Source organism: Homarus americanus, unplaced genomic scaffold (genome assembly GCF_018991925.1).
Source record: "Homarus americanus isolate GMGI-L3 unplaced genomic scaffold, GMGI_Hamer_2.0 scaffold20465, whole genome shotgun sequence".
Classification (NCBI taxonomy): Eukaryota; Metazoa; Arthropoda; class Malacostraca; order Decapoda; family Nephropidae; genus Homarus; species Homarus americanus.
This window is the reverse complement of record NW_024756914.1, coordinates 5,831,649-5,894,343: the sequence shown is the minus strand read 5'-3', so window position 1 is coordinate 5,894,343 and position 62,695 is coordinate 5,831,649. Positions and strand designations below refer to the sequence as shown.

At 39.3% G+C, this 62,695-nt stretch overlaps 1 protein-coding gene and 1 long non-coding RNA gene across 2 annotated transcripts; both read right to left on the bottom strand.

Annotated features, from left to right (window-relative positions):
• Nucleotides 1–3,457: 3,457 nt before the first annotated feature.
• On the bottom strand, nucleotides 3,458–34,661 carry LOC121857249 (nucleolar complex protein 2 homolog). The gene is made up of 15 exons (XM_042353229.1): nucleotides 34,577–34,661; nucleotides 29,766–29,951; nucleotides 25,886–25,979; nucleotides 23,862–24,109; nucleotides 23,223–23,332; nucleotides 20,201–20,319; nucleotides 19,200–19,354; nucleotides 15,050–15,277; nucleotides 14,570–14,758; nucleotides 12,119–12,238; nucleotides 9,976–10,107; nucleotides 7,867–8,082; nucleotides 6,726–6,881; nucleotides 6,218–6,453; nucleotides 3,458–4,252 (listed from the first exon to the last, which is right to left on the bottom strand). Exons 2-15 carry the CDS (start codon nucleotides 29,919–29,921, stop codon nucleotides 3,922–3,924), a joined length of 2,490 nt encoding a protein of 829 aa, XP_042209163.1. The 5' UTR covers nucleotides 29,922–29,951; nucleotides 34,577–34,661; the 3' UTR covers nucleotides 3,458–3,921.
• A 4,102-nt stretch (nucleotides 34,662–38,763) lies between these two features.
• LOC121857248 lies at nucleotides 38,764–46,828 on the bottom strand. The gene is made up of 5 exons (XR_006087143.1): nucleotides 46,789–46,828; nucleotides 45,453–45,482; nucleotides 42,188–42,230; nucleotides 41,071–41,141; nucleotides 38,764–40,341 (listed from the first exon to the last, which is right to left on the bottom strand). It is a non-coding gene; the product is annotated as an uncharacterized LOC121857248 (long non-coding RNA).
• Nucleotides 46,829–62,695: the final 15,867 nt, after the last annotated feature.

The following is a 62,695-nucleotide window of genomic DNA, read 5'->3' as shown; positions in this document are numbered from 1 at the left end:
AGTTGTGAACTCTTGGAACAATCTACCAGGTTCAGGTACATTCAGGAGCCGGTGCATGCCCAGTACTTGCCAACAGTGTGTAACAGAGACGTGACCGATCGCCCAAGCGGCTAACGAGCCGATTAGTAGTGAAGAGGATAAGAGTAAAGTAAAAGTTACCTTCCCAGCCGTGTTGCGGTTGGGACTCGAACCCAGGACATATTTATGAGCGATGAACATTTTACCACTGTTCACTGTACCATACCCATTAACATTTCCAACATGGATGTACAGTATAAGACTCGAATAAATATATTTTCTGTTATTAGAAGTAATTTACTATTATATAAGAGCCATTAACTCGGTTTACTGTTGCCTGCACCATGGCACCTTAGTTATCCAGAGATAAGAACGCCTGCAACTGCTTATCTTATGCTACAGACGAGCAGGTCGAGTGTCCATACCTGAAGCTAACGCCTGCCGCATATGGGGTCACAGCTCAACGTTGAAAAAGACCACAGGGCAGTGTATTGAGGCCACTGTTGTTTGTTTGCTTCATAAATGACATGCCAGAAGATGTACATTCCTCCATACAAATGCTTGTGGATGCTGCCAAGTTATTTCGGAAAATTAAGAACCAAGCAGACTGTGAAGAGCTGCAGAAGGATCTCTGTGGGCTCCAAGAATGGTCAAAGAAATGGCTGCAAAGATTCAATGTCACGAAGTGTAAGAGGCTGCACCTGGGGCGTACCAAAGATAAGGAGGCGTATCATATGTCCCAACGGGACATAGAAACTGCAGTAATTGAAACTCTGAAAAGAACTACGTATGTATGTTGAAAATGAACTGAAGTTCTTGGGCCATTGTGAGAAGGTGAATCAGGCAACTAAATTATTAGGTCTTATAAGAAAGTCGTTCAGATATCTAGACAGTCCGTCCCTCGTAGCGATCTTCAAGAGAGAGGTGCTTCCCCGTCTGGAGTACTGTCACCCTGTCTGGTCCCCGAGATATGATAGGGTCTGTCAGTTGATTGAAAATGTCCAAAGGAGGGCCACCAGGCTGGTGCCAGCACTTCAGCACCTCAGCCACCCTGAGAGATTAGAGCGCCTGCAATTCTAGCTTACATTACAGACAGGCAAGGGGGGACCTAATTGAGGTGTATAAACATTTCAAAAGGCACTACTCAGTTGAGTGTCCTTACCTGGAGCTGGTTGACGCTTGCCCCACAAGGGGTCGCAGCTCAAGGTTGAAGAAGCCGCAAGTCCAGAAAACTGTGAGGGGTAACTTTTTCGGAGTGAGTTGTGAACTCTTGGAACAATCTGCCAGAGTATTGTGATGGCACCGAGTGTTAGCCGTTTCAAGATCAGACTTGACCAACACTGGAGCAGGTTCAGATACATTCAGGAGCCAGTTCATGCCCAGTACTTGCCAACAATGCATGACAAACATGACCAACCGCCAAAGTGGCTAACCAGCCGATCAGTGCCGAAGAGGATAAAAGTAAATTAACAAGTCCACTGCACATGTCAGGTTGTCACTTATCAGTGTCAGACCCCTATCCCTATGTTTATCAATATCTCAGTCACACCACCCATGCCCGTCACATCACCCATGTTTCACTCACACCACCCATGCTTGAGTCACATCACCCATGCCTCAGGCACACCTCCCATGTTTAAATCCTACTTTTTTCAGGGAACTTTTGTTTAAAATTTTATAGAGTAATTGAGGTAACTTATGGTAAGGCAGTGAGTGACAAAGGCTGAGTGTTAACTATCTAACAGTTCATTTAACGATCAATATATTTGTAGTCAATACATTACACAATATCTCGGAGACTGTCTATGCATAATCTTGGTCACACATTCCAATGGTTACAGATCCTTACATGTTGAAACACACACACACAGTAGAAAAGAATTGTTCAAGACCTCAATAGAAGAGTTACCATTTTCCAAATATGTATCTATAGTAAATGGTATTTCTCCCCTACCCTTTCTTATCCATGATGGTATCTGTCAGCTCACTGGATACCTCACCTTACTTATTTTTCAGCACATAGCACAGGTTCCATTTTGTGACAACAGGGTATTCCTACACATGCGCTTACAACCCAAACACTGTCTTTTACGTGGTACAGTACATTCATGAACCCAAATATGTTCAGTAACTACTAAAAGTGTGGAACAGAGAACTGACTGACACCCAAATGCCTTATGAGCTGACAAAGGGCAAGGGGATAGAGTTAAATAAAGTAAAAACATTACATGTTTTGGATTCAATTTGTGCTGATTTTAGTAGCAGTTTGTTAATTTTGTATTTTCTTCTGGTAAGGGATTGGGAGTGCTGGTGGCCATATACTCTTACTTTAGCTTTTATCCTGTATTATATTGTCAGTTTGGGGGGAGGAAGTAATAATAGTACAGCTTACTTCATTTTACTCTTATCTCTTTACACCTGGTTAACTTACTAGCTGGTCAGTTCATTAATTCTCTTACGCACTGTTGGCATATACTGTACCGGGCATCACAGGCATCTACATAATTTTTTTCCAGGGCTCAATTTCAAAACCAAAGGATGATGGACATGTTTACAGTTATTCCATTACAGTTAAGAGGAGAGGAATAAGATAGATGTGCCTCTTTATGGCATAAAATGTTGTAGACTTTAACCCAATATTCAACACTGAATTGTTATATATTACACATTTTGGTAATTTCTATGGAGGATGTTCTTTATTTTATATATGGGAAGTGATTCATTTAACATGTTCCTTATGATTTGGACCCTTGTGTTTATCCCCATGACCAATCTTACCTTAAACTGTACTTTACTTTATCCTCTTCATCATTGATCGGCCTCATAGCTGCTTGACCAGTCAGTTATTTCTGTTGGCAAGTACATACTAAGTAGAAGTACAGGTATTTATAGCTATAAAAGAATATTTCATATGACTACAAATAACATTATTGTAGCATACACTGTACTAACATATATATGTAACCATTCTTTTCAATTTCCATAAAACCAAAAACCAATTGCAATATCCTATGTTATATTTACATTAGGGTAGTGGGTACTGGGTAGTGATTCAGTGTCATTTGGCCCCCTTGTTCTTTGTAGTACACAACACTATCAGCCTTTTTTCAGATTTTCTATGATAATTATACAGTATACCGGGTACCTTTTTTATATTTAAAATATGGTACTGTTACGTTCATTGGATTTTCAACATCTACATTCCACTTTATAAACCTTTGTTTCTTAACCATTGCAACCTAATATTTTACTCATTCATCACTTTTCCATATCTTTTACAGAACTTTCAATTATTAAAATGATAAAAGAAATACCCTTCTATGACATACAACATAAAAGGCATTTCTTTATCCTTAAGAAATACTTACTGTATATCTATAAAATTAAAAATAACTTTTCCAGAATTTAAAAAAATAAATAAAAATATTAAGGATTATAAAAATCATTATTTTTTTCAACAATTTTAAAAACACATATCTCACAAGTTCTCATACACTTTCATTTCAATACATTGATCAACAACTTTCTCATTCTTGCAAGCCCTTTCATAGGGTCCTGAAATAAAGAGCATTACAATTGCACCCTCTTAAGCTGCAATTCATTCTAGCTTACCTGTCAGTTCTGGCATGGTGCTCCTCTTCTACAACAAGGCCTCAGGATATCTATCTGATTTATCCCCTGAGCCTCATCTATACCTCATCACCACTCAAAGTCATGATTTCTGTCTCCCTCCCTACTAATAGCTCCCACACCCTATCCTCAGTCTCATTTCACTTCTTAGTAATCTCTCACTTCCCATTCCCTCATTATGTTCAATACCATCTTAGCAATCACTGGTCAGCTTTCTGTTCAACTATCCTTTCACATTAACAAAACTTTTATTTGTGCTTTGTAAATAAATTATTAATCTTCACTATCATCGCTACCATCTCCAAAATCATCAACTTGCTCATCATCTGATTCAAAGTCTGACAGTTTCATCTCTTTCACCACATCATCTTCTTCATGAGCAATGTCCATGTTATCCATTTCTTCACCAATGTCTCCTATTGCAGTCTTCTTTTTCTTTCTTGGTGGTTTACCTGTGTCTTCGTCTTCATCATCATCATCTTCATCCTCCTCTTCCTTGACATCATCTTCTTCATCTGGACTCTCATCATGTCCATCTTCCAATTCTGGATTGTCTTTACCTTTCTTATTTTTCAGCTTGGTACGTTCACTCTTTGACAGGAACCTGAAGAATAAAAACTTGGGAGTTAAAAAGTATATAACTTCATTAAGGTAAAATTTAATAAAGCCCTTCAATCTTTGCAGTCAAAATAACTGTGACTGGGAAATAGTAATGATGGAAATAAAGGAATTGATCCTGAAATCCTATGTTATGGTCATAGGTAAACCAAAGACTCATGATACAATGGTTCCTTGACAAAACCATCTGTTATTATGTGCTCTGAGTACTGTGGTGGACACTACATAATGGTTGTCCCCCATGTTTGATGCTGACTGGGTCTAGACCACTTAAGTGCGAATTTCGTTAAGGTGTATAAACTATTTGCTGATGCCAACACAACAACAACATCCTGAGTTAACAAGCTGTATAACCCAGTGTCAAGGAATAATCCAAGAAGACTCTACAATTCACCAACTGCACTGGCTAACCATTACCCCGGAACACGATCCATTGATAGATTAACATCCAGGTTCCCAATTACTGCTGGGTAAACAGAAGCAATTGGAGCAAAGAAAAACTTGTCCATAATTTCACTCTGTCTGGGGATCTAATCCAGGTCCACTAACTCGCAAGGCAAGCATTGTATACAAGTTACCCGATTACTACTTACTGTACAGTTTGCAATAAACACTCAGAATTGAGAACACACAATTGACATAACATAAGGTTCTTCTGTAATGTTTACACAACTCAATGTAACATCCCTTTTTCTTAATATCATATACTATTCCTTTTACTTTACATAAACATAACTCTCATATGTGGTTCTTTTAAGTGTGTGTGTACTGTATATATATATCTATCTATCTCTCTCTCTCTCTACACACACACATATATATATATATATTGGAGTGTGTATGTTCAGACCTGTATTTAATATTTATGTACAATTAAGTGTAAGAGTAGGGTCTGGGAAAAGGGGGGGTTGGAGTGCACCCAGTGCAAATCACCCAGGCCTGTATTTTCCACACATACAAAATTGAAAGGTCCTCCATCTCTCTCTCTCAAAAGAAGCATCATTTCTTGCCATGTTCACTGAACCAAACTATAGCATTTTGAAATACATGGAGGTTATAATAGAGCTGGCGAGCTTAAAAGAAAGTCTTAAAAGTGAAAAAAATACTTCACACAATTGGGAGGATGAGGGGCCCAGGGGAACTAGGGCCCAGGATCTCTCTCCCAAGCCCTGTGTAAGTGTAAATGTATACACTTACATCAGAGGCAATTTTTTCTTTATATGTTCAGTTCAATAAAATACAATTTTAGTTTACAACTCTTAAGAATGTAAGGAACTTGGTTGTTAATGCCAACTATATTTTTCAGTTATTGAAGCTTGTAAAAAGTTAAACCCTAAAGTGTATGTGAGTGTATCCAGACACTTGTATTACTGCACCAATATGTCTGTTATACTATGACACCTTATAAATATATAAAGTACAGTACAGTAATTAGAATAGCTGAAGAATTTTTAATTTGCACCACAGGGTAAATTAATAGTGTGTTAAATCACTAAAGTGGTGACCACACATTCAGCCTTGGGGGAGTTGTGTCAGACATGATCAAGGTGACAACTACTGGTAGATGGTCACCATTTGGGGGTAGACTTACTGAACAAGTGTTGGCTCAAAACATGAATTTTGGGCTGAAAAATCAATGATTGACTAATTCACCATCTACACACTTCACTCGAATTACGACACCCCCTGAGTCTGATGAAACGCAGTCCAGGAAGTTGTTCAGACTCAAAGTAATTTATATTTTGTCAAAAAGTGTTTTGAAATTGTTAAGTTTGTGTTGAAGTGAGGTGCACGGAGTCTGGTCAATACCAGACAATGTTCCCAATATCCAGATAATAAGATGTCCATTATTGGGAATATCCAGTGCAAACAGGGTAATGAAAATCCCATTACTGAGAGTTTACTGTACTGTATATATGTGGCAAAAAACTATAAATAAAATAAAAATTACCTTGTTTCATCATCAGTATCCTCATCATCATCTTCATCGGATGCAAAGAGTTCTTTCAACTCATCCTTATCCTTAGCTTTTTGTTTCTCAATTAGTTCACGTTTTCTTACTACAGGCAGGTTGTAGTCATCCATCTCTACCCGGTTGGAAATACGTCTTAGATGTTCCTTTTCACGTACTTTTAGCCAACTGACGTGATAGGTTGAGAGAGGGGTACCTGCCTGCTTCACTGCAATCTGTAGGTATTATAAAAAAAATAGTAGATAAAAAGCAATACAAATTCTAAGAAGAAAATTATATTACACATCACTTGTAAGTAAGATAAAGATATAAATCAAAATGGCATCCAAATTATTATGAGAAATCAAACAAAAGCATTTCTCCAAGGTAAATATTGTAATTTTGTTTCATACTGTATGTTTTATCTGGTACTGTATATATGGTTACCTATACTGTACTTCAAAACTTGACTTCACTGCTATTGTACAGTAATAGTGGTGACACTTACCTCCCAATCTTTTACAGACTTTTTGTCAGCAATGCCAAAAGTAGCATCTTTTCTCTTTGACTCAATAAAATTCTGGTTTTCTTTTATTTTCTCTAACAACTGCTTTATCTTCTTGGTGTAGTTTGGTACTTTACACATCTTTAAAAATGACTTGAGCTGAAAATTTTAAAACATAAAGTAAATTATAAAATCTATGCAAGTAACTGTTTTACAGGGTAAACATTTTATGGCAGAGGGAAGATGAGGGTGTAACACATGAGTCATCAACCAAGATAAAGACTTAAATAGAAATAGCACACAACATCTGAGTGTTAGATGATGTGTGGAGGTGAATCTAGCAGCCTGTATATGGATCATTCACTTCACAGTCAACATTTATAGTTAATTTGTCATAAGTTAATCTCTAATCTCAATCCTCACCAATTTTTGGACACAAGAGGACCGGTATTTTGAAGCCCTTAACTGACTTGGGTATGAAGCTGTTTGCACCATAGACATTGTTTGCATGGCTGTTTATCCTGCCACTAATACATCAAAGCCCTCTGGCAAAGTCAGTCTCTGTTCAGGAGTTCAGTAGTGTTAGATCTCAAAGCTCACTCACTTCCATCCCTTCAGCAATTTAAAAAGAGTTTCACACTTAAAATTTTCACTTTAACTCCTTCTAGTCCTATGATCCATGATTCACAATGCAGTTAGGTCAAACTTTCAGATTTGAGTCAAACCATGTTGGAAGGTTCGAGTCATCCTCAATGAATATCACCACAATCATATGTCAGCTTCTTTAATTTCTGTTAGGTACAGTCACCCACAAAAGTCCTGCCGTCTCTCCAGTTGCTCCATAAACCTCGAGATTCAGACTTGTGAATCCAAAGCAATAGATGCTCATGCATCATTCTATCCATAAAGCTTCAGATTCAAGAGTCTGAATCTTGGGGTTTGTGGTTCAGGAGCAGAGGTGACAGGAGTTTTGTTGGTGACTGTACCATCTAAACATCTAGCATAGCTTTCAGATAGTGTCTCTCTGGAATAGGTCCAAAATACCCTTACTGTCATACACCATGCACACTACTGTATATAATTTTTGTTTTGTTTTATATACTGTATATACTAATGTAAACTAGAAGAAGGTTATACAACTAACCTGTAGAGTTGCAGGAACAACCAGCTCTGGGAAGCCAATAGAGGAACTTTCTACGCTCAAGTAATTAATAATGCCGTCATACACCTGGTCCACAACACCGTCTTTGAAGGCTGATTCTGCCATCTCGGCCCGTGAGAGCCTCAGCATACATAGCCAATCAAATGGTTTAATGGAAGCTTTTTTGTGTTTCTTCTCCAGATGGGCTTTGTTCAGGATCTGAATTAAAGAAAAGAAAATATATGCACTACTGTATTTCAATAATAATAATAATGATGATAATAATATCTCTGTCAGCTGGAATCCCTCTTAACCGGAACTGAAATTTTCTCAGAAAATTCCGGCTTTGGGAATGATTTTCCGAGGATCACATTTTCTGGAAAATTCCAAGAAAATTTTCCCAGTAGCCGGAAAATTCTGGGGATGGGGGAGTTTTTTTCCGGTTTTGAAAGAATCATCTCGTTACCTGGAAATCTCTCATTCCCAGAAGTGCTCTACACCAATTGTTCCGTCTAACGGAGATATTGCTGTAATAATAGTAATACAGGTAATAATAATAATAATAATAATAACAAATGATAATAATAATTCATAATAATAATAATAATAATTTGATACAGTAATAACAATGCTATTATTATTATTAATAGTAGTCATAATAGAGGGTGTGGATCCTTTACCCATAATTCCAAAAAGATCCCAAATCCTGAAGCTTTATTAAAGACCCAACTTATCCACAAGGCCACAGCAGAAACAGAATGTGTGTGTTCTGCAGAGGGTGACTGAGACCTAGGGTGAATCATCAGGTGTAAACAGTAGGTAAACGAGGTTAAAATATTCACTAACAGGAACATCTCACTTCATACTCACAACAAAGCTCTTCCCAGTGAGCTTTTCTGTTTTAAGGGGACTTTCTTACAGGGGCAGATCCAGGGGGTTCCTGGGCACCCGGAACCCCTCTTTTCATCAGAAAATTCCAATACTATTTCTTTAATGCAGTATTGTACTCAGGCAATTTGATATAGTAAAAACTAATTACTATTGACCTCTGAATATCTCCTAATATCAAGTGCACATTGCTTTAAAATTACCTTAAAATGCTCATGATATTGATCAGATTAAAAAAAATAAATAAATCGGGGACAGAGTGCTCACCATGTTCCCCCACCTACAACTTCTTAGACCTTACCCCCCATTTTGATATTCCTGGATCACATGGGATATTCTTTGGGACCTTATTATTAAAAGTTGGGGATAATGTGATTCCAGGATTAAACTTATTTGGTTTGTAGACTGCAGTCACAAATTGTGGACCGGGAGCCCGAGGTAATGAATGACCTGTAGACTGGCTGGGTATACAGAGTTGCTCGATCCAAACAGTGGTTATAAAAGGGGATTCTTGGACCAATGCTTCATTTTGTCCAAGGTATTTTCACCACTGGAAACAATAAAACTAACATTTGCTCTTATTTTTCCTCTTTTCTTCTGTGAACTTTGGATGGAATAATATGCCTGCAGGAACATTGACTGAGCAATGATGTTTAGAGACAATGGAGGATTTAAAAGAGGTTTGGCTAACAAGAAGCTGGAGATGATAGAGGTAGAGTGAGAATAGGTAAGAAAGAGACAAAGATAACATGCTAAAACAATCTTCTGTAATTTTACTTATTTTCTCCTTGACTTGGACTTCTCTGTTACTCATGCTGTATGCAAATTTGACCCAAACACTCAAATTAACTTAACAAGATGATAACTAAAATGTGAAAATAGGTATTAAGTAGTGGTGAGAGAGAGATGCTTTTAACCGTCAAGTAAATGTATTATGCATGAGTGAGAAACGATACCAAGGTGAATTTGTTAACGTTTACTCAATTCAAAGTAACACAGTGAACCAAAATTATATTGAAACACTTTAAATAGCTGTATTTTGTAGACAGCATAACCAATTTGAATTATATATTTTTTTAAATTTTACAGCTAAAACATACACTTAGCTTTTCAATATGTTGCAGATTAACTGGTAACCTTAATATATATACTCAGTAAAATATCTAAGATACAGCACTTTAAAGTATTTATATGTAATTCTGACTCATCCTGGACACTACATACCTCCAGTAAGAAAGGAAGGACTGGTATGAATGTTCCAGTATGTCGTGAGAGGTCTGTTAAGATCCCACACACATGGAACACCAGTGGGTAAAAGGCAGGTGAAGGCTGGAGTTTCATTGTTCCCATAGCAATCTGCAGAGAAAAATTAAAAATAAATTTTCAACATAACAACGATACATCAATGTCATGGCTAAGGTAATAGTCATTGTACTGTACATGGGACTCCTGAGTTATAACTGGGGTTTGTTTTTTAAAAAACGATCATTAGTCAAATGAGAGTAACTCAAAAACATTTTAACATAGGTTCAATGGAGTTATGTTTTTTGGAGACCAGAAAAGTCTTCTTTTTTTGTCTACAGTTCATAGCCACAATGGAATATATAAGCTGATAACCATTACAAGGTAATACAATTATCCTGCACTACTAGAAACATAAATAAAAAGAAAATACACAGGAAAAACAAATAAAGAAAAATATTGTGTGTAAAACTTGCCAATCCACTCCCTACCAGGATCCAGGTGTCCTAAACAACACCACAAAGACCATTACTGACTGGTAAACACTGGGCATTCACAGCCAGTCTCACAATTATTGTTCCTAAAACAGTTGCTTGTATGTGCGACTGTGAACACCGACCACTCAATGAATATTTTATGACATTTCACATTCTCAAACTGTCATAAAATAGAGTGACTTGAATGTGGACAAGCAATACAATAATAATGATTGGGCCCAGAGTTGGCACATTGATCACTCCGGGACAAGTGACAAAAGAGTTGCATCTCCAAAGATGACCATCAGGTTTGGTGGCGGAGAGTGTTGATCGCAGGGGCAATCTTTAAACTGGGAGTGACTGGTTATAACTCGGGGATGGGGTATAATTATGATTACGGTGTTGAAGTGAATGATCGAAGCACAAGACATCGTAACTTGGGGGTAACCTGTAAGTTTCCTTGACTGCATCAGAGAAAAGTATCTATGGTTCAATCCTCACTGCACAATAATTATCTATATTATCTGACCTCAATAGGGCTGGCTCCTGCCAGAATTATCACAAAAACCTCGGGGTTTAAAAGTTATCATACCAAGGTAATTTATTTCTACAACTTTACACAAGATTTATACAAGTAGCAATAATTCACTTTCACATACTCATTCCCAATCATGCTATAAGCCCAGTATAACAAAAGTGAAACAGTGTATCGACTGGGGACCTTACCAGATAAGTCACTACAATCCCTGTAAATTTAAAAGCACAATAACTTTCAATATTCGGTTACTGTCCCTGTGATTATCAAAGCTTATGGCTGGCCCTCAATATAGAAGTGAGGTGAAAATATAAATCGGACCACCTCAATGTGCACTAGTCACTGTACATTGAGCAATTACTTCCACACCATGGCAACATGCGTACGTATTGTCAGACAGTCTTGGGTAGGGACTTAAAAACATGTGCTGTACTAACCTCTAATCAGGCAACAAAGAGGATTTCCTATACAGAATATTAATTCATTTTCTACTTTATAATTACAGTACTTTCCTATTGAAGGATTCTATTATATAAACAGATGTTTTATTAGACCTAGTATAAACTCATATGCAGTACAGTACATGTTAAAATAATAAACAACTCCTGATTTATGTACTGCACAGCCCTGTAAATGTATTCAATGCATATTATATCATTATGTCTAAATTAAATGTAAGTCTGTATATTTTCAGCCACCGGCTGCAACTCTAATAATAAACCGTTTATTATTATTATTATTATTATTTATGATCCACCTGCAGTCAGCAACTAGGTTCCCTCCTTATACACTAACATTCGCACACTTGGTGTACCTTGTTATACAATACAGTACAGCACCAGCTTCCAGTCAAGTGGGAGGGTAATTCACTTATTGCTGTACAGTACAGTATACAGGGGTACTAAGAATCAGGGGGTGAATACTATATTATAGCATGGTAAACAGTATGAACAGATGGTGTTCTGTGTTTCTATAAATGGTTCAGTCATTTTAATGCAGTTGTCTGGAAAGTTACTTCATCTACCCAATCATTAGCAAAATCAGGAGCAAACCTGTATTATGTCAAAAAGTGAGTGTATCCACAGGATAAGCTGTAAAGGTGTCTGTTACTTACCTGTGTAAGGGGGTAGATGATAGGCTCAAGGGCAGGACTAGGGTGAGTCTTGGCCAGAAGATCAGCCCATAGATGCAGACAATGGATGTACTGCCAGTTGTATACCAGTTGCACTCGTTCCTGATGAACAACATGCATTGTAATCCTTATTACATATAACAAAAAGGTATATAAAGTGTACAGTATAATACTTTCCATGTATTAGTTCTAGCTAACAGTAATTACTTAAAAGTTTATTGTCTTTATACATCATAGATTACTTAGTGTTTTAGTGCTATACTGTAGGCTACTCAAAATATAAAATATTTTCCATGTACTGTAAAGTACACTAACCCACAAAAGTGCTGTTGCATCTCCTCCTGAACCATGATCCCTTAGATACTGACTCATGAATCCGAAGCATTTAAGGACAGGATAATGCATGTGTCTACTGCTTCAGGTTCACAAGACTGAATCTCAGGTTTGTTGAACAGCATGAGAGGCAACAGGACTTTTGTGGGTGACTGGACATAAGAATAAATTTCACAATGACAAAATTTTGCTTCATAAACTGGAATCTGTTCTATAAATTTTGCAACCTGTAATTGTCTGTAAGTTGATCTTTCAAAAAGCAAGAGTTGCCTGTCTTCATGGGTCACCCTGAACTGACACCAAGTTAGGAAAAGTCTTTTGTTTTAGAGCTGTCCTTTACATTATTAATTTGATTAATTTCAACAACATACATGCTACCATTAAGCCGAGTCATAAATCAGTCAGTGGGGATCAGAAGGACAAATCAACCAAAATTCAAGTTTCACGATACAGCACGAGCGGTTTTGTTTCATGCACATTAGATTGTATGTATCTCTGTAACATACCAAATGAAATGAATGGAACTGGTCTCAAATAATAGATAATTTGGCACACTTTCATAATACAGTGGTCCCTCGGTTAACGAGCACAATCCGTTCTAGAAGGTTGCTCGTTAACCGAAAAACTCGTTAACCGAAACCATTGTTTCAATGGGTTTTTGGGTAATTGGTTCCAGCTCACCAAAAATTGCCTAAATTCAACAAAAAAGGTAGAAAAGTACACTTACTTTGAGGTGTGTATGTAGAAGGCTCCTGGATGATGATGATGATGATGGGAATTAGAATGGGGGTGGAGGAAAAGGGAGAAGAGAAGGCCTTGGGGTGGAAGAGAAGTCACCCCATGGCGCCATTTCACCCATAAAATTTTAGTTCTCTTGGTGTAATTCAAGATTATTTTCTTTAAATCAACACTGCACTGCATTATATATTGTCAATATGTAAAATAAATTTCAAAATGACCAATAATTTGCTTGCAAACACAGATAAAAGCATTTAGTTGAAGAGAGTCTCAAGCAAGACGTTACCTCCACTGAAAAGACACAAAGACTGACGCCTGTATGGTGTGTTGAGAGGCTGGATGGCGCGCATAAAACTAGTTTCATTACCTTCAATTATGTTCAATAATTGTTAAAATGACTACAAAATTTAATATTAAACTTTTAAAATTATTGAATAGTATAAACTTCTTGATATTTGCTAAAATGGTAAGGAATTTAAGCCCTAGAACCGATTACTGTATTGGCGGACTAATACTACAGCTGGTGGACCGCCAAATGCAAGCAAAAACATGTTCAGGTCGGCTCGTAAGAAACTCGTTAATCAAGGAATTGCTCGTTAACCGAAGTTAAGAATCTTACGGCAGGTAACTCGTTAACCGAAATCTCGTTAACCGAGGCGCTCGTTAACCGAGGGACCACTGTACTGTATGTTACCTTTTTTGGCAGTCGTTACATCCAAGTCAAAGTTGTTTAATATACCCCCATACTTGCCCCTACTTGCCCCGAACACCTCAATTCTTATGATGCCAAATGCAATAATACAGTTCATGGGGTTCTTAATTTACGGTCATTTTATTATCCCCAGAACACAATGTAGAGTACAGACCACCTATCACAAACTAAGATCTGAGATAGGGGGCGATTCTTTTTATTATTATTATTTCTTGTTTCATTGACAAAGGTCACCCTAGACTTATAAAAACTGGCTGAAAAGGAAAATTTAAACAAATATAGCCCAAAAAAAAAATAAAAAATCTGCCTTAATACAGCATAAAATTAGGTTCTAAGAAGTGAACATAATCACTGTAGAGCCAATATACTTTACGCCAGAAAAATTATGTAAAATAAATAAGTCTACAAGTACTGAACAATTAATTCACATTAGTAATAGGTCTTATCATATGGAAACAGTGCTATTTCAAGGCCACAGGTTTTGCTACATAGAAGCAGGAACACAAATTAAAGATCAGAGAAAAGGACAGACACACATATTGTAATGAGCAGTGTGAAGTGACTGCATCAAATGTTCCTGCACGTAGATAAAAGTGCACCTAACTGGCAGTACTGCAGAAGAGCCTGTGACAGGTTAATATTCAACATACCTTCTTTTTAAGTGTGATGGCGTTTCGAAGATGGAATGCCATCTGACGAATGTAAACAAAAGCATGCTTGTATGCACGAACTTGGTCCAAAGAATATAACTCTACCAAAGATATACGCATGAAGTCTATCAAGCCCCAAGTGGAGGGTGATGTGAACCTTGAGTTTTGTACATACGAAAGGTAGAGTCTCTGAAAAAGAAAACAAAGTATTTTAATACTTTTATTGTTTATTTCTATTAAACCTCAAATGATTTAAAAACACTCTCAGTAAGGAGAATTTTATACAGTATCTCAAGTTTTCAATTATATTCACCACTATCATTTTCCCACCTTTGTTAACATTTCTATACAACCATATTAAGGTGGGAAAATAAAGATAAATTTATAAATAGACATATGTCCAACTTTAGATTCAGAAATATGAAGATGCAGTACAAATAAATAAATAAAGCATTTCTAAAAACTCTTATTTTATCTCACCTTTAATGCCCACTCCAAGAATTGAGGAGGAAGAATCTGTGTGAGTCTAAAGATGCCAATGAAGGCAAGAACTCGAACCCTTTTCTCACTGGTGGCCCATAAAGTGATAAGTCTACGAAGCAGAAGTCTGCAAGTGCTCGGGTGGCCAGCATAGTAGCTGATGAGAGGCAAAACTCCACGACTTATGATAACTTCAGCTATACTTGGTTCAGCAACACACTCAGTCAACTGCAAATAAAAATAAAAAGATTGTACTGTACAAGTATTCATGTATGTAAAGATTTGCTAATAAATTGTGAACATCTGATAGTATGTTGTTGAGTGTGTGAAGGGAGACTATTTCTGCCAAATACATGCTGTTAACTATATGCTTCCAAATCCTCAGACAACCTCTTTCATGTGAGATAGAGCAGATCTGTTAAGCCATTTTAGGCAAATCCATTACCCTTCCCTCCATATCACACCCAACAGGTCTCAAATGGGGTAAATCAGGCACAACAGTTATACTCTGGATACAGGAGACCCATCAGAGTCTGTTTATCCTGCATCAAAACTATGTTCTCGTATCCTTAATCTAGATTAATTTGCGACTCTCAAGTTCAGTGAAAAGTAGAAGTGGCTTCCTTAAGCCTGTACTATAAGAGGATTGGACTGGGGAATTCTCTGATGATTACAGTATATTTCTGTAAAATTACCACCAAACATAATATATGGTAGGTTCAGTGGTGAGGCTATTATCCCAGTGAGGAGTGACAAGTAAAAGAGCTGTGTTTAAGGATTCAGAGATGTTCAGTTTAGTGGTGTATACCGTAATACCGGTAGTACAGTATACGGATAAGACAAAATAATCTTAAAAATTCTAACACAATACAAGTACTGTAATAATACTTCGAAAAAATCATCACCTTGATAAAAAAAAAAAGGGTGAAAATACACAAAATAATTCTATATGACTACTACCACTTATTTTGGGTAAGTCTATGGTCTTCTTTTATTATCAATATGGCAAGGGATGTTAATTGTAATGACAGACATTACAGTATATGTGAATCATGTAGGGAAGTTTTGCATATTGTTACAACCGTGAACCACTGAACCAAGCATCTACAAGCCTAAAAGAATGACACATTGACATGTATGAAAAAATGTCTGCCACGTCTAGGAGGAGTCACAGCAACTGGCAGTTTGATGAGGTGGTCTACTTTTCATTGTACCTTTGATCTTTTATCCCTTATTCAAATTTACAGTAAATAACATAAAGGCTTCTAAGTCTTCTTATAATTTGTTTTACTGCAGGTGATGTCTAACAAAAAGTAATGTAATAACAATAATGAAAATGTCATGGTGGACCTAGAGGATGGCATACAGCTATTGAACAACAATCACTGTAGACCAGCAGTTCCCAAACACAGGATCGCAGAGAGGTCACGGGGTCGAGGGGATCACCTGTGATTTTTTATTTATTTTTAATCAAGGTGTCAAGGATTGAAGGACAAGGCCGACAGGTCCTGTTTCATTTAGTCGGGACCATAAATTATGGTCAAGGGATTAATGCAGTTACTCTCCTTGCCCTGTGACACGTTCCACAACTTTATACTGTATACCTTTTAACAGTTCTTAGCTCAGTTCACTCTCCTTCCTATGGATGTGCACAGAAAGTGGCAGCAAATTTCAATAAGTTGCTTACTGAGCCTTTTAAACATGAAATGCCAGAATTATAGGCTAAAAACGAGGCAACGGCAAGAGTAAATTTTGGCGTTTATGATGACGTAGCAAAGTTTGGGATTACTTTATCAGACATTAAGCTGTTAAAAATCGAGCTTTCAACATTCTACTTAGAAAATTGTGGACTATGTTGCTTAACCTCATATACCCTCAGGTATAGAAAATTAATCAAATGATGACATACACAAGTCACTTGAAATATGACGCAGTTGTAGTGTATGTTGTTTAACCATATAATTATACCCCCAGTTAACAGAAAATTTATTAAATGATAATGCACACATGTTACATATGAAATATGACAGTTGTAATTTACAAAACTGTATTTTGTTGCTTAACCACATAATTATACCCCCAGGTATAAAACACTTAATGATGATATAATCATGACAGAGTTATAACCTGTTTCTGCCAGTGTTTAATTTTACACTTCTCAATTATGTAATATATTTTGTTTATTTGTTTTTACAGTTAAATACGTGCAAAAATATGTCCGTATTATTTTACGAATCTTCATATTTAATGTAATGACTCGGGGTCACATTGTATAGGTGACAGCACTAAATGCTGTAGACCTTTGTAAGTAACCCAAATAAAAATAATAACAATATACATTACAGTAAGACAGACCCTGTTTAATATATATTCACAATTCTTAATGAGAGAAGTTACACTTGATAATGAAGAACTAAAAGTTAATGGTAAAGTAATATCCAATAAATGCTATGCAGATGATATTGCTCTTATCACAGACAGTGAAGAGGCGTTACAACAACTCGTTAATAAATTGGTGAAAAAAGGTGAAAAATATACCTTCAAATTGAAAACAAATCCTAAAATAAAAATTATGGTTGGCAACAGGGAACTTAAAACAAGTGGAAAATTTTGTGCATTTGGGAAGTAACATTAGCTGTGATGGTAGATGTATAGAAGAAATCAAAACAAGGATAGGGCGAGTAAAAACAACATTTATTAATCTAAAAGACCTAATGAAAGGGGACATTAACTTCAATTTGAGAAAAAGACTACCGACAGGCTTTATAAGGCAAGGATTGACGTATGGGTCAGAAGCGTGGACACTTTCAGCAGACACCAGAAAGAGGTTGGAAGCCTCTGAAATGTGGTTATAAACGAATGATAAGAATAATTTACACTGACAGGAAGACAGATAAAGAAGTACTAAGCTTAGCAAAATTTTCAAGAGAAATACTGTATTTGAAATGTACAGAAAAATAAAAATAAGATATACTTTGGTCATACAATTAAGGACGTGGGGATAATAACAGAAATATGAATGGGCAAAGTTGAGGGTAGGAGGGCCAGGGGAAGGGAGAGACTGGGATGGATGAATTAAATTAAAAACTGGGTCCCCATAGAGACATAAAACCTTAGAGGATTGGTAAAAACAGCCTGAGAGCGTTTAGAGTGGAGGACTGTGGTCACCAACCCTCAGATATGTGGACGGTACTCTGATTCAAGACCCCTGTAAGTCAGACACCCCCATAATTTAGACAAGCTCTGACTCAGGGAGGTTATGTGGGTCTGCAGTTGGGAGAGGAGTCAGTTCCCACTTGTTTGTTGTTGTTGTGACCACTGCTCCTATGCACACTGTTTTTATTTATTTACTGCTTCCCTGGTGTATTATTATGGTCTCTAAAGCAAGTAAAGACAAAACAACAACATTGAGGACCATTGAGAGAAAAGGAATGATGCTTAGAACTCTATCAGTTGAAAAGAAACTGAAGGTAAAAACAGAATCAATACTGAGGTCTTCATGAACATTATCTGTGAGAAGTTTGGGCTAGATTTATGTGCATACTAGATGTAAGATTAAACTAAATATTGGTGTAACAAAATATAAAGTGTAAGTAAATAAAAGTGCTGGCCTAAATTTGCAGAAAAATATTAATAAGAATAAAATAAAGATACTATGACAAGTTTAAATAAATATCTGGGTTTTTTTATTCTTGTAGCACTTGACGGATTAAACTTTGAGCACAGGCTCTGGTTTATCAGTGCAAACACGGACTGGTCTCACCATCATTGCAGGGTGGCCAAGCATCCTGCTTATGTCCTCTTCTTGTTTACCATCATTAACCCCTTCACTACGAGGACATCACTTTTAATATTTTATTTGGCAAATGCCAGATGATTTTAATTAGCTTCATTTTTACCCTTAAATTAATGGGTTCCCAGCCTTCTTTGATGCAGAAGCAAATATATCATGTGCTAGTTGGTTAGCTTGTACAGTATATCTTTGCTGGACACAAACAGGTCTTAACTGAAATGGCATTGATATAACACTGATAGTAGGGTGTACGGCCGAGTGTTGGGTGTCGATTGTTATTATGAATGTTGTTTGATGTACTGAACAACTTTCCCTCCATTAACAAAAATTTCTTTGACTATATGTACTTTCTCATACCTTGACAAGATTACGAAGATATGCCTTAATGAAGTTTTTAATCTTCCCCCACTTTTTGCTTTTGGTTGGGTCATCCTTGGGAGACTTCAGATTAAGTATTTTTGCTAGAGCCGGGGGTACATTTTTCAAACACAGCCGTACTACTGCGTTGAAAACTGGAAAGAGAACGAAATCACTTAATAATGTGAATAACATACACAGTACATATCATACAAAAGAGCAAAATGCCATTCTTAGGATTATATGCAAATGAAAGGAGGTCTCAATTTCATTATACTGTACCTGTACTGTATAATCATGAAAACCAAGTGCACTTTAGACTGTTCATCCTGGTGGTGTATTTCACCTTATTACATCTTATCTGCATGACAATACAGATTCCAAGCCATCCTATCACAACATTATGATTGGTTAGTTAGGTTGGTTAGTTAGGTTAGGGCCTAATTTAACCCAAATGAAATATTCATTTTGCTATTTGACAAAAAAATTCTGTAATTTTGTGAAATGCCTGATTACACGGTTTGGCTGTAACATATATATGATACACATTTATTTAAATACAGTACTTTATTATGCATTCATGCATATATTCATTTATATAAAAGGTTTCCATATGAATTTGTAGCTCAGAACTATATTTGACGAACAATGAATAAATCAGGAACATCCACAATTATCAAAACATTCATCCAAACTCTTTCCACCATGGATATCCAAGACACACATACACTAAGCATAAAAATATTTAAGTACCTGTATCTACTTCACCTAATAGTCACTACTGTATATTCAAATTGACCTTAAAAAAGTCATAATGTACTGTTAATTTTGTGGAACAGTATTAATGCCTTCACTTAGGTTATGCCATTTTTAATATTTTATTTGACTAATTCCAAACACTTCTATTCAGCACAGAGGCAAGTCCACACACGATGGGTTAAGTCCACACACGATGGGTTAAATCACTGTAAGATGAGCTTCAGTAAACAACAACAACTTACTTTGTGGTCCCTCAACTTTGTACTTGCTGGTAATCTCTGTTTCTTCTTTTCCTCTGGTGCCAAGGCTCTCGATGGCTGCCAGGAAGGCTTGTTCCACTTCCACAAAGGCATTCAAAGGGCTGTTAAAAAAAAGTGTTGATCAGTAAGTAGCAGGAGAGAAAGTTAACAGTATGTGAACAAAAGTGAAGTGACAAAAATAAGGAGAAATAGAGGACTGAAACTTGTAGTTCCAATTTATAGCAGACAACTGAGATGAGTGATCGGGTGAGGTTTATTAGTACTGTACTGCATACTGATTTTGCGTTTGTCGATTAAAAAAAAAAAAGTATCACCCACTTACATGATGCTTTTCATATAGTACAGTACACCCGAATAATTCACAGAATTTTATTTCGCGGTCCTCTATTATTCACGGATGACACCCTGGATGTACCCAATAATGTCTGTGGGTAGTTTTAAAGTTGCTGGCATTTTCGGTGCTGGGACAGGAAGCCATTCGTTCTAGACAGTAATTTCCTTTACCGGAATTGTAAATATGTGCGTGTGTGTGTGTGTGTGTAGACACACACACACACAAAACACATACAAATAGTTAATACGTAATGGGAAAATACTCTCACAAATAATCAAACAAATTTATAAAAAATGTGAGAGTCTACCCTCAAGTCCGTACTTTATTAATAGAGCACAGACTTGAGGGCCTACTGTATTTAATTCACAGTGCAGTACCCACATACTGACACTACTCAAACATCCTGCCATTATTCCTCCTTAGTGAAACAATCCAATCAAGAAACCCAAGGCAGCATTTAAATTGGGATCCAAGTTAGAAATGCTTTAAAAAATTTGAGATTAGGAAGTCAGGTGCTCCACTTAGCCAAGCATACCAACCAGAGTTTTACTTTCTACCTACACCAACAGCTCTGATGTGTTCTACTGTTATTTTGTATTCATTATTATATTCTTATGTAATACAAATTAGTTTTGCAGATGTACATGTTAAACAAGAGCGGGCAGACTGTCATGTTGGTAGTTATATACACCAAGTCCTCGCTTAACGTCGTGGTTCCATTCCTGAAAGCCGTGACGTTAACGAAATCAATTTTCCCCATAAGAAATAGATAAAATACGGGAGTTATGTTCCCCGGCCTCCCTTTGCCCCATAAAATACACTACATATACAGAAATTCAATGGAATTTTTATAGAAAATAGTACGCATACCCGGTATATTACCTGTACATCCAAAAAAATAAATAAACTAAATAATTTTCTATTGTATGGGTGGAGGTGGAGCGAGTGTATGGTGAGTAGTGGAGAGGAGGAGGGCGGGAGAGGAGGAGGGCAGGAGAGGAGGAAGGTGGCGAGTCACTGAGACCCAGAGGGTGGCTCCTCCTCCTGCTCTGACTGGGTGAGAGAGGGTGATGCGCTTTACAAAGTAGTCCGTGATGACTTTATACCGAATTGGCGGGACGTTGTCCGAATTATGGGTATCTAAATAATAACAAAACAACGTTGTCGGGGGCAACGTTGAATGAGGACTTAATGTATACAGTATAAATTATGTTATTACAGTACCTGTATATAGATTGTGTCAGAAAAACTTTAGTACAGGGATAATTGCTTTTCTATATACAGGCAGTCCCCGACTTACGACAGGGTTAGGGACCCAATTCCAGGTCGTAAGTCGAACTGGTCGTAGGTCGAAAATAATACATAGAAAATCTAAAATGGGTGTCTCTTTTTCTTCTCAGCACCCAAAAATCTCACTTTTAAGCTTTCCAGCCATTTTAAAGGAAATTACAAAAGAAAATTTTGTCAGTACACAGTGCAATCACTAACGTCAGGACTCGATAATACGTAATTTGAAAAAATTTTGGTACGACTGGGACGGTCGTATGTCCGGGTGGTCGTAAGTCGAGGAGTGGCTGTATATCATGTTAATGATTGTACAGCAATATCTCCGTTAGCCGGAATCCCTCAGACCCAGAACTCTACAATAGTCGGAATTTAAATTTTCTCAGAAAATCATTCCCAAAGCCGGAATTTTCCAGAAAATTCCATCTTTCAGAACAATTTTCCAAGGGGCACATTTTCCGGAAATTTTTTAGAAAATTTTCCCTAAGTCCAGAAAATTCCGGGGATGAGGGATTTTTTTTTCAGCTTTGAGAGATGATGTAATGGGTGATTTCTGGAACTTCAGAGAGCATTTTTCCGTTATCCCAAAAATTCTGGGGTTGAGGGATTTTTTTCGGCTTTGATAGAGTCATCTCGTTACCTGGAAATCTCTCATTCCCAGAAGTGCTCTGCACCAATTGTTCAGGCTAATGGGGATATCACTGTATTGAGTTTTTTAACTGTTAGGGTGGTGGTTTGGTGGCAGCATCACTACCGAGAACTGTAGTGGAAAGTTGGTGTGTGTGAGGCTGGCAGACAGGTGCTGTTTGGCCTGACAAAACAACTCCATGCTTGTTCTCAAACAGTTCTCTTGGTGTGATTTCTTGTTCTGCAGTTTTAAATATAATATGTATTCAAACACTTCATTTTTTTCAAACTTGTAGCATCTAATGTTGCTTAATGGTTATTGAGCATTTTACACCATCAGCCACATCACACTCCATATTTGTAAATTTGTGCACCTGTTAATAATTTGTGAGAATTTGGTCTCTGAGAAAAACTGGAGTAATTTGTCTCATTCTTTTGCGAACATTCATTGGGATCCAGCATACAGTACCTATTTTATGGTGTTGCCTCATGGTCTAGCTTTGAATTGACAGGGATTCACTGGGTGAAGAACTGTTCACAAAACCTACACTGGTCCAACTAGATGGTGTAACCTACTGTTGGAGCATGTCAAGCCCTTCGCCAGGGCAGGCAGGTTATGGAGTGTTCCACAGGAGGTATCGTATATCACTCACTAAAACAACCAAGATAACCAAACCTATATCGTTGACTCCAAAATCACATTACTGAGAAGAACATGCAATCCTATTAAAACCCATTTAAATAATTTAGTAAACATACCTGCTTCCTTTCAAGTCCTTCTCCCACTGAACAGTCATGGCAGCTGTCACAGTGTTGTCACCTCGGTGCTGGAGCCCCTCCTCCTCAGCATCAGATTCATCACTGTCAACCTGTACAAATTCATAAATTAATTGGTGACATAAAATATGCAGAGTCAACAATAATTTTTCCTATTAGGACACAGAATAATAATATCAGATAACCAAATAAGTGATATCTCACAATGTGTCTTCAGGAATCCCCCCCCCCCCAAAAAAAAAAATATATATACTGTATATTTTTTTTTCACTGACTGACTAGGCCTGTGAAGCTTCTGATGGTTAGGAAATTGTGATAAATTTTCATTGTACTGTATTATTTTATGTGCACTTTACATGGGGAGGGGGGGGGGGGAAACTATCCAATTTAGGGAATCCCCCCAATAAGGGAGAGGGCTTGCACAAATTATTCCAGCATTAGGAGGGTTTACTGTAAATAAAACACTAGGAATCAGACTCAGAAGAGAATTTAGGAGGATATATTTTAGAAGACACAATTATACATCAACTTATGGCTTAAAAAGAAGGGGCAGCTTCAACCAAATACAAGGAGACAGATGATGGTACTGTACCACAAGTATGAGAAACAACCCTAACATACCTCCAATTTTGTAGGTGGCTGAAATATTGCACCACCTCTCTCTGGGTCTTCCTCATCGCTGCTCTCTTCTTCTAAAATATTAGTTTCATCTTCTTCATCTGAACTGCGCAGGTCCATCACATCTGACGACTGCATCATCATATCATAGAAGTGTGGGTCATTCTTCTTCAGTGTCTCTAGGTAGTCTTTTCGGTTCAATTTGGTGACACTAGAGAGGTCCTCATCATCCTCAAAATCCAGATCATCATCTAAAATATCAGTAGCATTCAATAGAGATACAGTGCTGAGTAATTTTAGCACAATTAAAATCACAGTCAACAATGAAAACAACACTATCCATTATAAAAATTTAATCAACCTTCAAAAAAATTTCTCCAATAAAACAGTATCGCTCAATCCAATTAACGAATTTCCAAATTTAATAAGCATATAAGAGATACAGTACCACTGCTTCACCTACCATACTCATACACTAAGAATATGGTACAGAAATAAGATGTTCAAATTTTAAGTCTTGCATCTACCGTACAGTTTGAGTTTTTATGATAAAATCTTAATTAAAAAAGCAGATGGTCAAACATCACACACACAGTATTTTTGAAGGGTTAAAATTTGTGCATTTCCATGAGTCATTTACAGTGAACAATAGCTACCAGGGACATGCTTGTAGTAGGCTAACCTTACCTAGGTGTGAAGTGTTATGGCCAGTTTTTTTGTACTCAGTTATATGAACAAACAATCCTATATACTTATTGTGAAAAATATAAATAAATAAATAATTACAATACAGTAATGGCGAGCACATAAAGGAAAAACATATATTTGTGCTTGAGTTAGGAAGCTTAGCTGGGGCAGTGGAGTAGGAGGGGGGGGGGTGTTAAAGCACTGGCAGAGGTGGCTTCCCAGGTAGGCTAGGTTAGGAAGACGGTTATGTTAAATTCTCATTTAGCTTTTTTAATCTAGATTGTATACAAATGTTGTTAGAAGTAGCACAATTATTAAATAACATAAAAAGGTCGATGGCATGGTTTATAAATGCTGGGGAATAGGTACTAGGAGTTGAGTTTGCTTCAGCCATTTGACTTACTGTGTAAGCAGTTACATTAGGGTGCGTCCACATGAGTGTACATTTTGTACACTGTTTCAATGTGATCGTCCCTCTTAACATAGTTTATTTTGGGTTATTCAATCTTATGTAAACAACAGATGACTTGTGGTCCAGTGTAAATTTATGGTCAGCTGCACCATCTATCCTTATTAGAAATTCACTGGCTCTCATACTATGAACCAATACACAAAATACAGTTCACAGGTCTCTATATCTTCAATGATTGTCTATTAACAATCTCACTAAAGATGAAGGAGGGTTTCCAAGCCATCCACTTCCTCCTCTCACTCTTATACTGGGATTTCATACATCAACCCTTATTTATTATCTATCGGCTGTTGTGAGAAGCCTGTAAGATTATAAATCAGACACTGTAGTAACTTTATGGGTTAATACATCATGAGGTAATGTTTGCATCCCACAATTAATGGGTGTTACAACAGACTTTGGCATCTAAGCTTGTATAGGTACTAAAGTAAAACAACATCTGCAGGGATTACGTGCCTGAAAAACACCATGGAAGGTAAATCCACACAGGATAAAGCAAAGGACCTTTGGGATAATGGATTAGTTTCCCGGATGACAAGACAACTCTCTTAATTGGTCCTCTAATTTATTTTACACTAAACAAAACAAAAAAAAGTGTCATAACAGAGGGAAGGTCGTTGGCTGACAAGACTCAATATAAGGTACAGTTGAACTTCTAGAATCCATCACTATAAAGTCTAATGACATCAAAAGTACAAACACAAAATTCCTGTGTCAAGCAGACCATCAAGGGAAGGAGTTGTGGTTGTATACAGTATATTCATGAATGAAATGTGGGTCATATGGAGAAAACTGGCAGTAAGAATCAATGCTCTGAATGCCTGTGTATGCAGTTTAGGTGGTCCATGAAACATCATTAATGTCTTACCTTCAGTATTTTCTTGGACCTTTTTGACCTTGGTTTTTGTCTTCTTCAACCCTGCCTTTTTCTTCTTTGCAACATTTTTAGATTCAGTGTCCATCTGAAACAAATAGACATGAACAATATTAGTAAACAAAAGAATAGTTCCTTGCATGTGAGCACTGACGACTCACATGCATGTGGCTATTGATACATGATGCCTAGGGTAATCTTATGGGTTAGTTGGTGTCAAGATGCCCACCAGGCAGTTCCTTGCTGCTGCAACAAATGGTATTTATTGTAATTTTGAGAAAGAAACAGATCAAGATATGCCATGTATGGATAAAGAAGTTGAATTATGTGGTTCTCAACCTTTTTTGGCTGCGACCCTAAATTTCCCAACTTTACGGTGTCGTGACCCCCAGGCATATAATATATTATATAGCTTGAATGTTAAGCAAAAAATTTTTTGACTTTATGATAAGTACTATGTATTTTCAAAATTGTCTGAGGGCCCCTCGCGACCCTAATGAGGACACCCCGTGACTCTGATTTGTGTCGCGACCTGAGGTTGGGAATTGCTGCTCTAAATGAAATGTATGTTAACAACTCAGAAATGTACTGTATTCTTAATTTATTAACACTAAATATGGCACAGTTCGATTTTTGTTCATCAGTGTGAGCCACCTTATACAGAAGACTTATTAGACTAGCACCAGCCTCTACAGCTAAGCTACAGATAAAACCAAGATACTGTACTTAGCTACCGGTGACTTCGTCACCTCGCTTCAATGTCTAATTCTGCCATCTGTATTTTTATAATGTTCACTACAACTGTCCCAATAACATGGATTCTTTATTTAAGAACAATATAAGTAATTGTCTCTGTTAACTTATCTACTCCAGGCAGTATCACTGTAATAATAAATGACCTGTAAGAACAAAAGAAATACGTAATAAGAAATTTCAAAATGATTTGTACAGTACTTTAATAAACTGTACATACAAATACAGTGCTGCCCCTTACAACCATCCACTCTACTCACATACGAGTCACTAAAAAGAATGAGTAAGGTGCAAGTTTTTCTCATGACAGCGCTCGTGCCTAAAAATTGCACCATGTAAATACGCCTTTAAAAAGACAACAGGGAAGGAAGTAAGCAGAACAGAGAAGTGACAGTAAGCAGAAAATAAGTAGAGAATCTATATTGTACATGGAATGAATAATTGATATTACAGTCTATACCAGCGCTTCTCAAACTATCTGATGTGGCGGACCGGTTTTTTTTCAATGTGCCACGGAACGGCGAGCGAAGCGAGCCAATCCCGGGGCCTATAGGGCCCCCCCCCCCCCAGGAAAATCTTTTGAGATATGTCCTATTTCAGGGGCATTTTGAGACTATCTGTACTAAACATGAAGACATGATGTCTTATTCATTCTAAGGCCAATCATCATTGACGTAACAAGTCTTCCCAGTGTGCCAGGGACCAGTACCATATTTGTGCCATACAATTAATTGTTTACGATCAGAGAAAATATTATTTGAACATTCGTAGTAATATTATTTTATACAGGAAAAATATAATGAATATAAAAGTGGGTTGGGATGGGGTCCCAAATGACAAACACGCAGATACCCGTATGATGCTCTCTGTTCCACTTCTTGATGGTAACTAACCACTGACCTGTGACCTGACATCACAGACTGCTGATCCACACGTGTGGAATAGCAGGGTTGCCAGCTGTGTGACACCCTTCACGGCTGGCACGCATAGTAAAAAATCGGCCATTTCTTTTAATGGGATGCATACATTTATTTTATCCGAAATTAAATAACTACCATACTTAAAATAAAAAGATTTATGTTTTGGGTGGATATGGCGTAACTGGTGGCCGAGAAACGTGGCAATTCTGGCAACACAAGGTGATGCGCCCTATTGATATCCCCAGGTGTGGTTCCCACAGAGTCAAACGCCACATCATCATGAAGGTGTTGTTATACGTATTTCAGTTCGCTGTTTTGCTGTTCATTATATCGCATTCGTTAGTTGCATAGCAATGACTTTTAACATGAGTGAGTAAATGAAAAATATAGCCATAATAAATATAAAAACTACAATGAAAATGTAAAAAAAAAAAGACCGAGTCAGATGTCCCGGCAGTGTCACGTGGTGTGGAACGTGACTATCGTTTCTTTCTTTTCTGAAAACTCTCCGCGTACCGGCAGACGATGGCTCACGGACCGGCACCGGTCCGCGGACCACACTTTGAGTAGCACTGGTCTATACAACAGAGAAGTAACCTCTCGCCAACGCTCTACATGATATACACGTTTGACATGCCACCTCCTACCCACCGATACATAACCTATGCCGATGACATCACCTAAATCATCAGACATCCAGACAAGGCCAAACAGATGATGGCACGAAAAACAGCCCACGCGATCTAGCAAATAACCAATTATGAAAAAAAAAGGTGGAAAATTCAAACTAATACACAGAAACTAAAGTTCATTCATATTACCAAAACAAACCCAGCACCAATCACAGTCAACAACGAACATATACAATACTCCAATGAAGGCAAAATACTGGGACTAACAAAAACAACAAAAGGCATCACAACTCACAAAACTACAAGAGATTCAGCAAAATGGACACCAACATTCAACTTCACCTATTCAAAGCATTAGTCCGCCCCCATCTGGAGTACCCACCAATACCACTCAGTACGATCAACAGAACCAGTCAGCTTAAACTTCAAGCAGTACAAAATAAAGCGATCTGCAGAGTACCTTCCCCCCGTACACCACCAAAATACAAGAACTTCACAAACTATACAATATCGAACCACTGAACACATGTACACACAGCCAAGCTCAGAGAGTTCGAAGCAAACTTGAAGAGTTGGAGGACCCAACCTTCTTGCAATTAAAAGAAGAAACCACAAGCACATAGCTGGTGGCCCAAGAGATTCCATGCTAACATAGAAGAACAAGACCCACTTTATACATATATATGAACAAATAACACCACCATTTAACAAACATAAATTAACACACATTACACTAATGAATGTCTAGCTAGCCTAACATCCCCCCCAGCCTCCCTTGAGCAAGCAGGCACATGCTGTGTATGGCCACCACCCCAACCAATCACCTCAACTCAGCTAGGTGGACAGCTCACCTGCTATTACTCCCTACTACTTTACTTCCTGTTTCTATTCTTTCCTTCTATCTCTCCTCTCTCATTGTAAAATCATTTGCCACTTGACTTCATTATCATCATCATATTACAGTAGTTTGATGGGAAATTGAATGTAGAATGTGGAGTGTTCCAGACATCTGTGAGTAGACGTATCAGCAAATGGAACACAAAGAATATGAGGAAAACAATCACTGAGAGAACCACATCAAAAGAGGCAAAAGATGGGGATGCACTGGAGAACCTTTGAACAAACATCACCATACGGGCGTGATGTGAGGACTCTGGATGTAAGAGGAAGGAACACATCAGGAGCAACGGAAATGACACGTTCAAGAGCGACATTTAGGATGAATAAGATGCAGATTCTTGGAATATACTGATGTAAGAAGTGTCATGCAGGGAGTGCAGCTGTGTTACTCAGGTGCTGTGGACATTATAAGAGAATAGAAAGTGAGAGACAGGTAAGTAGAAAGTACAATTCAGAGGTGAACAGTAGGAAGGAGAAAGGAAGATCAGCAAGATTGAAAGATGGGGTGATGGCTGCTCTAGAAGTAAGGGGAATGGACATCTAAGAAGCAACATAGTATACATGAATGAGTGGTGAGTAAAGGCACCTTGTGAATTTTAGTGAAGAATGTGTAGCTGACTGGTGATGCTACATCGTGTTAAGCAACAGGGTGTACTGTATATAACTCACCAAGTCATCATCATCATTATCGTCATCATTTTGGATCATGGAAAACATGTCGTCAACACTCATATCTGACAGTTCTTTTGTTTTCTTGCCAGCATCTTTCTTCTTAGGCATCCCACCTTTCTTATTTTTCTTTAACTTCTTGTCCTTAGGCTTCATCACTACTGTAGTTGGTTTATAGTGATGTTTCTGTAAGGCAAAATGAGAAAATTATAATAGAGAATCTTAAGTTTTGAAACAATTTGCACAGGTAGTTTAATATCTTCTATCACTCCCCCAACTGTATGAGTGAAGCTTTAATCTGCCTTCAAGATCTAACGAAGTCATGACTTTTTTAATGTTGAAGGGAAGGATAAAAGACCTGGAAGATATAGCCAAGCTTACTTCTTCTAGGAAAACAACATTATTTTCCATGGATGACAAAAACTTACTTCTGGAAAAAGAGACCAAGTAAAAAACTGGATCTTTTAAGGTAATGTCAGATTCCCTGCAATCAAGATTATTCCTTAAGGTGTCTGATGGCTTTGAAGGCTTATTCTTCCCATAAAACTGATAAGAAAAGCCTCAAGAATTAATTAACTTCCTGTACCTTATCATAATGAGTCAATTTTGCCCAAAGCACAATTTGTCAGCCTGCAGGCCACTGAACTGTAATACAAAATACAGTACTGTGTGTGTGTGTAGGTTAATCTGCACAAACAAATGCATTCTGTGGTCTTAACCCTCTGAGGTCCCTCTCACACGCCAGTATTCCCACGCAGGCCAAAGTAGTTACAGTATATGTATTATCCAATTTTTTTTTTATTTCTGAGTAGAATATTTTGAATTTAACAAAGCATCACTCCTCTCACCTTGTGACAAGCTGTAGCCAATAGAGAGGTTAGCCTTGGGAGATACATTCCCCGATTCTCTGTTTCAAAGTCACTTGCCCCATCTCCGCCCTGAGACAGACATGTGTCAGTGGTTGCTCTTTTTGACGGATTTTTTTAAATTTCCCATTGCATGTGTATTAATGACGGTGCAGGAAAGATCGGTGATGGGGAAAAGGAAGAGGAAAGATGATGAGATGGGGAAGGTGGGAACTAGATAAAGCCCTGGCCTACAGTGGCGGTGAAACCATGGGTGCCGTCCCGAATGATACCTTACCCTACGCCTTCACAAATGGACGTACTGTTGTGAGAATAGTGATAGTGACAGTAATGTACTGTAGGTGACTCCCCTGCTGATCAGAGTTTTGGAAATGACAGTCACAAAAACAGTTAAACAGCAAACATTTCATTTCTGCCTTGTTGGAGAGAGGAAACAGGGGTTAGGCAAGGTTAGAAAGGGTCTGAAGCCTAACCTTGACATACCAATACACAGCGAAGGATCAATATCATCATCACCGACAAAACAATGTAAAGGCAGTTGACAAACAGGTCATGTTGTACTGTACAGCCAACTGCTCGACCAGTGACAAACAAGTCACTTCAGTCTGTAGAAGACTCCACCATGACCAGGCTTGGAATATTTATAATTAAATAAGTGATTGTTGTCAACGTACAAACCCAGATACTTTTCACGCTTGATCTCAGTTAATGTTTCTTCATCATATCAGGACATGTGATAAACCTCCTTGCTATTGCATGACCTATGTGCATCCTTTTGCATTTTGTGACATTGAATCTTAACAGCCATTCCTTTGACCACAAATATCTTTCTGTACCCCTTCACAGTCAGTGTGGTTCTTAATTTCCATGAATAACTTAACTTTGTCCTCAAACATTTGTATGGGGGAGCGAAAAGCATCTGGCATTTCATTTACAAAACAAACAAACAAAAACAGTCCCAGCACACTGCCCTGTGGTATTCCACTTTCCACAGGTGCACCTGATGATATAGGGAGAAAAAAAAAACTATATCCTATTACTTACTGGCGCAAATTTATAAATTTATATTTCTCAAGTATTTTAAACCGATAAGACCTCCCCAATTAGAGGAAAAATGTTGGTTGAAACACAAAAAAAAGAACACCAAAAACAGGCATTTGAAAACCTTAACTAACTTTAAATAATTTGCAAAAAGGTTAAAAATACTGTATGGTAATGTCTGAGAGCACCACTACCACCAGAAGGAATTGTTCGATTATCTTATTTTTTTTCCACATATGTTCTTATCATAATAAAAAGAGGCGACATTTAATAGAACCTTCTCCTCACCAACCAAAGAAATCGACTAAACCTTATCAAACTTACTAGCTGGGGGGAGGGGGACCCCCGTCATATTAAACAGAAAGTACTTAGCCAATCAGAGCGCAATCATGGTAATATAGCGTTCTTTTCTTTTTTATCCTCTTCACCACTGTTCGGTTCTTTAGCTGCTTTGACGATGAGTCATGTATCTGTTACGCACTGTTGGCAAGTACTGGGCATGCACCGGCTCCTGAATGTACCTGAACCTGCTCCAGTGTTGGTCAAGTCTGGTCTTGAAAGAGCTCACACTCGGTGCCGTCACAACACTTTCTGGTAGATTGTTCCAAGAGTTCACAACTCTCACTTCAAAAAGTTTGCCCTCACAGTTTTCTGGACTTGCGGCTTCTTCAATCTTGAGCTGTGATCCCTTGTGGGGTGAGCGTCTGCCAGCTCCAATTAAGGACACTCGACTGATTAGTGCCCTTTGAGATGCTAATACACCTCAATTAGGTCGCCCCTTGCCCGTCTGTAGTATAAGCTAGGTTAGAACTTAGCTCGTCACAGCAAAATATCCACTACGCATCTTCAAAGCCCTGCCCACTTCGTGAAAAACCATTGTTGTATGTCCATAAATACATATCAATGCCAAAAATAAAGGTCATAAAAGGTAAAGTTTCGTTTTATGACCAAATAGGAATTTGATAATGGAAATATGTAATTCGGCAAATTTTTCAGAGAAGTATTTACGGTAAATAATTAATTTCTTCAAGTACTGTACAATACAGAGCAGGTGGAGATATCATTTTAGTGGGTAAATATTCAGAAGTTGCCAACACCTACAGTACTTATATATTGAGTCTTATATTGGGAGAAAGAAAAAAGTCTATAGCGTTTCTGTTGGAAATTTTTATTTTTCGAGTATTTTAACCAATAAAATTACCACCAATATTATTTGTTCTTGGCAAGGCTTTGCAGCTGAGGGATAATGTGGGGTAAAAAAAAAAAAACAATAAACAAGCCTTTGAAAACTTTACTCAACCTTTAAAAATCCTAAAACAATAAAGTTTATTTTATCATGTTTTCAGTGTTTACTATGTGACGGTGTTGTTTTCGGTCCTCAGATGAGGAGAAAACCATAAATTTGAAAGTGATTCTTAACATTTTTACAAGTTAGGAAAGGTTAGGTAAGGTTTTCAAAGTTCACCCACGGCAAGTGTTAAGTTATGTTGTACTGTACCCTTTCCACACTAACCTGGCTTGTAAGCCATGCCCCTCGCTTATAAAAATGCTGAATGGTTCATAGAAAATGTTCGTGTAGCTGTCCATTTATTCAAACTAAATATGTTCACATTTAGTAAACAGATCTGTTATTCTGTAAAATAATGTTAAATATCTGGACTATCAAAATGCAAATGATTTCAAAGCATTAGCACTTCAGAGAGGATGTTTGAAAATTTTAAATATTTATCATAAAACTTCGAAGTCAAAGATAAAATTCACTTTGTACTAAACATAGAGCAAACAGAAACAAATGATTTAAAAATTATAGACCAATAAGTAATAAACTACAGTCTGTATGCCTGTATACAGTACTGTATAGCCCAAATCATTTATGTAACTGAAAAAAAATATATAAATACACGGTTATATAAGGTTAGGTAAGGTTTCATTTAGAAATAACCACATTTGCACAAATTATGACAGTGTCAACTATAGAACACAGTGAAATTGTGGCATTTTTATATTCGTTTTCTTTGAAAAATCGGCCGCAGGTCAGTCATCAATAATTACTGAAGAAAAGTGTTTTAAAATTGTTTAAACTGCATGACAGGGTAATATTGAAGTAAACAGCTACCACAGAATTCCGGAAATTTGCTACACTCAATCGATCAACTATTTTTTCTATGATAATTTTCTTATGTTACATTAGGTTAGGTTAGGTAAGAATTTTTTATCAGAGTCTTTGGTTGCTGTAATCTGTATTTTTACCCAGATAGGTATATTCTTTTTTGTATTTTTCCCCATATTTTCCAACCACTTAACTGATCATTTTACTACCCATCAGCAAATCAAGATTGATTTTTTTTTACGAGGATTAACCCACCCGGGCACAGGTCACTGACCCATATCGGGGCCTGGGGGGCAAAAATATACAGTACTAATACTAATTATCCATAGTAAATAAAATTTATAATAAAAAATGTTTGTTTTTAAATAAAATAATAAAATAATATTAATGATGATGATGATAACAACAACAACACTAAGAATAATACCGCTAAGGAAATACAAAATGAAAAAAGAATCAAAAGTGAGAAACAATATATGTACAGTACAGGTAGTACAGGCGGTAGTACCTCCCTGTTTGGTAGCTGCCTACTACCGGCTTAGGTGTCAAAGTACCGTTATATAGCATCAGTTTAGGTGCACAGCTGTCCTGAAGAAATACCGATTACCAATTATGAACACCATCAACCCATCGACAAATTACACATTGAAAGTTAACACCAAATACTACAGGATTGATTTTCCTGTCTTGACTTGTGTATAAGTAATTTACGGTAGATTTCCTCAGTTGTATGTGTAGTCTGCATGAAACCTTTTTTTAATAAGTGAAGATTTTACACTTCGTTTATTGCTTACATTGTAAACAGATCGTTCAGATGCAGCCTTTCCGCTGGTCCCCTCACACACACGTGCTGCCAGACAACAACAACACTCAGCAGTTCTTCATCTAAGAGCCGGATTCAAAGCGAGTGATCCAGGTGTATGCTAATAACCCCCTTAGGACATAAGAAAGCACGAAGTTCCCAAGTACTTTCATGTAATTCACATCTTCAGGGGTGAGAATATATATATATATATATATATATATATATATATATATATATATATATATATTTATTCAGTAAAAAAAGAAAATTTTTGTACTTTCTCAGCAACATTTTGCCATTTCTTGCAAAAATGGAACATTTTGGTCTTTTCGTCAACATACTGTATTGTTATCTTTCCAGCAAAAAAATAATTTTTTGTCCCTTTTCGCCAAAATTTGCCATTTTTCCACAGAAATTTAACGTTTTGGCTTTTATCAACAATATTTCGCCATTTTGGCTTTTTTCGGCAACATTGTGCCATTTTTTCCATAAAGAAAATATTTTTCTATTTTCCATAAAATAAAAAAACATTTGAGCTTTTTTCGCCACTTTTTTTTTAAATATTTCCAAATAAAAGAAAATTTTGGCTTAATTCGACAACTTTTTGCTATATTTCTGTAAAAAAGAACATTTTGACCTTTTCAGCAACATTTAGCTATTTTTTGCTGTAAAATAGAACACAAAATTTTTCAGCCACATTTTGTTACTATTCCATAAAAAGGACATTTTGGCTTTTATCGGCAACATTTTGCATTTTTTTCCGTAAAAGGATATTTGTCATTTATTCCACAAAAAGGAAATATTTTGGCCTTTTTTACCATTTCACCCACGAGACATTTTAGCCCTTTTCGCCAACATGAAGCCATTTTTTCCACATCAGGGAACATTTTAGCTTTCTTCAGCAATATTTCGCCATTTTTCACATGAGGGAACATTTTGACATTTTTTTCTGTATAAAAATTTAGGCTTTCCATAATTTTTTGGGGGGTGGGGGGCTTCTTTGGGCAACATTTTGCTATATTTTGTAAAAATAGTAATTTGGACTTCTTTCAGCATCATTTTGCTATTTTTTTCCAAAAAAAGAAAGTTTGTTATTTTTTCCCTAAAAAAGAACATTTTGTCTTTGTCTGCAACCTTTTTCTGCTTTTTTTTCTGGAAAAGAACATTTTGTTTTTTGGCAACTTTTTGCTATTTTTTCCACAAATAGGAACATTTTCGCTTCTTTCGGCATTTTGCCTTTTCTGTAAAAAAGAACACTGGCATTTTTCGGCAATATATTGCTATTTTTTCATAAAAAACCTTTCTGGGTTTTGGGGGCAACATTTTGTTCTTTTCAATAAGAAAAACATTTTGGCTTCTTTCGACATTTTGTTTTTCCGTAAGAAACCAAAACATTTGGCTATTTATTTCTCATAACCTCTTCTGAGAACAAAATGTGGGTCAGTGCGGTGTCAAACCGTCTATTTTCAAATGCAGTAAGATTGTTTGCATCCTTTCTTGTGAACCCGAGGAAAAGAAACTGTTCAAAGCCTCCGCCTTGTCCTGGTCAAAATCAGCGAAACTACCATCTTCAAGCCTTAGGTCCGAAACGCCTACTTGCTTTTTTAATTTCGACTTTGCGTAGCAGTAAAACGCCTTTGGGCTTGATTTGACCTCACTCGCAATCCGCCTCTGGAACTCATTTTCAGCCCTTCTACACTCTGACTTTGCTTGGTTCCTGGATCTGGCATACATCCTTTTGTCCTGCTCATCGTTTGTCCTAACCCACGTTTGAATTTCTGAGTTTTCTTAACTTTGTCGACCGCCGCATGGTTCATGTGCAGCGGTCTCCTTGTATTCCTGGTGTGACAGTGCACTTTACCGGCTATATCTTGGTGAAACAGAAAAGGATAATGTTACCTTTATCATGATGTGACAGATCAATGTTACTCCTATTCTGGGGTGACAGAAAAGGATATTGTTATCTAAATCCTGGTGTGAGAGAAGAGGATAATGTTACATATATATGCTGGTATGACAAGGGGATAATGTTACATATATATGCTGGTATGACAAGAGGGTAATTTTACATATATCCTGGTGTGACAGCGGCAAGAGCTTCATGATATTCCATAAAAAAAATGTGTTATTTTATCAATATATATATAAGCAAGTAAATCACTGTGGGTGCGCGTTACGAGTTGTTACGAGTTGGGGATTTAGAATATAGTTAAAGGTCTACCCAGATCCCAACAGGCAACAACAAAAACAAAAAACAAAGACAATCGGACTATAAAAGGGTAGACAAGGGATGCGAGTTTTTGTTGTGTATAATAAAGTACCATAAATCCCTTAACAAAATATTCAGCTTTCTATAATTTACCCTTAACAATACTTAACCTAAACATTAACAGTATATACATATTTATACAACATACAATAATTTGAAGCAAGGTGGAGTTGAGGGAGGCAATATAAGATTACAAATACTTAAGTGCGGAGCTGAGACGGCTGACGAGTAAGGCTGAATATTGTAGAAGACGGTAGGTAGTCACTTTGCCGTAGGTTTCCAGGATAGGTGATCCTGTGGTCACTTCCCAGAGTGAACTGAACTCTCCTCGAACTGGAGCTGACAAAGAAGACTTTGAGGAGGTGACGCAACAACCAGGATATGGAGAAGGGACACCCGGGAGTGGTAACTAAGACGAGTCATACTCGTGTTTCGTCCCTAGATGGCGTTGCTCGTGGTGCTGGGTAGGTAGATCAGGACAATTGGTGGCGTGGTTCGTAACACAGTATTTGTTCTTCCAATATTAAGTACGCTGCACTTGCTGGTGTTGAATTTCATTTGCCATTTTTCAGACCACCCCTGCAGTTTATTTAGATCCTCCTGTAATGCATTTGCATCCTGCCCTGAATTAATCTGCCGCCCTATATATACTCGTATTTTTTTTCCTTTACTTTTATCCTTTTTGCCGCTTGGGCGGTCGGTCACGCCTCTTGTTACGCATTATTAGCAAATACTGGGCATGCACTGGCTCCTGAATATATCGTAACTTGCTCCAGTGTTGGTCAAGTCTAGTCCACAGTCTCTGGCAGATTCTTCAAAGAGTTCACAATCCTCACTCCGAAAAGTTTGCCCTCACAGTTTTCTGGATTAGTGGCTATAGTGGTAAACATCCCAAAGCTCTCTCTACCACACACACATATATATATATATATATATATATATATATATATATATATATATATATATATATATATATATATATATATATATATATATATATCTTGATAAAATCACACAGGAAAAGGGAAACAACGGAGCACCTTAGCTTTTGTCTTTATTCAAGACATCTTCGAGATAATGTTTAATAAGAACAAGTCTCAAAATTTTACATATATATATATATATATATATATATATATATATATATATATATATATATATATATATATATATATATATATATATATATGCAAGTAAATCACTGTAGGTGCGCGTGATCCAAGTATATGCTGATATATGTTTTATTTTTTATTTTTATTTTTACAGGGCCCACCCAGGAACAGGTCACTGACCGACATCAGGGCCTGGGGGGTGGTGAATGGTGATGATGATGATAATAATAATAATAATAATAATAATAATAATAATAATTCAGATAAGTAAAATTTATAATAAAAATAATGATAACAATAATAATAATAACCATAAAGAAATAAAAAAAATTCAGTTACCTTATTATAGTGGTCAGAATATAATAGTATAATTTTTTTTTTTTTTATTTTTTTTTTTATTGTCTATTATTTTATTTGTTTTTTGTATTTTTTTACGGGTTAGCCCACCCCCAGGCACAGGTCACTGACCCACATCGGGGTCTGGGGGGCCAAAATGTAATAATAATAATAATAATAATAATAATAATAATAATAATAATAATAATAATAATTATAATAATAATAATAATTTAGATAAGTAAAATTTAAAAAAAAATAATGATAGCGATACAAAAATAATAATAATAAAGAACCATAAAGAAACACAAAAATTAAAAGAAAATAATCAAAAGTAAGAAACGATATATGTATGTTGTGTTGTCAACAGTAAGAGAAAAAAATTGAAACCTGCAATTGTGTGTAAATGAGGCAGAAAGTCAGATCAGCAACCTGGGACTTGGTCACAATTTTTGTAATGCCAATGGCAGCAGGGTCTACCATTAGACAATACGTTATGCTTCCAATATCTTCCCAGGCGGTAGTACCTCCCTGTTTGGTAGCTGCCTACTACCTACTACTGTGCCTAATAAATATTCACATGGTGTTCACATCATTATTTGTCTCAAACTTCAATACCTTAATGTCCTCAAGTTAATAATACTAACACCATTTTTAAGGCACATGAGAACATCTTTACAACACAAGCAGATCAATTTAATCTATATACATGACTTGAAATTGTCTACCTGCTATATACAGCAACTAGGAGCATTAACATATGGCTCTTAAAAGATGTTTATATCTTAATATTTGTACTGTCTGTCTTGTATGTTTGGGGAAACAAAAACAATCCTACTACTACTACTTCTGCTGCTACTACTACTACTACTACTACTACTACTACTATTACTGTTGCTACTACTACTACTATTTTTCTCAAAATACAACAACAGTGAATTAGAACTGCCCTCCAACCTCCCCCTATAGCCACACCTTCACCTCCATTTTATTACCTTAATATTTGATATCCTAATACAAAAGAAGCTACCTCAGTTGAGCCACAGATCCATGCGGCATTCAGTGACTGCTGCCTCACAGTCAATTTCTGCGACCGCCGTTGGCTTAGGGGGCGATATCTTGTTTCCTGAGGCAAAGCAATGCAGACCGAAGCAGAGAAGGACGGGCGAAACCTTAACCAGGCCACAACCTGGGCCAATTCCGCACAGAAACATCTTACTCCCAGTCCCCACAAATATCCTAATACATAAGTAACTATCCTAGCTGTGTTGAGTTAGTTGAGGCGCACTATTACTGTTGCTACTACGACTACTACTATTCTCTCACCTATGATATCATTATAAATATAGTCAGGGTCAATACTTCGTGTGGAGCAGTGAAACGGTGTCATGGGAATGAGTCTCCGAACTTACATATACGTACTTTGACTGTCATCTAGAGCGGGTGTGCTGTTTTATCTCATTTGAGTTCAAAGTTATTTCACACGGACTTTTGACCCTGACTATAAATAATAATCATTACTTCTAAACCTAATTACAACACCTGCCTGGACTGACAGGTAGTACGACCTCAGGTGCTCAAACAACCACCACATCTCTTCACTCGAATTACAGTCGTAGTGATACATCACAACACCATTGTTGCCACGTGTTTGAACAAGAAAACCCCACCACCACACCTCATCTTCACTCGAGTTACAACAGTTGTGTTGAAAATAAACCTAATGAAAGACAAAGTATTTCATAAGGTTATATTATTTTATCTTGAAAAATGGACGTGGCAAAAGATTAATCCAGACCCACAAATTTCTTAAAAAAAATCAGAATATGGATAGAAACATAAATATTTTCTATTGCATTAAAAAACATTGTGTAGAGACAACCAAAACAAAGGGGGGAGGGGAGGCAGGAGAAGGGGTGGAGGGGGGGGAGGAGAAGGGGTGGAGGAGGGGGGAGGGGGGTACAGAGGCGTGCTGCCCCTGACCAACAGGTAAAGTGTAGCCTCACTCTCGTCACCTGCTGCTCGTCGTCATCATCACTGTAACATAAAACATAAATAACATGTTGTATTAAACAGATGATAAAGACAATAACAAACACGATCAGTATCTTTATTACGTATAAACATGATCACTAAATTTACCTGTGTGTGTGTGTGTGTGTGTGGCATTGGGTGAGTGTTCCTAAAGGTGTGTTACTGCTAGTGAGTGTTGTTGTGAGTGTTCCTAAAGGTGTGTTACTGCTGGTGAGTGTTGTTGTGAGTGTTCCTAAAGGTGTGTTACTGCTGGTGAGTGTTGTTGTGAGTGTTCCTAAAGGTGTGTTACTGCTGGTGAGTGTTGTTGTGAGTGTTGTTACAGATGTGTATTTCTGTACGTGTGTAGTGTTATGGATGTGGAGGTGAGTGTTACAGTTGTGGAAGTAAGATGCTACAGGTGTGGTGGTGGTGGTGAGTGTTACAGGTGTAGGAGTAAGATGTTACAGGTGTGTGGTGGTGGTGGTGAGTGTTACAGGTGTAGGAGTAAGATGCTAGAGGTGTGTGATGGTGGTGAGTGTTACATGTGTAGGAGTAAGATGCTACAGGTGTGTGGTGGTGGTGAGTGTTACAGGTGTAGGAGTAAGATGCTACAGGTGTGTGGTGGTGGTGGTGAGTGTTACAGGTGTAGGAGTAAGATGCTACAGGTGTGTGGTGGTGGTGGTGAGTGTTACAGGTGTAGGAGTAAGATGCTACAGGTGTGTGGTGCTGTACATGATGGCAGCATATACGTACAGGTAAAGTAGATCTGTGTAGCCATCTCCTCAACTGATGCTGCACTGTTGTTCTTTAACGGTATTTACTTCCTGTAAAAAAGAAAAAAAAAAGATGACATTAATAAAACAATAAAAAGTGTCAGGTAACATCAACATCTCTACTCGATAAATAGAACATTGAATTTAATTGTTCATATTGGAATATTTGTAGCATTTAAGTGTGTGTGTGGTCATGTTTGGTGTAAATGCGTGTATATATCTTCATCTTGGTGTATGTATATTTGGGTTCATGTGCATGTATGTATTTGTGTGCATGTATTCATGTGTGTACATCTTTTGTCTGGGTGACTTGGGTGTATACAGAGTACAGTATTTGGATTTTAGTGTGTGTGATTTTTAGTGCTAGTTTTATACGTCTTGTATTTCACATTATTATTATTACTCTTTCTTACAATCTCTCCCCATGTGATTCTTGGCCTACCCCTGGTTCTCCTTCCCTCCACATTGAGACTCGTGCATCTCTTGACACAATTGGTCTCCTCCATTTTCCCCACGTGCCCACACACTCTCAGTCTTCCTGTACCCATATTTCGTCAATACTCTCAACACCCAGCCGCTCCTTTAGCTCTGAACAAAGATTCCTATCATTCAGTGTCGTGCCCACTGCACATACACCTCCCCATTCACACATCAGCTCGCTCAAGCCTGCTATATTATCCTGTTTAGCTGCTAATGTTTCAGTGCCATACAACACTCTTCCTACACCAGTTGCTTACATCTTTCATTTTAAGCCAGAGTACGATGCTACAGGTGTGTGGTGCTGTTGGTGAGTTACATGTGGGAGTAAGATTCTACAAGTGTGTGGTGGTCGTAAGTGTTACAGGTGTGAGAATAATATGTTTACATGTGTGTGGTGGTGGTGAGTGTTACAGGTGTGAGAATAATATGTTTACATGTGTGTGGTGGTGGTGAGTGTTACAGGTGTGAGAATAATATGTTTACATGTGTGTGGTGGTGGTGAGTGTTACAGGTGTGGGAATAATATGTTTACATGTGTGTAGTGTAAGTGTTGTATATTCCGCCATGAAGGCAACACATACAGTATAGATAAATTAGACTCGTAGCCCCAGTCTCACCTGAACGACAACCGCTATATTCTCATTGACAGACTCGACAATTCTGAAAAAAAATAAAAAAAAAAAATAAATAAATAAATAAATAAATAAATAAAAATTAGATGTGTATTAAGCAGACAATATCAAGCACATTAATATCTCTATTCGATATAATATATATTGTATAACATTAAAGGTACTTGTTCATATTTGAACAAGTGTAAAATGCAAGTGTGGAAAATGGCCATAAAACGATGATGATGACTGATGATGATGATTGATGATAATGATGATGATGGTATGTGTGTGTGTGATTGTGTGGTGATGTTTGGTGCACAATGTAATGATGGTTTATTTACCAGACCACAGCTTACAACTCAGAAAAGTCCAGACCTGACCTTACATTAGCGAGGTCAAATGTAAGGGGACCCTTCGCAGCACCCAGTCAGCAAAAGAGGCCACCTGCCTCCAATATATACAACAACTTACAACTCAGAAAAAGTCCAGACCTGACCCTACATTAGCGAGGTCAAATGTAAGGAGACCCTTCGCCGCCGCCCGATCAGCTCAAACTGGCGGCTCGTCTCCCAATATATAGGACGTCGTAGCCCTCCCTCACGGGAAGCACACACACTGAGGGATCACAGGAGGAGGTCCACCACAGCTAGAGGTACCAGCCGGGTCCATCAGCAGGGGACAGAGTCACGCAAGCCCTCCCTCCCGACACCGGTGTCCAGCTAAGCAGTCTCCCATAGAGACAGCCCAGAATCACCTGCTAGGCCTCCCCCAGATCACGTGAGTTTTTGTCAGAGCTATCCATAGGATGAGTTACTTACGTGGGAGGTGCATTCATTTCATGTTTGTGTCCGAGAATCAGTGTCTAGTAACGTAAATATGATGTCCTAGTAACGTAATATGATGTCCTAGTAACGTAAATATAATGTCCTAGTAATTTCGATAGAGGGTGTTATTGATGTGTCCTTGCCATTGTCGTAATTAATAAATAGTTGTAACGAAGCCGGTGTCTGAGAAGTCGTCCTTAAGAACGTAATAGATGTGTATTGACGTATAAGATAAGATAAGTGTATTGACAGTGTAAATAACTAACCGGCCCCGCTACCAAACTCTTCCTGTCTTTACATCCTCTCACTATAAATATTCTACCTATGTGTAATCTTCTTCTTGTGAGTTCGTACTCATTACAACAATCTATTCACGCTGATGTGTGTGTGGTGTGGTAGATCTTTATTGTTATGGGTGGGAGTTGTTTTAAGTGTGGTGGTGGTGAGTGTTACAAGTGTGTGGTGGTGATGGTGAGTGTTACAAGTGTGTGGTGATGGTGAGTGTTACAAGTGTATGGTGATGGTGAGTGTTACAAGTGTGTGGTGGTGATGGTGAGTGTTACAGGTGTGTGGTGATGGTGAGTGTTACAAGTGTGTGGTGATGGTGAGTGTTACAAGTGTGTGGTGATGGTGAGGTGTTAAAAGTGTGTGGTGATGGTGAGTGTTACAAGTGTGTGGTGGTGATCAAGGTGAGTGTTACAGGTGTGTGGTGATGGTGGTGTTACAGGTGTGTGGTGATGGTGAGTGTTACAAGTGTGTGGTGATGGTGAGTGTTACAGAATTGTGTGTGGTGATGGTGAGTGTTACAAGTGTGTGGTGATGGTGAGTGTTACAAGTGTGTGGTGATGGTGAGTGTTACAAGTGTGTGGTGGTGATGGTGAGTGTTACAGGTGTGTGGTGATGGTGAGTGTTACAAGTGTGTGGTGATGGTGAGTGTTACAAGTGTGTGGTGATGGTGAGTGTTACAAGTGTGTGGTGATGGTGTTACAGGTGTATGGTGATGGTGAGTGTTACAAGTGTGTGGTGATGGTGAGTGTTACAGGGGTGTGTGGTGATGGTGAGTGTTACAGGTGTGGGATGGTGAGGTCTGTGGGTGGAGTGTTGTGTGGTGATGGTGGTTACAGTGTGGTGATGGTGAGGTTACAAGTGTGTGGTGATGGTGAGTGTTACAAGTGTGTGGTAATGGTGTTACAGGTGTATGGTGATGGTGAGTTTTTGTACATCATGATGGTAACTTATATATAGATAAATAAAGCAGGACTATGCAGCCCCCCTTCTTGCCTCTCTGCGTGTGTCATAAGTGTCAGTATACTGAAAATAAAAAAAAAGTCACATTAAGAAGACAATAAAAATTATATCAAACATCTTTACCATTTTTTTCAATATTACATATTGAATCTACTTATATGTGTGTGTGTTTGCGCATTCATGTTTGGTGTTCATGCGTGTACATACTTCTGTCTGCTTTTCTGTTCATGTGTATACGTATGTGTGTATGTATCTGTGTGAGTTTTTTGTACATGCATATATATATATATATATATATATATATATATATATATATATATATATATATATATATATATATATATTTCAAGTAGATCACAATGAAAACGTGGATAGATAAATCTATACACGGAAGAAACAACGGAGCATAGCTTTCGTCTTTTTCAAGACATCTTCAGAGGTGCTCCGTTGTTTCCCTGTTTATCGAATATATATATATATATATATATATATATATATATATATATATATATATATATATATATATATATATATATATATATATATATATATATATATATATATATATATATATATATATGAGGATCATTTGAGTTTATTTTTGATATTACTATTACTGTATTATTATTATTATTATTATTATTATTATTATTATTATTATTACAAGACGTTATTATTAATATTTCTGTAGGTGTGTGAGTGTTGTTTGAGAGAGTGTGTGTGTCTGTGTGTGTGCTGTTGTAGATGTGTCTTACTGCTGGGATGTATTGTAGTAGATGTGTGTTACTTCTGGGATGTATTGCTGTAGATGTGTGTTACTGCTGGGATGTATTGCTGTAGATGTGTGTGTTGCAGTAGATTTGTCTGTGTGGTGTTGTGACTATTGTTTTGTGTTGGATGTTTCTCTGGGTTTTGTGTTGCTATAGTTTTGTGCCGATCGAGGCATTTATGTGTTCCTGTAGGTATATGTTGCATTAAGTATGGTTTAGTGAGTATAGCGGCAGATGTGTTGCTGTGGGAGTGTAGTGAAGATGGTTTGTGTTAAGGTGTGGGAGTAAGATGCTAGAGGTGTGTGGTGGTGGTGAGTGTTACAGGTGTGGGAGTAAGATTCTACAGGTGTGTGGTAGTGGTAATTGTTGTACATTTGGTCATGATGGCAGCATTACTGGTAAAGGAACCTGTGTAGCCTCACTCACCCCCGTTTGCATTCGGCAGCTTCCCGCTCTCTGTAAAATAAAACATAAATTAGATGTCACATTAAACAGACAATAAAAGCTGTATCAAGTATTATCACCATATTACATAAATGTTACATTAGAGATAGTCGTTAATTAATCTTTAAAATCAAAGGACGTTTTTTGCTAAATTCTGATATTTTATTTACGACTGAAACTAATTTGAAAGTAATTAGTAGGAAGTGCAATTTATTCTGCATTACTTAAAATGTCGTGTGCCATTATAAGAAAAGCCAGATTATACCTACACTAGATTTGATATGATTAGGTTAGGCTGAGTTAGTTTGGATTCTCTATGCAACTTTCATTTACAAGTGATAAGAGAATTACTAATCTACTTGATCGTGTATAGCAAGTCAAAGGTTTCACCAAAAAGTATCATTATTAGATATTTATCCTTCTTTAGATTAACACACACCCATACTGTATATTACATAATGTGCAATATACTGTATTGTTGCTGAAGGTGTGTTTGTAGGCCTGTTGTTCTAGATGTGTGATGTTGTAGGCCTGTTGTTCTGGATGTGTGTTACTAAAGATAAGTGTTGCTGTAATAGATGACTTGCAATCTTGGGTGCTGCTGTATCGTTGAGCCACTAGACATGTGTGTGTGTGTGGTGAGTGTTACAGGTGTGGAAGTAAGATGTTACAGGTGTGTGGTGGTGGTGAGTGTTATAGGTGTGGGAGTAAGATGCTACAGGTGTGTGGTGGTGGTGAGTGATAGGTGTGGGAGTAAGATGCTACAGGTGTGTGGTGGTGGAGTGTTCCGGTGTGGGGTAAGATACTACAGGTGTGTGGTAGTGGTTAGTTGTTACAGGTGGGGAGATGATGCTACAGGTGTGTGTGGTGGTGGTGAATGTTACAGGTGTGGGGAGTGAATGTTACATGTATGAGGTGGTGAATGTTACAGGTGTGAGGTAAGATGCTGGGTGTGTGGTGGTGGTGAGTGTACAGGTGTGGGAGTAAGATGCTGCAGGTGTGTGGTGGTGGTAGGTGCTACAGGTGTGGGAGTAGATGTACAGGTGTGTGGTGGTGGTGGAGTGTTACAGGTGTGGGAGTAAGATGCTACAGGGTGTGTGGTAGTGGGTGATGTTACAGGTGTGGGAGTAAGATGCTATAGGTCTGTGGTAGTGGTGAGTGTTACAGGTGTGGGAGTAAGATGCCACAGGTGTGTGGTGGTGGTGAGTGTTACAGGTGTGGGAGAGTAAGATGCTGGGTGTGTGGTGGTGGTAATTGTTGTACATTTGGTCATGATGGCAGCATTACTGGTAAAGTAGACCTGTGTAGCCTCACTCACCTCCGTCTCTGTTCGGCAGCTTCTGCTCTCTGTAAATAAAACATAAATTAGATGTCACATTAAACAAACAATAAAAGCTGTATCAAGCATTATATATTATATTATATATATATATATATATATATATATATATATATATATATATATATATATATATATATATATATATATATATATATCATTAGCCCAAAAAAGCACGCAGACTTCCATATATTAACACACACCCCGACAGGATTCGAACTCACGATATAGATCGCGTGCTTTATTGGCCTAATGAAATATATGTGGCTCCTCGTGTTTCGAAGCCGGATTTTGTAAAACGTTACTCTGATTACCTAAGCGGCACGGGTAGTCCCCATTAGAGATTCACGGCACCATAAGCTCGTTGAACAGGCTTTGTGTGAAATATAACAGAGTCTAGGACTGCTTTTAGTGTCCTGGCGGCCCAGAGGTAACGTTTCCCGGTCACAGTCATAAGATCGTGGGTTCGAATCCTGGTGGGGTGAGGTGTTGAATATATATATATTTCATGTGTGTGTGTTGAAGTAGATTTGCCCATGTGATCGATGATCGTGATGGTGTGTGGTGCTGTGGGTATATAGTACTGTTGGTGTGTGGTGCTGTGGGTATATAGTACTGTGGGTGTGTGGGTGCTGTTGGTGTGTGGGCTGTTGGTGTGTGGTGCTGTGGGTATATAATACTGTTGGTGTGTGGTGCTGTGGATATATAGTACTGTTGGTGTGGTGCTGTGGTATATAGTATTGTTGGTGTGTGGTGCTGTGGGTGAAAGGTGCTGTGGGTATATAGTACTGGGTGTGTGGTGCTGTGGGTGTGTGGTGCTGTGGGTGTGTGGTGCTGTGGGTGTGTGGTGCTGTGGGTATATAGTACTGTGGGTTGTGGTGCTGTGGTATATAGTACTGTTGGTGTGTTGCTGTGTGGGTGTGTGGTGCTGTGGGTATATGCACTGTTGGTGTGTGGTGCTGTGGGTGTGTGATGCTGTGGGTGTGGTGCTGTGGGTGTGTGGTGTTGTGGTGTGTGGTGATGTGGGTGTGTGGTGCTGTGGGTGTGTGTTGCTGTGGGTGTGTGCTGTGGGTGTGTGGTGCTGTGGGTGTGTGGTGCTGTGGGTGTGTGTGGTGCGTTGGGTGTGTGGTGCTGTGGGTGTGTGTGTTGCTGTGGGTGTGTGGTGCTGTGGGGTGTGTGGTGCTGTGGGTGTGTGTTGCTGTGTGGGTGTGTGGTGCTGTGGGTGTGTGGTGCTGTGGGTGTGTGTGGTTGCTGTGGGTGTGTGTGTTGCTGTGGGTGTGGTGCTGTGGGTGTGTGGTGCTGTGGGTATATGGTACTGGTGTGTGTGGTGCTGTGGGTGTGTGGTGCTGTGGGCATATAGCACTGTTGGTGTGTGGTGCTGTGGGTGAATGGTGCTGTGGGCATATAGCACTGTGGTTGTGTGGTGCTGTGGGTGTGTGGTGCTGTGGGTATATGGTACTGTGGGTGTGTGGTGCTGTGGGTATATGGTACTGTGGGTGTGTGGTGCTGTGTGGGTATATAGCACTGTTGGTGTGTGGTGCTGTGGGGTGAATGGTGCTGTGGGTATATGGTACTGTTGGTGTGTTGTGCTGTGGGTGTGTGGTGCTGTGGGTATATAGTACTGTGGGTGTGGTGCTGTGGGTGTGTGTTGCTGTGGGTGTGTGTGTGGTGCTGCGGGTGGGTCGTGGCGCCGGGGTATATAGTACTGTTGGTGTGTAGGCTGTGGGTGTGTGGGTGCCAGGGCATATGGCACCGGTGGGTGTGGTGGTGTGGGCATATGGCAATCTGGTGTGTGGTGCTGTGGGTACATAGCACCGTTGGTGTGTGGTGCCAGGGGGAGAACGGTGCTGTGGGTATATAGCACCGTGGTTGTGTGGTGCTGTGGGTGTGTGGTGCTGTGGGTACATAGCACTGTGGGTGTGGTGCTGTGGGTGTGGTTGCTGTGGGTGTGTGGTGCTGCGGTGTGGTGGTGCTGGGGTGTGTGGTGCTGGGTGTGTGGTGCTGTGGGTGGTGGGTATGTGGTGTGTGGTGTCGGCGTGGCGGGTGTGCGCTGTGGGGAGCTGCGGGTGTGGTGCTGTGGGTGTGTGGTGCCGGGGGTGTGTGGTGTCAGGGTGTGTGGTGCAGGGGTGTGTGTGTGGTGCTGTGGGTGTGGTGCTGGTGGGTGTGTGGTGTCTGGCGTGGTGCTGTGGGTGTGTGTGTTGTGGGTGTGTGATGCTGTGGGTGTGTGGTGCTGTGCGTGTGTGGTGCTGTGGGTGTGTGGTGTTGTGGGTGTGTGATGCTGTGGGTGTGGTGGTGCTGGTGGGGAGTGTGGTGCTGTGGGTGTGTGGGTCTGGGGTGTGTGTGGGTCCTGTGGGTGTGTTGTGTTGTGCTGTGGTGTGTGGTGCTGTTGGTGTGTGGTACTGTGGTTGTGTGGTGCTGTGGGTGTGTGGTGCTGTGGGTGTGTGGTGCTGTGGGTATATACTGTATTGTTATGAGTATGTGGTTAACGGTCTACACACACGCTGTTACTATTATCTGGCGCGACTATTCATTTACGCCCTGAATAAGTAGAATGGTTCTCCCAGTCTTTGAGTTCTCTGGTGAGCAGGAATGAGTGGCTCCTTGTACTGTGTCTTGAATTCATTATGGTCAATTTTCTTTACTCGGGATCTGTCTGGAGGTCTTGACCTTTCCAAGTGATCTTAAAGATGATGATCTTAATATCCAACCAACAAGGGTTTACAGCAGACACCTGAACTACACTATTTACTTGTAATTAAGCTATGTCCGGTTACAAGAGCTTGGACGTTTTGGGAATATCTAATCTGATGTAACAACTGCTAAATACCTTAAAAACACGTGTTACTTGTTACATACATACAGGTGTAGGTATTCGTATGTAATTCAGTTGATGTGGTAGTGGTGAGAGTTACAGGTGGGAGATGCCACAGGTGTGTGGTGCTGGGAGGATGCTACAGGTGTGTGGTGGTGAAGGTGGGAGGTTACAGGTGTGGGAGTAAGATGCGACAGGTGTGTGGTGGTGAAGGTGAGTGTTACAGGTGTGGGTGTTAGATGCCACAGGTGTGGTGGTGTGAGTGTTACAGGTGGAGTATGATGCGTTGAGGTGTGGTGGCGGTGAGTGTTAAAGGTGTGGGAGTAAGATGCTGCAGGTGTGTGGTGGTGGTGAGTGTTACAGGTGTAGGGAGTAAGCTGTTGAGGTGTGGTGGTGGTGAGTGTTACAGGTGATAAGATGCGTGGTGGTGAGTGTTACAGGTGTGGGATAAGCCACAGGTGTGTGGTGGTGAGTGTTAGAGGTGGGATAAGATGCTACTAAGGTGTGGTGGTGGTGAGCACAGGTGAGAAGATGCTACAGGTGTGTGGTGGTGGTGAGTGTTGCGTGTGGGGAAGATTACAGGTGTGGTGGTGGTAATTGTTGCACATTTGGTCATGATGGCAGCATTACTGGTAAGTAGACCTGTGTAGCCTCACCACCTGTTCTGTTCGGCAGCTTCTGCTCTCTGTAAAATAAAAACATAAATTAGATGTCACATTAAACAAACAATAAAAGCTGTATCAAGCATTATATGTCTTTTATATATATATATATATATATATATATATATATATATATATATATATATATATATATATATATATATATAATATATATATCATTATTCTTACAAAGACTTAGTCTTTACCTCTGTATCTGCAAGGTAAAAGTCCGCTTCACTGCAATAAAAACAAATAAAAATTAGATGTCACATTAAGACACAATATAAAACCTTATCAACAATTATATATGTATATATAAACACATACTCAGGGATTATCGTGACTTTTTTTAATTTGTCCCGTGAGGGAGCCAGTTTATTGGGGACCTGCTTGCATCCTGTGCAAGGCGTAGCGCAAAAAGCGTTCACATTTCCCAACTTGGAAGCACGCAGAGTTCATGTTTGCCTAGTCAACTCATGTATTTAAGGGCGTAAATGCCTGTAGGTCCATGGATTTAATCGGCAAGTTGCATATAGTGACAGGATGAGTGTGTGGAGGAGAATTTCCGATACAATACATCTGTTAATGGCAAGGCGTGGCAGGTCCCTAATAAGTGAAATGCCAGGCACCCAGGAGGAGGGATATTGGTCAGGGGGTAGGGGTGTTAGGACGACTGGGACTATGTGCTGGTAGGATAGTCACGGTGGGGGTGGAGGGAGGCAATAGGCATTACCAGTACAAGTGTATGGCGACAAGTCATTTAGTGTGTGATGACGTGTTCGTCGATAGTTGCAGCGACGAGAAGGAGGTCGAGGTTGATTGGGGACGTCCTTCCTGGACGGAGGTACGTAGTCAACGTGCACGTTATCGGTGCGGTCCAAAGGTGCGGATAGCTAGGGTGCGAGAGATCCCACGCCCTGGACTCTTCAAAACTTCAACACTGATTCACAACCTTACGACCTCTTCCTCGTCACCACGTCATCTCACTCACACTAAATACTTAATACTGTAAACGCCTATGTGCCCTCCACCCCCCACCGTGCTATATGAACAAGACAAAATGCAAAGTTTGTGGTCAAACATATGGTCACACACTCTAACACTACGTCCTTGACTGTGTGAAGGTAGAAACCGTTTAGGGACAGGTCGAAGCAAACTGTGTGTGAAATGGCACAACACTTTATTTCTATGTATATGTGTTGCTGTGTGTGTGTGTGTGTGTGTGTGTGTGTTACAGTAAGATACTACAAGTGTGTGGCAGTGTTACAGCCAAATACTGCAGGTGTGAGCCAGGGTGTTACAGCCAAATGCTACAGGTGTGTGGCAGTGTTACAGTAACACACTACAGGTGTGTGGCAGAGTGTTACAGTAAGATACTACAGGTGCGTGGCAGTGTTACAGTAAGATACTACAGGTGTGTGGCAGTGTTGCAGTAAGATATACAGGTGTGTGGCAGTGTTACAGTAGATACTACAGGTGTGTGGCAGAGTGCTAGCAGTAAGATACCAGTGTGTGTGGGTGGCATACAGTAAGATATTACACAGGTGTGTGGCGGTGTGACAGTAGCTAGTACAGGTGTGTGGCAGAATGTTACAGTAAGATATTACAGGTGTGTGGCGGAGGTTACAGTAAGATACTTCAGGTGTGTGGCAGTGCAAGATACTACAGGTGTGTGTTACAGTAAGATACAGGTGTGTGGGCAGAGTGTTGCAGTAAGACACAAGTGTTTGGCAGTAAGTTACAGGACACTACAGGTGTGTGGCAGTGCAGTAAGATACTCTGTGTGGCAGTGTTACAGTAAGATACTACAGGTGTGTGGCAGAGTGTTACAAGATACTACAGGTGCGTGGCGTTACAGTAAGATACTACAGGTGTGTGGCAGTTATAAGATACTACAGGTGTGTGGCAGTGTTACAAGATACTACAGGTGTGTGGCAGAGAGTTACAGTAAGATACAGGTGTGTGCAGACATTACAGTAAGATATTACAGGTGGCGGTGTGACAGTAAGCTAGTACAGGTGTGTGGGAGTACAGTAAGATATTACAGGTGTGGCGGAGCAAGATACTTCAGGTGTGTGGCAGTGTTACAGTAAGATACTACAGGTGTGTGGGTGTTACAGTAAGATACTACAGGTGTGTGGCAGAGTGTTACAGTAAGATACTACAGGTGCGTGGCAGTGTTACAGTAATATACTACAGGTGTGTGGCAGTGTTACAGTAAGATACTACAGGTGTGTGGCAGTGTTACAGTAAGATACTACAGGTGTGTGGCAGAGTGTTACAGTAAAAATACAGGTGTATGGCAGAGCATTACAGTAAGATATTACAGGTGTGGCGGTGTGTTACAGTAAGATACTACAGGTGTGGCGGAGGTTACAGTAAGATACTACAGGTGTGTGGCGTGCAAGTAAGATACTACAGGTGTGTGGCAGTGTTACAGTAAGATACTATAGGTGTGTGGGTTACAGTAAGATACTACAGGTGTGTGGCAGTGACAGTAAGATACTACTGGAGTGTCAGTGTTACAGTAAGATACTACAGTTGTGTGGCAGTGTTGCAGTAAGATACTACAGGTGTGTGGCAGAGTGTTACTGTAAGATACTACAGGTGTGTGCATAGTGTTACAGTTTGATACTGTGTGTGGCAGAGTGTTACAGTAAGATACTACAGGTGTGTGGCAGTGTTACATTAAGATACTACAGGTGTGTGGCAGTGTTACAGTAAGATACTACAGGTGTGTGGCAGTGTTACAGTAAGATACTACCGGTGTGTGGCAGTGTTACAGTATGATACTAAGGTGTGTGGGCAGAGTGTTACAGTAAGATACTACAGGTGTGTAAGTGTTACAGTAAGATACTACTGGTGTGTGTCAGTGTTACAGTAAGATACTACAGGTGTGTGGCAGTGTTACAGTAAGATACTACAGGTGTGTGGCAGTGTTACAGTAAGATACTACAGGTGTGTGGCAGTGTTACAAGATACTACAGGTGTGGCAGAGGTTACAGTAAGATACTACAGGTGTGTGGCAGAGCATTACAGTAAGATATTACATGTGTGGCAGTGTTACAGTAAGATACTACAGGTGTGTGGCAGAGAGTTACAGTGAGATCACAGGTGTGTGGCAGGAGTAAGATACTACAGGTGTGTGGCAGAGGTTACTGTAAGATACTACAGGTGTGTGGCAGTGTTACAGTAAGATACTACAGGTGTGTGGTGTTATGTAAGATACTACAGGTGTGTGGCAGAGAGTTACAGTAAGATACTACAGGTGTGTGGCAGAGGTTACAGTAAGATACTACAGGTGTGTGTTACAGTAAGATACTACAGGTGTGTGGCAGAGTTACAGTAAGATACTACAGGTGTGTGGCAGGTGTTACAGTAAGATACTACAGGTGTGTGGCAGTGTTACAGTAAGACTACTGGTGTGTGGCAGTGTTACAGTAAGATACTACAGTTGTGTGGCAGTGTTACAGTAAGATACTACAGGTGTGTGGCAGGCACAGTAAGATACTACTGGTGTGTGTCATGTTACAGTAAGATACTACTGTGTGGCAGTGTTTACAGTAAGATACTACTGGTGTGTGGCAGTGTTACAGTAAGATACTACAGGTGTGTGGCAGTGTTACAGTAAGATACTATAGGTGTGTGGCAGTGTTACAGTAAGATACTACAGGTGTGTGGGCAGTTACAGTAAGATACTACAGGTGTGTGGCAGTGTTACAGTCAGATACTACAGGAGGCAGTGTTACAGTAAGATACTACAGGTGTGTGTCAGAGTGTTACAGTAAGATACTACAGGTGTGGCAGTGCTACAGTAAGATACTAAGGTGCATGGCAGAGTGGTTACAGGATACTACAGGTGTGTGGCAGTGTTACAGTAAGATAATACAGGTGTGTGGCAGTGTTACAGTATGACACTACAGGTGTGTGGCAGTGTTATGTAAGATACTACAGGTGTGTGGCAGGCAAGATACTACAGGTGTGTGGTAGTGTTACAGTAAGATACTACAGGTGTGGCAGTACAGTCAGATACTACAGGCGTGAGGCAGTGCAGCAGTAAGATACTACAGGTGTGTAGAGGTTACAGTAAGATACTACAGGTGTGTGGCAGAGTGTTACAGTAAGATACTACAGGTGTGTGAGTGATACAGTAAGATACTACAGGTGTGTGGCAGTGTTACAGTAAGATACTATAGGTGTGTGGCAGTGTTGCAGTAAGATACTACAGGTGTGTGTCAGAGTGTTACAGTAAGATACTACAGGTGTGTGGCAGTGTTACAGTAAGATACTACAGGTGTGTGGCAGTGTTACACTAAGATACTACAGGTGTGTGGCAGTGTTACAGTAAGATACTACAGGTGTGTGGCAGTGTTGCAGTAAGATACTACAGGTGTGTGGCAGTGTTACACTAAGATACTACAGGTCTGTGGCAGTGTTACAGTAAGATACTACAGGTGTGTGGCAGTGTTGCAGTAAGATACTACAGGTGTGTGGTGTTACACTAAGATACTACAGGTGTGTGGCAGTGTTACAGTAAGATACTACAGGTGTGTGGCAGTGTTACAGTAAGATACTACAGGTGTGTGGCAGTGTTACAGTAAGATACTACAGGTGTGTGGCAGTGTTACACTAAGATACTACAGGTGTGTGGCAGTGTTACAGTAAGATACTACAGGTGTGTGGCAGTGTTGCAGTAAGATACAGGTGTGTGGCAGTGTTGCAGTAAGATACTACAGGTGTAAGATACTACAGGTGTGTGGCAGTGTTACAGTAAGATACTACAGGTGTGTGGCAGTGTTACACTAAGATACTACAGGTGTGTGGCAGTGTTACAGTAAGATACTACAGGTGTGTGGCAGAGTGTTACAGTAAGATACTACAGGTGTGTGTGTTACAGTAAGATACTACAGGTGTGTGAGTGTTACACTAAGATACTACAGGTGTGTGGCAGTGTTACACTAAGATACTACAGGTGTGTGGCAGTGTTACACTAAGATACTACAGGTGTGGCAGTGTTACAGTAAGATACTACAGGTGTGTGGCAGTGTTACAGTAAGATACTACAGAAGTGTGTGGCAGAGTGTTACAGTAAGATACTACAGGTGTGTGGGCAGTGGTACAGTAAGATACAGGTGTGGCAGTGTACAGAAGATACTGCAGGTGTGTGGCAGTTTACAGTAAGATCCTACAGGTGTGTGGCAGTGTTACACTAAGATACTACAGGTGTGTGGCAGCACTAAGATACTACAGGTGTGTGGCAGTGTTACAGTAAGACTCACAGGTGTGTGGGAGTGTTACAATAAGATACTACAGGTGTGTGGCAGTGTTACACTAAGATACTACAGGTGTGTGGCAGTGTTACAGTCAGATACTACAGGTGTGTGGCAGTGTTACAGTAACATACTGCAGGTGTGTGGCAGTGTTACAATAAGAAACTACAGGTGTGTGGCAGAGTGTTACAGTAAGATACTACAGGTGTGTGGAGTGTTACACTAAGATATTACAGGTGTGTGGCAGAGTGTTACAGTAAGATACTACAGGTGTGTGGCAGTGTTACAGTAAGATACTACAGGTGTGGTCAGTGTTACAATATGATACTACAGGTGGGCAGTGTTACAGTAAGATACTACAGGTGTGTGGCAGTGTTACACTAAGATACTACAGGTGTGTGGCAGTGTTACAGTAAGATACTACAGGTGTGTGGCAGTGTTACAGTAAGATACTACAAGTGTGTGGCAGAGTGTACAGTAAGATACTACAGGTGTGTGGCAGTGGTACAGTAAGATACTACAGGTGTGTGGCAGTGTGCAGATACTGCAGGTGTGTGGCAGTTTTACAGTAAGATACTACAGGTGTGTGGCAGTGCACTAAGATACAGGTGTGTGGCAGGTACAGTAAGATACTACAGGTGTGTGGCAGCATGATACTACAGGTGTGTGGCAGTGTTACAGTAAGATACTACAGGTGTGTGGCAGAGTGTTACAGTAAGATACTACAGGTGTGTGGGTGGTGGTACAGTGAGATACTACAGGTGTGGCAGAGTGTTGGAGGAGATTGCAGGTGTGTGGCAGTGACAGTAAGATACTACAGGTGTGGGCAGTTTTACAGTAAGATACTACAGGTGTGGCAGTGAGCAGTAAGATACTACAGGTGTGTGGCAGTGTTACAGTAAGATACTACAAGTGTGTGGCAGAGGTTAAGTAAGATACTACAGGTGTGTGGCAGTGGTACAGTAAGATACTACAGGTGTGTGGCAGTGTTACAGTAAGATACTGCAGGTGTGTGGCAGTGTTACAGTAAGATACTACAGGTGTGTGGCAGTGTTACAGTAAGATACTACAGGTGTTGTGTATGTTGTCATGATGGCAGCCTAACTATATGACGTACAGTAACCATGTGTGGCCTCTCTCTCTCTCTCTCTCCCCAACGCCATATGTCTTCTCATTCTGAATATATAAAAATAATAATAAATTAGGTGTCGCAAAAATACTGAGAATAACATTGCGTTTACTAACAGACATGTTGTGTGTGTGTGTGTGTGTGTGTGTGTGTGTGTGTGTGTGTGTGTGTGTGTGTGTGCATATTGTGTCACGGATTTGCATGTGTACCATTATTATCAACATTATTATTATTATTATTATCAAATACAACAATTCTAACCATCCCCACTCTCATCAATAATTACTTACACACACACGCGCGCGATTCATGACACAATACGCACCTATGGACGGTGTAACCAGACAGAGCGAAGGCCTGATGTTTGTCTCCCGTCACATAAACACCGTCACCCACCAGCACGTCAAGACGCTTCAGCTGGTTGGCCAAAACCTGAAGATCTTGGTCACTCAGGTGACTCCCAGGTAACACCAGGTAACCCAATTGCCTGAGGGCGGGAAAGATAACGCTGTTGAACATTAGACTGTCATAATTTCCATATTAGATCAAACATGATGCTCACATGTTTACTGTACTGTAAAAAAGAGAGAACCAATACAACATTTATGTGATGGTACACTATAAGCCGTTCAAAATTCCCTTGCAGCTGAAGCATAATAGTGAGAGTAGGAACACAACATCTCTCCTAATTTAGATAATATTTTTTTCATATTAAGCAACCTATTTCACTGTCAATTTCTTGTCACCATCTAGAATAAATTTATAACCCCACGGGACAAGAAAACGGGGTTACTGAATATGGTGAAACTCTTGGATGAGGGCCTCTCTCTGAATAAAATCGTCTGGCATTAACCAAATAAAATATAAAAGTGACGTCCAATAGTGAAGGGTTAGTGGAGATAGTTTAGGATTGAAAGAAGAGAAACATCTTCAGCCATTGTACTCGTAGAGGAAAGTTAACGTTTTCTGGACCACGTGAGATGGTGCCGCTTCGCAGCTCAATGACTGACAGAAGTTATGTATGGTGATGTGTCAGTATTATTAGTCCTTCAGGAGGTTAGAATTTTATCATCTTGGCGACTTGGTTCATTATAATAGAAAAGTTGTTCAATGTACATAGATTATTAATAACAAGCATGTTAAACAAATAGTCTTTACAGAGTGAGTGTTTAGCTTACATGTTTTCGGGCTGTAGTTGTTGAGCCACCTGGGCTGCCCAGTCTATGTGATCAGTATCAATCCCGGAGAGGAACAAGTCAAGACCACATATAATGTTTGGCAGCTGGCGAGGCAGTAGTGCTGGAGTAACCCCCGCGGGCATATGCAGTCCTGGAGAAAAAAAAAATACAATCTTGACCACAGTTAGTTGATAACTTATAAGTCAACATGATAAAACGATTGATAAGTCAACATGACTACATAGTTGTAGAGTGCAGTGCAATATAAATAACTGACTGTTATCCAAGAAAAATACGGCAGCAGTATTACAAGAAATACAGTAAGGGCGGTGGGTACAATACAATATACACAACATATGTTAATTTATTTTAAGTCTGTTGAGCCTGAAAATGTTACAGATTAACTTATGAATTAGTAATTATTTTTTTCTCTATAACTCCGTAGAAAGCAACGCATATAAGGGGAAAATTACTCTCATTTAAGATATCCTTTATTACCTTAACAGTAAAGTTTACCTAAATTTGGTTAGGTAAAATTGGATTAAGTTAGGTTATTGTTTGTTTTATATGTGTCTACATAACTGCTTTAAGTAGACATAAAGACCCAACTTTAATAAAAATAAATACAATTAATTTTTATATCGTAATCATCCATAAAACACCAGACACAGACAGACACACACTGACCCTCTCGGCTCTTTCTGACCATCACCACGACCTCATCTGCAAATTTGGTGAGAAGCTTCTGCACCATCCTAGACACCGGCTCCTACTACCACCCGAGATCCCTCGTCCGAGAATTTTTGTTCGACACCACAATAGCATCCTGCCCATACGAGCAGGAACTGATCGCTATAAGAACAGCCCAGTCCCAACCATTGTAAAAATTATCAATAACTTGTAATCAACCAGTGTATTCACTCACAGTCAATCATACTTTTTGCACTGTCATTATGTTGAAATGCCCTGTACTTAGAGCTTTTCCACCTAATTGTTATATATCATATTTGTATCACTTATGTTACTTGTATATTATTTGTAAATCAAGAGACCCATTGACCAATTATGTAACTATATTTTTAACCTTACGGTTGCCATGCTCTTTCAATAAACCGATAATTATTATATATACATGCACACACACACACACATACAGATACATTTAAATAGAACTTAAGTTATATAACACATAACATGGGGTCACACACACATAACATGGGGTCACACACACATAACATGGGGTCGCACACACATAACATGGGGTCACACACACATAACATGGGGTCACACATAACATGGGGTCACACACATAACATGCACACACACATAACATGGGGTCACACACATAACATGGGGTCACACAACACACATGGGGTCACACACACATAACATGGGGTCACACACATAACATGGGCCACACACATAACATGGGGTCACACACACATAACATGGGGTCACACACACATAACGTGGGGTCACACACACATAACATGGGGTCACACACACTAACATGGGGTCACACACACACAACATGGGGTCACACACACATAACATGGGGTCACACTGCATAACATGGGGTCACATTCACATAACATAGGGTCACAGAAACATAATCTGGGGTCACACACAAATAACATGGGGTCATAATCACATAACATGGGGTCACACACACATAACATGGGTCACACAAATATAACACGGGGTCACACACTTCATAACATGGGGTCACACACATATAACACGGGGTCACACACATAACATGGGGTCACACACATGACATGGGGTCACACACATATAACACGGGGTCACACACTCATAACATGGGGTACACATACACTCATAACATGGGATACACATACACACTCATAACATGGGGTACACATACACACTCAAAACATGAGGTCACCAAACACACTCATAACATGGTGTACACATACACTCATAACATGGGGTACACATAAACACTCATAACATGGGGTCACCAAACACTCATAACATGGGGTACACATACACACTCATAACATTAGGTCACTAAACACACTACAAGGGGTACACATACACACTCTAACATGAGGTCACCAAACACACTCATAAAATGGGTACACATACACACTCAAACATAGGTCACCAAACACACTCATAACATGGGGTACATACACACTCATAACATGGGGTACACATACACACTCATAACATGGGGTACACATACACACTCATAACATGAGGTCACCAAACACACTCATAACATGGGGTACACATACACACTCATAACATGGGGTACACATAACACACTCATAACATGGGGTCACCAAACACTCATAACATGGGGTACACATACACACTCATAACATGAGGTCACCAAACACACTCATAACATGGGGTACATATACACACTCATAACATGGGGTACACATACACACTCATAACATGAGGTACACATACACACTCATAACATGGGGTACACATACACACTCATAACATGGGGTACACATACACACTCATAACATGGGGTACACATACACACTCAAAACATGGGGTACACATACACACTCATAACATGGGGTCAACAAACACACTCATAACATAGGGTACACATACACACTCATAACATGGGGTACACATACACACTCATAACATGGGATACACATACACACTCATAACATGGGGTCAAAAACACACACTCATAACATAGGGTACACATACACACTCATAACATGGGTCAACAAACACACTCATAACATGGGGTACACATACACACTCATAACATGAGGTACACATACACTCATAACATGGGGTACACATACACACTCATAACATGGGGTACACATACACACTCATAACATGGGGTACACATACACACTCATAACATAGGTACACATACACACTCATAACATGGGGTACACAACACACTCATAACATGGGGTCACAAACACACTCATAACATGAGGTCACACATACACACTCATAACATGGGGTCACACATACACACTCATAACATGGGGTACACATACACACTCATAACATGGTGTACACAGACACACTCACAACATGGGGTACACATACACTCATAACATGGGGTACACATACACACTCATAACATGGGGTACACATACACACTCATAACATGGGGTACACATACACACTCATAACAAATGTACACATACACACTCATAACATGGGGTACACATACACACTCAAAACATGGGGTCACCAAACACACTCATAACATAGGGTACACATACACTCATAACATGAGTCACACATACACACTCATAACATGGGGTCACACATACACACTCATAACATGGGTACACATACACACTCATAACATGGGGTACACAGACACTCACAACATGGGGTACACATACACACTCATAACATGGGGTACACATACACACTCAACATGGAGTACACATACACACTCATAACATGAGGTACACATACACACTCATAACATGGGGTACACATACACACCTCATAACATGGGGTACACATACACACTCATAACATGGGGTACACATACACACTCATAACATGGGGTACACATACACTCATAACATGGGGTACACATACACACACACAACATGGGGTACAAATACACACTCATAACATGGGGTACACATACACACTCATAACATGGGGTACACATACACACTCATAACATGGGGTACACAGACACTCACAACATGGGGTACACATACACACTCATAACATAGGGTACACATACACACTCATAACATGGAGTACACATACACACTCATAACATGGGGTCACACATACACACTCATAACATGGGATCACACATACACACTCACAACATGGGGGTACACATACACTCATAACATGGGGTACACATACACACTCATAACATGGGGTACACATACACACTCATAACATGGGGTACACATACACACTCACAACATGGGGTACACATACACACTCATAACATGGGGTCCACATACACACTCACTTGGGGTCACCATACACACTCATAACATGGGATCACACATACACACTCATAACATGGGATCACACATACACACTCATAACATGGGGTACACATACACACTCATAACATGGGGTACACATACACACTCAAAACATGGGGTCACCAAACACACTCATAACATAGGGTACACATACACACTCATAACATGGGGTTTACATACACACTCAAAACATGGGGTCACCAAACACACTCATAACATGGGGTCAGACACATACACACTAACATGGGGGTCACACATACACACTCATAACATAAGAATTTACACATACACACTCATAACATGGGGTACACATACACACTCATAACGTAGGGGTCCAGACATACCTCATAACATGGGGTCACACATACACACACTCATAACATGGGGTCACATACACACTCACCTTATAGGGGTACATACACACTCATAACATGGGGTACACATACACCTCATAACATGAGGTCACACATACACACTCCAAAACATAGGGTACACATACACACACACTCATAACATGGGGTCAGACATACACTCATAACATAGGGTACATACACACTCATAACATAAATTTTATCACACACTCATAACATAGGGTCACACATACACACTTATAACAGCAGGAATTCACACACACCTAACATGGGGTCACACACATAACATGGGTCACACACATATAACATGGGGGTCACACACACACACATGAGGTCATACACACACATAACACCCACCAAGCCATTACAGATCATACAGAGAGGAGAGGACAAGCGCTGGGGCCAGATCCAGGATCCTTTGCCAGTTATCACCAGGTGGAGGCCCAGCAGCGTGTCTGGCAGCATCTTAACAGCA

Excerpts from the sequence above, each read along its gene's own strand:
- LOC121857249 (XM_042353229.1), bottom strand. The coding sequence starts at position 29,921 with ATGAAGCCTAAGGACAAGAAGTTAAAGAAAAATAAGAAAGGTGGGATG. Across the intron at positions 12,239-14,569 it reads CCATCACACTTAAAAAGAAG|GAACGAGTGCAACTGGTATA; the intron begins GTATGTTGAATA and ends GTTGTTCATCAG. Across the intron at positions 10,108-12,118 it reads TCATCTACCCCCTTACACAG|ATTGCTATGGGAACAATGAA; the intron begins GTAAGTAACAGA and ends TTTTCTCTGCAG.